The sequence below is a fragment of the Pelmatolapia mariae genome, linkage group LG14 (assembly GCF_036321145.2).
Source record: "Pelmatolapia mariae isolate MD_Pm_ZW linkage group LG14, Pm_UMD_F_2, whole genome shotgun sequence".
Classification (NCBI taxonomy): domain Eukaryota; kingdom Metazoa; phylum Chordata; class Actinopteri; order Cichliformes; family Cichlidae; genus Pelmatolapia; species Pelmatolapia mariae.
Genome location: NC_086239.1, coordinates 22841164 through 22913252, shown reverse-complemented (window position 1 = coordinate 22913252; position 72089 = coordinate 22841164). Strand labels below are relative to the sequence as shown.

The 72089-nt window shown below is 40.9% G+C and overlaps 2 protein-coding genes and 1 long non-coding RNA gene across 3 annotated transcripts; all 3 read left to right on the top strand.

Annotated features, from left to right (window-relative positions):
- Positions 1-19327: 19327 nt before the first annotated feature.
- LOC135933773 (uncharacterized) lies at positions 19328-19817 on the top strand. Its single transcript, XR_010573934.1, has 3 exons — positions 19328-19423; positions 19499-19650; positions 19733-19817. It is a non-coding gene; the product is annotated as an uncharacterized LOC135933773 (long non-coding RNA).
- A 27603-nt stretch (positions 19818-47420) lies between these two features.
- LOC134640576 (galaxin-like) lies at positions 47421-61051 on the top strand. The gene is made up of 9 exons (XM_063492487.1): positions 47421-47454; positions 47563-47583; positions 47971-48016; positions 48471-48625; positions 56993-57127; positions 57960-58157; positions 60297-60398; positions 60569-60749; positions 61048-61051. The coding sequence occupies exons 1-9, from the start codon at positions 47427-47429 to the stop codon at positions 61049-61051; spliced, it is 870 nt and encodes a 289-aa protein (XP_063348557.1). The 5' UTR covers positions 47421-47426.
- A 152-nt stretch (positions 61052-61203) lies between these two features.
- LOC134641305 (uncharacterized) lies at positions 61204-71214 on the top strand. The gene is made up of 8 exons (XM_063493667.1): positions 61204-61224; positions 63206-63306; positions 66567-66658; positions 67307-67533; positions 68204-68363; positions 68835-68997; positions 69121-69174; positions 69260-71214. Exons 4-8 carry the CDS (start codon positions 67406-67408, stop codon positions 69511-69513), a joined length of 759 nt encoding a protein of 252 aa, XP_063349737.1. The 5' UTR covers positions 61204-61224; positions 63206-63306; positions 66567-66658; positions 67307-67405; the 3' UTR covers positions 69514-71214.
- Positions 71215-72089: the final 875 nt, after the last annotated feature.

The window sequence follows — 72089 nt, the reverse complement described above, 5'->3', positions numbered from 1 at the left end:
AAGATGAGTCCATGCAGGGGGAAGACAGAATGTGTGACAGAATGGTAGTAGTGGTTTGGAAATGGTGCCACTTCTGAAAAGGCAGGAAATTCAGCTACAGGTGACAAAGCTGAGGACGACTTTTGTTGGGAGTGAGCAAAATTATTTCATTTGATATTTGTCCAAGTCAGAGTCTTCAGCTAGTTCAAATTACAAAAACAAGCTGGGAATTTTTCAGAAAATATGCATTTTCTAAAGAGAAACACAGACAGAGCCGACGACTCCAGTAATCGACCATCTCTGAGATATTTCATTTGATCCATGTCCAAGTTACTGTTCTCACTTAGCTGGAATTTTTTTTTTTTTTTTAAAGCTGGAAAGTTATTCGTAAATATGCATCTTCTAAGGAGAAGCACAGACAGCTGTTGTCAAATAAGTGCCAGATTCTTCCTTATCATAAAAGAGCAGCACAAATGCCCATCTCTCCTTGTTGTGGTTACAGAGCATCAATCAAGCATAATGTGCAGGAAATCATATTTTTTTTTTCAAAATTGCGCTCATGTCCCTGCTGTTGTTTTGACAGCCACTATCTAAACTGTTTAATCTGGGACCATCAGAGGTGTGTGGGAGGCCCAGAAAAAGAAAAGGTCCCGATTTAATCTATTATCTCAAACAGTACTCCCAAACTAAGACAGATTTGTTAAATTAGTGGCTGTTATCTAATGGAAAAGGGGTTATGGAGTAGTTCATCGACAGGTTGTCATGTCCTCCAGTTGTCCTGTGCTGGCTCACTCTTTTTGTCGTTCTCTTTCCTTTATTATTTTATCTCTTGCTCCCTCCATCTTTGGCAGTGTGTGTGTTAACACTCCTTGTATTTCCACTGGTTTCCCACCCTTGGAATAGGATACCTGGAATAAATGAACTCTTGTGTTGGTGATTATCTGTTTCCCTGCCTTCTACTTAAGAGGCAATGCCTGATCGTTGTTTGGAAAAATATTGAGTGAAGTTGTTTCCTTTACCTGTATGTTACTCTGTTTTTTCTCTGCGACGTTGTCTTACATTTTGTCCCTCTCTGAGCAGATACTTGGAAGCTGGAAACTGAGTAAGCTGCTGAGAGTGTCGGGGTTCTGGGTCCCTCTGACCCAGCATTTTGTTTTTCCTTGTGATATTTCTGTATTTTGGGTTATGTTTTGGTTCTTTAATAGTCTTTAATTATGTTCCCTGTTTTGCTCCCTGATTATTTAGTATTTTCCCCTTCTCTCTTTGCCCTCTGTGTCTGTGTTTTCTTTATTGTGGTGTGAGTTCTCGTGCCGTATTTCCCTTCGTGTTTTAAGTCTGTTATGTTTTCTGTCTTCTTTTCCCCAGCCCGTCATGTCTGCCTCTCTCCCTTGTGCTCCTCTGTGTTCTCTCTTCCCCTCCAGCTTTGTCTTTTCACTTCCAGTTTTACTTTGATAGTCTCCGTCATGTTATGTTTGCTCTTCCCTTGTCTCGTTATAGTTATCCGTATCAGCTGTGCTCCTGTGTGCTCCTGTGTGCTCCTGTGTTCCTCTTTATTTTTCTGTGTATTTATGTCAGAGTCTCCCTCAGTTTTGTGTTGAGTCGTCCCTCATGGCTGTGCCTCTCTGTGTTTTAGTTTAGCATTTCCCAATGTAGTTTATTCTTTGTATATCTTCCACGCCTGCAATAAAGCAGTGTTTTGAGTTCATGTTTTGGTTTCCACCTATGCGTCTGCATCTGGGTCCTCTCCGGCCTGCACACAGCCGTTTCATGACATTGCTGTGGAGAAATGACGTGTCTCTGTTGGAGCCTTGGGGCTTGCCAACTGGAAATGCCTTTGCCTTAAATCTTGGACCACCATTGTTACCATTGTAAATAAAGTCAATAAACATTTCTTCACAATCTGCACAGTCCATGCCACACCACTGTTTATGACAGGGACATGACATGGTGATCGGGTCTGCACCAAATATCTACGCCTATCACAGACTTGTTACAATGTCAGCTGAGAGACATAAATATATTCCTAAATAGTTCACCCAGGTGGCACCCAGGAGACATTTTCCCAGTTGCCCAAACAACCTCAACTGGCTCCTTTTGATGTGAAAGAGTAGCAGATATACTCTGAGTGCTGCCTTAATGAACAAGCTTCTTACTCTGTTCCTAAGGCTGACCCTTTCAGAGGAAGCCCATTTCTCACATTTATGTCTGTGACCCTTTTCTTTTGATCACTAGCTACAGTTCAGTAGCTATAAGTCAAGGTAACACATCTCTTTCTTTACCACAGCAGATCAATACACCAATCAGTTTGTCAGTCTCCCATTCCACTTTTCCCCTGACTCATGAAAACCACCAAAATACTTGAACTACATATGCTGGGGCAGCAACACATTCCCAACCTATCCAGCTGACAACCTTAAAGTTGTTTTTGTTGTTGAGACTTAGAGATGTTCATTTTCCAGCTACTTCATACACTGTAGCAATGCCAATTGGAAGCAACTGAAACGCACACACTACCCTGCTTGCCCTAGAATCTGTGACAAAAAGCATCCAGAGAAGTCTAACATCAAAGAGAAATGAGGATAATTTGCTGGTGAAGTGTACTAAACACACACTCCCTATGGTTGTACAAACATCCTGTAGCCAAACACACAAATCTCTCTTTCTGTCTTTCAGTGAATTTCTTAATTTGTTATTTCTAACACGTGGGACTTGTTTAAAAACTGCAATCTCATGTATCCAGCCAACCAGGGGCCTGTTCCAGAAATTATTGCTTAGTAAACTGAGTCTGGCCCTAAACTTGGTTAGTGTTGACTGAATTACATCTGGTCACATTTTCTGGAACTGAAAACCATGTTTCCCCGAGTTTGGTCTGTGGGTTGAAAGCTGATGACGTTCTGCACTTTTGCACACAATTTTCCATACTGAAAGTCTAAAGGCTTTATTTTTTTTTACTTTCCATAAAAGCTCCTGTTTTGGTCATTAGCCTGCCTTCAGAGTTAATTTGAAGTTGCTGCTGTTGAGTAAAATAATTATTTACTAAAAGTAACTCAAATATGAAACAGTTATGAAATTGAAAATTGAAATTAGTGCAGTGTTAGCATATCACCCACAAAACTTTGTGCAAATTTGCCTCATTTAGTAAATCTGACCAAGGCTTTGGCTGAGAGAGTGATCCCTGCTGTTTGGATTCACCACACCTTAAAGCAGTTTTAAGGAAGTGGTTTTCTGGTCATGGTGACTGTTATGACCTTAAGGCCACTGCACAGTGTCCCTGTGAGCAACGCCCTTTTACAAATAGCTGTTATACATATTAGGGTGTTTTTGAAATCTTGCTCTTTGCTTCTAGGTATGTAGTATGAACTCATTCATTCATTTATTTATCCATCCATTCAGAGAGAATGGACACACCCATTCAATCAGGTTGTGGTTTGCCAAGATGTATTGATACATGGGTTGATACCTGGATGTACTTGAATGTGTTTCATAGAAAGAAGAAGGTCGTCATTGTCCTTGACTGAAGCAGCCTGTGGTATAAGAGTACAATCTTGGAGTTCTTGCAGTTTTTATATCTACTTCTGCTCATCTACATTTTTCTGTAGAGGTTTTGGGGGCTGTTTAGCAAGTTCAGTATAAGATATCATAGTTTGTTTTCTAAATAACGTTAATGACGTCTTTCCAAAAAAAAAAAAAAAAATCAAAGAGGCTGCTAGCAGATGCTGTACAAGAAAATTTGCTTCACTGAAATTTCAGTTCTTATATTGAAGACATCAAAGGCAAAACAAATCAGACAGACACATCTGTTCAAAGCAGAACTTCAGGTTGTGAGTTGAGATAATCTTTGGCTTGGCAATCACAGCATTACAAAGGCGCAAACAAGCACTGACTCATTTTGGAACTTAGATAACTTTCCTCCCAGATAAACATGATTACCAAATTTACAACCTCCCCTGCATCACTTTGCTCTGGCCTATAGGGCTAGGCTTTAAAATCAGCAGTAAGTTAGTCTGATAAACACAGTGGCCTGGGGGCTATGTAACTGCATTTTCCTGAGATATCAGAGAACATTTCATTTATATAGCTAGTCCATATAAATGAAAATAAGGAGGTGATTATTAGAAGGAAAGCCAGGACAGCCCCAGGCAACGATCAGCAGGTAGGTGGCCATTGCTGACACACAATGGTGTGGGTAATGGGGGCCATATGGGCTATCTGTGAGGCATGATAACGGTAAGAGGTGTCTTTTATAGAAAAATAATTTTCATTTGCTGCCAGTTTCAAGAAAACTTCACTGAAACATGTATCAAGCTGTTTGAAAAAAATAAAAATAAAAAATGGACTTTTATCAAACTCCAAAAAACTCCAATTAGCAGCTTGAGGGCAACATCAAAGGAAAAATACGGAGCAGTACTATATAAAGATAAAAGTGTTCAGCCAACAAGAAGAAAGGAAAGCAAGGTTGTGTTAAAAAACAACAACAAAAAAACCCCAAACAAAAAACCTTTTGTGTCAGCAGGATCTAACTTTTGGAAATAGTTTTGGGACTATTTCCAAACTGTTTATACTTTGAACTCTGATGATCCAGTTTTAAATTCTTTTGAAGTTCCACCTAAGTGGACTAGTTGAAGGTGTGCTGGAAATTTGTACCTATAAAAGCCGCTTAATTACTGTATCCTCTAACACAATGTTTCCCAACCACTGTCCCCCAGCATATAGGTGTGACGTTGAAGATTGTCTGGTTCCACCTGATTAGTACTCTAAGCAAACGGCGTGAGTGAGGGGTGGAACAATTATATTCTCTAGAGGGCAGTACAATTACTTCCTCTAATTAAATGGGTTGCCAACTGCCAGTGAAACAGAAGACGACGAAGAATAAATTACATAGGCCTAATAGTCATCCTGTGAGTGAGAAAACGCAGTGCGTAACAACAATAGATACATATTTGAAAAGAAAAATTAATCAATCTGACATGGATCCAGGAGAAAATTCCGACCCAGATGAAGATCCTAGCATGAGTAGTGGTCAGAAAAAAACAAAAAAGGTATACTGGGGACAAACCGAGCCAGCAACCGCGCCACGTTACTGGATAGAGCTGAGGAGAGCCCCAGACGTGGGACCACCCAGCAGCCACGGTGCAGACGCCACAGCGGGCTGCGGAGACGAGCCCACAGGCCCTGCCAGTAGCCAGTCATGTCAGAGCATCCGAGCCCCTTCCAGGGGTCCGAGGGTACCCCATCCCCTGGAAGGGGCCCAACCGAGCCACGGGTGCCAGGCCCTGCCATCACCTGGTCCCATATTTTCAGTGTGCCTTTGCTATTCCTTTCTTCTCTTGGGGGAATTTAGAAACCCTCCTACTAATGTTGAGACGCAGCATTTTACAGTGATAATGCTGTGAAAAAGGAAAAGGACAATCTATTTGGCAGCGTGAGTTATGTGTGAAAGCGACTGATACTTTCATCTGAACAGACCCAAAAGCATTCTTTTTAAATGAAACTGTGTAAAAGTGCATCAACAATCATGTATACTCTGCGTAATTACTAAATAACTGATAGATTTAAAAGCAACTGCAATTTCCTTCAGCATTTAGGAAGCTTATATCAAGCTTAGTAACTCACACTTTGGAGCTTGTGCTTTACTGAGAGGGCCTGCAGTGGGAGTTAATGCAATCTCCGGAAAGGCTTGTCATCAGTGAGTCACCATGTCTTCACCCACACTGTGCATGTGTGAGGGTGTAGTGTCGTAACGTTGGGGGAAAAAACCCACACATACATGTGTTGGTCCAACGTCACAAACATACTGCCTAGTCAGAAGAAAGAAAAGTAGAAAGAAATAGTGTACTCTTACTGGGGTGACTCATGGAAATTGGTGAGTACTTGGTGAATATTATAGTCATAGGAAGCACATTTTTTAGAGGAGGTGGATGTACAACAAGTAATTAGATGTTTGTACATGTCAGTACAGATTATGGGTGCTAATGATGCTATTCTCACTGAGTGTTATCACACATGTCCATCAGAGGTCAGTATTGCAGAGGATGAGTGAATATTTCGACTGTAAAATGTTTATATTTAAACATGACATGTGTACTGCAAGTCTGTCTTCTTGTGGAAAGGAGCCTTACAATCCTGGAACTTGTTGTAAAATACATCATGAACACAGCATCACAGGTAATTAATTATTAAACTAGCTAATGAAAGAATAACAATAATTTGAATTAGAATTTTGACTTTATGCTTTTGCAAGAAACAGAGCACCTACATGAGGTGAACATGGAATAACTTAATAATCAATTTTGTTAATGGTGTGAAAAGCATAAAAATGTTTAAAGCAGTAATTTCACTGCCTGGTTGTTCAGGTTTTTGGCTATTTTTGAGGCTGTAGTCTGTGGAGCAGTTGGATTTTCCTGCTATAGACTATATACACTGTTTAATACTGCAAGAAATAACTGGTAGCTGTATGTATATACATAGTGTATATACTATGTATAGTATATACCTGTTACATTGGTATAAATAAGGGTAGCTACATAACTGCTAACAGAATTTCTCAGTGAGTGACGATTAGAAATAGCCAAACATAGAAGATTACAACAAAATATTTATTTGCTTGCTTTTATAAAGCATTTTTAAAATATGAATCATCCATCTGCTAGCACTTAAACTAAGTTAGATGTTTCCATTTATTCAAAGCTATTGCAACAGTCCTTATTTGAAGTTCTATGAATATCTGTGGACCACTCACCATGACATTGTGTGCAGTAAGCAGATTGAGGCATTTTTGGAAAAGTGTCAGTGAGGAAATCAGAGATCTGTTTCTTCCAGTCCCACGCTTCTCCCTAGAGTTTATAATGGCAGCATTGTCTGATGAAACCCTATGAAAGACCAGAGATTTATTGACAATTTTGCCTGAACTCATTATTTGTTCCAGACCTACAAGAAGATTCTTCCTGGCTGACTCACTGCTGCTTAACTATAAGGGAAACACACCAGGATATTTTTAGATTATGCTTCTGGCTTAATTTCCTAGTAGTTACGTAATGCACATACAACACACTTACAACTGTTACACTATGGTGTTGGTATCTGTGTCTTGATTTTACAGTCAGTGTTACACAGGGTCTGAGTGAAAAAGTGTTCAGCTGCTGTGACTTGAAGACCTACAATCCGGTCAACGTACACTGTTAGAAAAAACATCTTAAAAAAACAGTAATATTCAGGCAGCTGGGGCGCCAAAATAATACCATAAAATAACAGAAAATAACTTTCTCATAAAAATACGGTTATTTTCAGTAATGACAATACAGTTTGTTGCCCTAATTTTACATGGGCATTCAGAAAAGTGAAGAGACGGGAATATGTCCATTTCAAAAAACAGCTGAGTCCGACATCTTCCGCTTTAGAATACGACTATGCAGCAAACTGGCGCGAAATGACGTGCAGCTGCACTACAGCGATGTTAAAGCGGCAGAGTTTACTTCTACGTTTAGAAGATAAATTATTGAAATTAAATAATGATATGCAGCGAGTTTAATTATTTTACAATGTAACGCAAGTACATTGTAAGTAACTGTAATTAAAATACCTAAAAATGAACAGTATTTAGTTACTCTACTTTTTCAGTGGAAAAGTAGAGTAACTACAGAGTTGCGATTTCGATGACTTCCTCGAGGAATTTAAAGCAACCTTCTCCCCTCTGGTTTCCGAGGACGATGCCGCTCAAAAGTTATTGGCTCTCCGCCAAGACAGGCATAGTATTGCGAAATATTTTACGGCATTTCGCACCGTGACGGCCGCCGTTGGCTGGCCCGACTCGGCCCTTAGGGGAATTTTCTTACGCTCTCTGAATGATCAAATGAAAGATCAACTCGCATTTCACGAGTCAGCCAAATCATTCGAGGATTTGGTCTCTCTCGCCCGTAGAATAGATAAGCACCTGCGGGAGAGAGAGGCCGAAAGGCGGTCCAAACCACCGAAACCCGTGTTGCGTCCGGAGTTTGCTCGCTCACCGTCACCTCCTCCGCCGGAGCCGATGCAGATCGGGCGCTCTCAGCTCTCGCCGGAGGAGAGGGAACGCGGCTTTCGGGCCGGGGACTGCTTATACTGTGGGAAGCCAGGACACCGCATCGCCAGCTGCCCGGTTCGCCCAAACGAGCCAGCCCACCGGTAGGTTCGGGGATACGGGTGGGCAGCACATTAAGTTCTATCATATTATTGTTCATTTGTTTGTTTGTTTCTACATGAGCTTTGATTTGATAAGTATCTGAGGCTGAGACCACGGGACTGTGAAATCATGATTATTGGGCTTCATTTCTGTACTGAACAGTCATTTTAAGATTAGCTAGTAAATAACAATTACCTAATGTTGTTCATGAGACTAAAGTCATCTCGCTATGGTAATGTAAATATAATATGGCCAATATTAAAGTTATTATTTCAATCAGTATTAGTTATTACAGCAGTGAATGAACTCTGTTTCAAATACTGAGCTTCAGTAAAGATTCAAGCTGCATTTATTTATATTTCCTGTCACCTTAAATCTTCACTCAAAGACAGGTTCCTTTGACACTGTATATATAACTGTATTATATATAACAGACAAATATTGTTCTTTCAATATGTTGGCATTACTAAATTTCTCTCAGTGCTTACTTTAAATATCCATAAAATCATCACATTTTCTGTAAGATTAAGGTCAACCATTGAACAGAGTATATTTTACAGTAAAGGCTTTAAAACCAAGTTAGTACAAACATCGCTAATGTCACATAACTTTGCCGACATGTGGCCAACAGTAATGTTTTAATGTTCGTCGTTATTAAACATTTGCACATAAATAAGTGACATAATATTCAGTACTTACTTTTAAAAGTTTACTCTTCGGGCACCCCTCTTCCGCCGTTTTTTTTTCGGCAAAATTATCCACACCCACCGCCGCGCTATGCATTCTGGGATATGTTGGGCCACGAAGTCTACACCGCCACATCCTTAAAATTCAGGGAAATGAAGGACGCATTTGAGGGCCGCATTTCGAGCAGCCTTTGAATTGGGACAGCCTTCGTCGCGTCGCTGTGACGTAATCGGCCTTAAAATGTGGCCTTTAAGGCTGCAGACCCTGAATTGGGATACAGCCAATGCGTCCTTCATTTCCCCGAATTTGAAGGATGGGTCCGGTGTGTCCTTCGTGGCCCACCATATCCCAGATTTCATAGCGCGGCCCAGCCAAATTTCAGCTGCCAACAATGGCGGCTGCCACTAAGTTTTAAAATTACTCTTATTAATCTTTCTGGGTCACAAAATAAACTTTTAACATATTTTCAGGCGAGAAAGTAGCTGTGTAAACTTCAAATATCTGCTTGGTTTATCAAGACATCGCATATTTCCAAATTGTGCCGACGTTTTCGGAGACGTCTGTTACCCACCCGCTCAATAGCAAGCCGGGGGGTTCAATGGTCACACAGCCGGCGAGAGCAGCGGACTCCCGGCTTCATCGTTTTCAGACCGCCGCTTTTTCGCTACTCAGGTTAAACATGATATATAAGTCACTCGGATAACTTAAAAATGTAATTGTTTTCCTTTTTTCGGTGTTTTATTTGTTCCAGAGTAAATCGGTTTGGCTGAGATGAAAGTTATTAGATTATTAGATTAAATACAACTTTATTAATCCATCGGATGGGTTCCCAGAACTCATAGCGCGGCCCAGCCAAACTCCAGTTTTCAGCAATGGTGGCAGTTACGGAGACGGTAGAAACGGCGGTCGAGGACAACTACATTTTTAAATGTAAGTTGTATTTGAAGTAGCGATACAAATGTTAAGATGTTTCTTAAAGTAGTTAACAAGGCAGTTCAATGAAAGTAATTTTTTACAGTTGTTAAACTTACGATTGTACAGTCCCGCTAGTTGTAAGTTTTCCGACCCTGCGCTTCTTTCGCTACTCGGGTTAAACATGATGTATATAAGTCACTTAGATAACTTATAAATCTTAATGTTTGTTTGTTTTTTAACAATTTTATTTGTTCCTCTGTAAATCAGTTTGGCTGAGATTAAAGTTATAGAATTTTTTACATAGCTGAATAAACGTCAAACAGAAAACCCATTAAACAGAAGTGTGAGATGGTTGATTGTACTCCAATGTCCTGTCATGTTTTAGGGAGCAAAGAGCAGACGACCAATTTCATTAAACTCCGGAGCGACAATGAGCAACTGTTTACCGGTGCCACAAACTCAGCCACTGTGGGTTGGAGGTACAGCAACAATAAGCCGCTTTTAATCTGTTAGGCATAAGGGAGAGAGCTTAATCTGTCTTTTAGTCCAAAGTGTGTACATTTTGCTATGGATACTGTTCAGGAATTAAGAAGATTGATATGCTCTATTATTTTCTGTCTTTTAGGGCCATTCTTGAGAAGATGGGCCTGCAGGGTAAAGTCACCCCTTTGCAGGCGAAAAAAAATGGGACAATCTAAAAAAGAAATACAAAGTATGTACAGCTGTATTCAAATATGTTTTTTTTTTAGCAAGTTAGAAACTTATTCATGTAAACCTGTACTGTTGCTTTTTTGTCAACTGCCACTTTTTATTTCCTCTGCCTTTAGGACAGGGGTGTCCAACTCATTTTGGTCTGGGGGCCGCATACAGCTTAATCTGATCTCAAGGGGGCCAGACCAGTAAACTCATTCCAAAATTACATAGAACTAACAGTAAGTCCACTTTTTTTTCTTTGTATTAGTGCAAATAAATAAATTATAAAAATCTTTACATTAAATTAATTGTCCTTTTACACTTTTACTCAGTTTAACATTTATTTAAGTGCATTATACATAAAAATCTGATCACAGTGATTGTACAATGTTTTAAAACATTTAGTCAACAAACAGTTTTGTGGAACTTAAAAACACTGCCCTGCATTTAAAATACATCAAACACATCTCAATTGGGAAATGAATGAATTTAAAATCCATTTTCCACATCTAGGAAGCAATTCTGAACACATAAATTGAGGCCACACACTTGAAATCTTAAGTGGTAGCTGTTTTAAACAGACATTTGATGAAGTAAATTTGGCCCCTTCCTTGTTAATGCATAAAATGTAAACAAAAAAAACTCACATAGATAACATATGTGGCATGCATAAGACATAATAATTTACTTAACAATAGTCTTCTCTTGTAAATCTGTTTCTGACTACCACTGACTTTCACAGCAATTACTAGAGCAAATATTCACATTTGTTTATTTTATAGTGCAACGTTCAAAGCAGCATTCCATAGAATTTAGTCTTGCTCAGTATTTGCCCCTGAAACTTGGCATCTTTTAGCCTGCACAAGTGCATCAATATCAGGCATCATATCCTGAGTAGCAGCCAGTTTCAGAATCTCATTTAAGTGCTTATGTGTGAGCTTTGAGCGTAGCTTAGTTTTATTAATGGTCATGAGTGAGAAAACTTGCTCACAAAGGTAGGTAGTCCCAAACATGGACAACATTTTTGCAGCCAGTGCTGTCAATTTAGGATAGCGTGGTAGGAGATACTTGTAAAATGTGTCCAAGCCCACAGAGGCAAATTTGTCCTTCAATTCTACATCACACTGCAAATCAATGATTTCAAGTTGCATGTCAACAGGCACATCAGAAGCTCTGACTGTGAATGGTGAGCGAAAAACTGCGAATTCTGTCTCGAGTTCGCTAAAGACCTGAAATCTTTTCTCGATTCCCTCAGCAACTCTGAAATCTTGTCTTTGTACTGTTTCACGTCAGGATTAACACTTGCACACATCTCGGAGACAGGGAAAATGAGCAGGGTCTCCGCTTGCTATCTGCGTCTCCCATAACGTGAGCTTTAACTTGAATGCATGTATGCTGTCATAATACTGTGTTACAATTTTTTTGCGTCCCTTCAACATTCTGTTCAGATTATTCAAGTGGTCTGTAATATCAACTATAAATGCAAGGTCCTGCAGCCAAAGTGGGCACTGTAATTCCTTAACAGGTTTTCCTTTTTTCTCCATAAATTGTCCGATTTTCCCACGTAGATCAAAGAAGCGCTTCAGCACAGCACCTCTGCTTAACCATCTTACCTCAGTGTGGTATGGCAGACCATGGGTAATGTTACAGTCACTGAGAAGGCTGTCAAACTGACGATGATTGAGACCTCTGGCTCGGATGAAATTAACAGTTCGGACAACCACCTCCATGACGTGATCCATTTTTAAGGACTTGCAGCATAATGTCTCCTGATGCAAAATGCAATGAAATGTCCAAAAATCACCCCCTCTATTTGCGGCTTGTACTTTCTCTCTGAACTTGGTCACAACACCTGCTTTTTTCCCCATCATTGATGGTGCACAATCAGTGGCCACGCTTACGGCGCGGGACCAGTCCGCCCCGACCCTGTCCAGTGCTCCAACTACGGAGCGGAAAATGTCCTCAGCTGTTGTGGTGTCGGTCATAGGCACCAACTCGAGAAACTCCTCTGTGACAGTCAAAGTATCATCAACTCCACGAATAAATATGGCCAGTTGAGCAACGTCTGTAATATCAGTACTCTCATCAATTGCAACAGAAAATGCCAGAAATGACTCCACTTTGCGTTTCAGTTGGCTGTCCAAATCTGCCGATAGTTCCGAAATCCTGTCTGCCACGGTATTTCTCGTCAAGCTAATATTGGCAAAAGCTTGTCGCTTCTCAGGACACACAATTTCAGCAGCCTTCAGCATGCAGTTTTTGACGAACTCCCCCTCAGAGTACGGCTTTGATGCTAATGCTACTTGGCTAGCAATTACGTAGCTGGCTTTCACCGCAGCATCACTGACCTCTCGGCTCCGGGTGAAAACTGATTGCTGTTTCCTCAGACCAACCAACATTTCATTTACCTTCTGTTTTCTCAGTTCTCCGTGCAAGCTGTTGTATTTTTCACCATGTTGAGTTTCATAGTGGCGCCGAATATTGTACTCCTTAAGCACCGAAACTTGCTGCAGGCACACTAGGCACACGGGTTTCCCATTCACCTCCATGAACATATAGGAAGAAGTCCATTTTTCTTGAAAAATCCGACACTCTGTGTCCACTTTTCTCTTTTTTGATAAAGACATTTCGCTGATGAGGGTTCCGATTCAAAGAGAAAAAGCGGGTAAAGCGATTGAACTGACTAAAACACAGCGCCCTAGCGAACAACATAGGAACTGCAGATTTTAAAGAAAATAAAGTTTATTCTTTTTTTTTTAATAATGCAAATTTATCCCCGGGCCAGACTAAACCCCCTGGCGGGCCGGTTCCGGCCCGCGGGCCGTATGTTTGACACCCCTGCTTTAGGACTTCAAGTATCCAGGGTCAGGCGAGGTAGTGAGCGGGAAGCCCACTGCTGCTACATGGCCCTGGTTTGCCCTCATGGATGAGGTGTTAGGACAGAGGCCTTCTACCAAGCCTCCAGTGCTAATTGCTTCCATCCATGAGGACACTCCAGGGCCCAGTTCAGCAGTGGGCAACCAAGTGTTGGATGAGGAAGAGCAGGAAGATGAGGGCCAGGTGGAGCAAAGAGGGGCAAAAAGAAAGAAGGACAGGGATGAGTTTTTGGATTTAATCAGAGAGGACATGAGATTGCAGAGGGAAATGGAGGAAAGAAGAGCACAGGAGGCAAAAGATAGAATGGACAGACTGTTTGGTTTGCTTGAGAAACTTGTTGAAAAAAAAAGGATTAAATTTCTGTAAATAAAAATGTAAATGCTTCACCTTTATTTGCATTGTTTTTCCTTTTTTTTTTTTAAAAAGAAACTATGTACAACATAAATTTTATCAACACAATTAATTAAAATGTCTGAAAAAAGTAACAATAGAAAAAACAACAAAAACATGAATTCTTAAGAATTATTATTACAGTCAGGATTAACCTGAGTGTCCCAGTAAGCACAGGTACTTTTAACCAGGTCTGATCTTTGGCTGAGCAGGAAGTCTCGGGCAGTGCTGCTGAATGTGCTGGACCAGGACCAGAGAGATGGAGGAGGTGCCACAAGCAAGACCTTGGTTTGTATTTCCAGCTAGTAAGTGGAGCATCATACAGGGTGATCTCCATAAGGTCTAGGGATGCTCGTTTCCACTGTCCACCGCATCATCTGTCACTTGGGTTTGCAGGGCTGATGTAACTGACGGCTGCCATGTCACTAAGATGTATTCAGAAAGATGCAAACAATCCTGTTAATAAAGATCTAACAAGTAATATCTAAAAATGCTCTACTAACAGAATACTTGCCTGTTTAAAAATATTCATGGTCTTGGGGTAGCTCCTCCAGGGCAGACATCTCAGCAGATAACTGGTCCCGCCAGGAAGCACCACTGACTGCCTCCAAACCCATCTCCCCCTCATCTTGCACATCATCCTCAGGTGCATCCTCCGGGTCCATAGCGTCACCAGCACCGAGGCAGATGTTGTGTAGGACAGCACATGCTGTTATGACCTGAAACAGATGTTTTGTTTTTTTTAAAAAACAAACCAAATAAGGTGTTTATAAATGTACATACACTAAAGTTCCCATTATATCATTATAATTATTTGAAAAAGAATGGCACTATATTGTAATGACTTACATGTGGTACAAAGGTGTGGTGCACCTCCAGCGCTTGAAGGAAGATGGCCCGGAACCTTGTCTTCATCATTCCAAAAGTACGCTCTATAATAGAGCGTGCTTTTGGAATGATGAGAGTTGAAGCGCTGGGTGATGAGGGGAAGTGGATGCTGGAGACATGGGTACCCTCCATCTGCTAAGATGAAATGCCCTGGAGGAGGGTAAATGGCCTGCCGGTACAGTGGGCTGTTGCGTAGCACCCTGGAGTCATGCACTGACCCAGGCCAGCCCACATATGTATCGATCAATCAATCAATCAATCTTTATTTATAAAGCACTTTTCATACAAAAAAAAAAAAAACTGTAGCACAAAGTGCTTTACATGGTTAAAAGCAGCCCACCCCACCCTCCCACTCATTCCCCACACTCTCGTTAACAGAAACGGTCATGGATACACACATTCCCCCCCCCCCCCCCCCCCCCACACACACACACACACACACACACACAAACACTTAAAGAGTAAAATTGGGCTGGGTACGCATTAGCCAAGTGAGGAAACACTATCACAGGGAGCCGTCTGCACCGGGAGCCGGTCACAGACCGCAGCCTCCAGGCTGGGCACGCAGCAGGAGGGAGGCAAAGAAGCCCCCCAACCAGGCTGAGAGGGTCCACAAAGCCCTAGCAGCCACGGTCGATCACAGCCCCGGTGCAGAGAGCCCTGATGGTCACAAACTGCCTGCAGGAGTATGGATGGGAACAATTTCCTGTTTCTGTAGCACTGACCATCAGGGCCGCTGGGAGGCTTGATGCGGACATGGCAGCCGTCAATTGCACCAGCAGCCTTTAAAAAGGCTCTGTGTCTTGCCAGCCCTGCAAACCCATGAGACAGGACATCTAGGTCTTCAGGAGTCTGAGGGAGATGGATAACCTGATGGCGAATAGCCACCACCTCCTCTGTGACCCTGTGGACGATGCGGTGAACAGTGGAGCGAGGAATAGCAAACACTGGAAACAACTCTGTAGGATGCTCCACTTGCCAGCCAGAAAAGAAACACAAGGACCTCAATAGTGGCACCCCAACCATGTGGCCGATCCTGGTTAAGGAGGTTCAGCAGCACTGTCAGAGACTCCCTGCTCAGACGAAAATCAGGCCTAGTGTCCTCATTATTAAAAAACCTGTCCAGGACTGGGACACTCAGGTTAATCCTGCAGTACTGTGGTCTCGCCTGGTGAAGGAAAATAAGGAAAATGTTTTATTCTTGTCATTATTATGAATGTTGCTCTTGTTCTTTAAAAAAAAACGTGTCAAAACTTTATTTTGATTATCATACTTAAGTAAAATTCACTGGTTAACTGATAAAAGATAAAAGAGCGAATAAAATCACTTCTACATCGGAGTTTTATTTAGCTAGTAAACAGATTTCAAATACACACATAAACGATGGGGAGAAAAAACTGAAGACATGTATTTTCACTGTACCTGAACTCGGTTATCTCTTAGTCGGAGATAAATCAGTCGTCTGCTGATTTGTTGTAACTCTTCGATTAACAAAAATAAGAGAAAAATACAGAGAGTTTCAAAGATATCCATTATTTCACCGAGGGGGAGAAAGCGGTAAGGGCGGGGAGAAGTGGTAAGGGCGGGAACAGCTGGTGACGCAAATCTGAAGGCTAGACCATCCCATTTCACAAGCCTCGCACTTCCGGCCTTCTCAGTCTTCGAAGGACCCGGCCCACGTAGACCGCGAAGGCCGAGTCCTCCGAAGGATGCAGCCGACGTTTTGGGACACAGCTCCTCACTCCGTTAGAACCTCCCATTCCTGCCTCTACTCTGAACAACCAAGCTTTTGCTTTCATCACCCACCAGACTGCGCCAGTAAAATTAGTCACTTCCGGGAATCATAATGAATCACTTCCATTCTTTACTTTCCCGTCTCCTGACACCCCGCTCATTTTAGGTTACCCGTGGCTACAGAAACATAATCCCCACATTGATTGGGCGGGAAGCAAAATCACCAGTTGGAGCTTGTTCTGCCTAGCTAATTGTTTGAGACGATGGAAAACTACATCCAAGAATCACTAGCGGCAGGTATTATTCGGCCCTCTTCTTCCCCAGTCGCTGCAGGCTTCTTCTTCGTGGGGAAAAAGGACGGGTCATTGCGGCCATGCATAGATTACCGGGGCTTAAATGACATCACAGTAAAAAACAAATACCCCCTTCTGCTAATTAACTCTGTTTTTGAACCCCTTCAGGAAGCCACCGTTTTCACGAAGTTGGATCTGCGAAACACATACCATTTGGTTCGGATAAGAGAAGGGGATGAGTGGAAGACTGCTTTTAACACTCCACTGGGCCACTTTGAGTATTTGGTTATGCCATTCGGCCTAACAAATGCCCCTGCGGTTTTTCGAACTCTAGTGAATGATGTGCTTCGAGACTTCCTAAACGTGTTTGTTTTTGTATATTTGGATGACATCCTCATTTTTTCCAGGACCTTGGAGGAGCATCGCATTCACGTCCGGAGTGTGCTGCAACGGTTACTGGAGAACAGACTATTTGTTAAAGCTGAGAAATGTGAGTTCCACGCCTCATCAGTTTCCTTTTTGGGCTATATCTTAGCAGGAGGGCAGGTGAAGACGGACCCAGCAAAGATCAAGGCAGTTCTGGAGTGGCCCGTCGCGGAAGAAGCTTCAACGCTTTCTCGGGTTTGCAAACTTCTACCGACGTTTCATCCGAAACTACAGTTGAAAGTTGCTGCGCCTCTCACTCGCCTCACTTCTTCTAAGGTACCTTTCTCCTGGCCCCCGGCGGCCCACACAGCGTTCACTAAGTTGAAAGAACTGTTCACTTCGGCACCCGTTCTAGTCCACCCCGACACCACTAAACAATTCATTGTTGAGGTGGATGCATCCGACACCGGAGTCGGGGCTGTTCTCTCTCAGCGGTCTGGGCCTCAAGGTAAGCTCGAGCCGTGTGCCTACTTCTCTCGCCGGCTCACTCCTACTGAAAGAAATTATGATGTAGGACAGCGGTCCCCAACCTTTTTTGCGCCACGGACCGGTTTATGCCCGACAATATTTTCACGGACCGGCCTTTAAGGTGTCGCGGATAAAAACAACAAAATAAAACTAGTACCGGTACCGAAAAAAAGAAGATTTATTCATAACACACGTGAAAAGACCCAGGAAAACCGAGTTAACGATAAAAACGATAACAAAATAATGCTGAAAACCGATAAAAACCCCTGAAACCGTACATTTCACAACTCTCGCGGCCCGGTACCAAACGACTCATGGACCGGTACCGGTCCGAGGCCCGGGGGTTGGGGACCGCTGATGTAGGAGATAGGGAGCTCTTGGCCATCAAGCTCGCCTTGGAGGAGTGGCGCCACTGGCTAGAGGGAGCCGAGCAGCCTTTTCTCATATGGACTGACCATAAGAATCTGAATTATCTCCGGACAGCTAAAAGATTAAACTCCCAACAAGCGCGCTGGTCTCTGTTTTTTACCCGCTTTAACTTTACTGTCTCTTATCGCCCAGTCTCTCGGAATCGCAAGCCAGATGCGCTCTCCCGTCAGTACTCCTCAGACACGGAAACATCGTCACCAACCACCATTCTCCCCCCCCACCTGTGTGGTGGGCGCCCTCTCCTGGGATATTGAGGAGGTTATCCGCCAGGCTCTCCCAGGAGGTCCGGTACCTGGGTCGGGGTCTCCCGGGCGGCGTTTTGTCCCCGCTGCTGCCCGCGGAGCAGTAATTCACTGGATCCACACTGCATGTTTTTCATGTTACCCTGGCGTGATTAGAACCATTGATCTTCTCAAACGACATTTCTGGTGGAAGAATATAAATAATATAAATAATAAACTATCCACTAAGCACCCAGTAGGCCTGCTCCACCCGCTCACCACGCCTCACCGGCCTTGGTCTCATATTTCATTAGATTTTGTCACAGGTCTTCCCCGTTCCTCGGGAAAGAGCGTCATCCTCACCATAATCGACCGATTCTCTAAAGCCGCTCACTTTGTTCCGCTGGCAAAACTACCCTTCGCCTCTGACACAGCCCAAGCCCTGATTGAGAATGTTTTCCGGCTCCATGGAATTCCCCTCAACATTGTCTCTGACCGGGGCCCGCAGTTTACCTCACAAGTGTGGAGGACCTTTTGTTCTATTCTGGGCGCGAGAGTTAGTTTAAGCTCTGGTTTCCACCCACAATCTAATGGCCAGACGGAGCGGCTTAACCAGGAGCTAGAGGCTGCGCTACGATGCGTAGCGTCCCAAAACCCCACCTCCTGGGTCACCTATTTACCCTGGGTGGTTTGTCCCCATTCGAAGCTTCCCTTGGTTATCAGCCTCCACTTTTCCCTGAAAATGAACTCGATCTCGCAGTCCCCTCCGCACGGCATCATCTCCGGCGCTGCCAACGGGTCTGGCACAGGGTCTGCCAAGCTCTCCTGCGGACGAAGGAACAACACACACGCCATGCCAACCGCCGTCGCCCCCCCGCCCCCAAATACCAGCCGGGGCAGAAGGTCTGGCTAGCTGCCAAGAATGTTCCGCTGCGTGTGTTATCCCGGAAATTAGCCCCCCGCTTCATTGGCCCGTATGAAATTGATGCTGTCATTAACCCAGTGGCAGTTCGGCTCAAGCTCCCTCTTTCCCACATTCCACGTTTCCCAGATCAAACCTGTCCGACACAGCCCGTTGTGCCCTCCGTCCGAGCCCCCTCCTCCCGCCCTGTCAGGGTCAGGGTGCTGTCAGGGTCCGTGGCCCTGTGTCTATGGAGTCTGTGTGTGACCGGCACACCTGCTTTCCATCAGGGCGATTACCTGGAGGACTACTTAACCCTGCGCTGACGGATGCTCCACGCCAGTCCGTTAATCACCTCTCTGTGGTAACTAGACTCCTGTGAAAGCGTTGTGCTAATGGTTATTTGGAACTGTGTTAAATCTGCCTTCTTCTGTTTAAGATTTCAATCCGGCGTCCAGTGTCTGCCTCCTGCCTGTCCTCCTGCTCGATCACATCACTCGGTGCATCATCTGGCCTCGTCACTAACTCCACGGACTCCCGCCTCACGGACTTTCACACTTCCCTCCCGAGCCCCACGGTCCCACTCCGATCGTAAGCCTACTACTCCTATCCTGCCTTGTTGTGCTCCTCTGCTTCCCGGCTTACTAGTAATTTTCTCCCCTTTCTGTTGCAGCTTCCCACGGTCCCGATTCCGGCTTCCCCGCGTCATTTGTTTCCCCGGGTTTTTCTGTTTCTCGTTTGCTCCTCTGGTTTTCCCGGGTCGCCTTTTGTTATTTATAATAAAGTGTCTTTTCCTGCTAGCACTTGAGTCTGCTTCTGGATCCTTTGTGCACGCGTGCCTCGGCACATGACAATTTGATTCAATTTTATATGATGGATAATGCATAAAAATAGAATTTGGCTGAAAGGTCTATTGCTTTACTATGTATTCAGGTTGTGTATCATGTTTTAAAAATGTAACTAAGTAACTAATTACTTTTGAAAATAAGTAATCAGTAAAGGAACAGGATTACTTTTTTGGAGAAGTAATCAGTAATTAGTAACTTATTACTTTTTTCAATTAACTTGACCAACACTGCTGCACAGAGTGTGAAAATCTTCTGTTGAAAAGAACATGACACCAAAAATGAAACAGTAGGAAGAAGTTTTATTGCTGCTTGTGCTGTGTGACTCATTTTGGCTGTAAGTTCCAAGTTAACGAATTTAACTAACTAATTTATTACGCATATCTGCAGGCTTTTATCAAATAATATAACAAAAATGGAGAACTGTCTCATTCTTTTAGCATAACTGAACTTTCAAATGTATTTATTACAAAACCTGGAAAGCATTAGCCAGTGCGCTGGTCTCAATGACACAATTTTGTTGAATTCCTTCAGAGTGGGAAAACAATTCTTATCAGTAAAGTGCAAAGGATGAGAAAATATGCAGGCTCTCACTTGTCGATATCACACAGGCTATGGTGTTTTGGCAAAGGAATTTTTGCAGCTTCACCCTAACTGATGTGGGTGAGTCATGTTTTCTAGACATAATTCATCCTCATATGTTTAAACTAACAAATGTCTTGCTGTAACTCCTCTTTCTGCTCTCCCAACCCTCACACCTCTACTTATAGGTCAAAGCAAGTCAAAACCCATAGTACATAACCCACATACATATGTCTGCTGTGATGGATGTCTAAGTGGAAGCCTTTGATCAATCAAGTAATGTACTCAGTACATTGTTTGGTTGTTTTTCCAGGCATGACAATCCGTGGGAGAGAACAACGTCCCGGTTGTTCTCTCCCACGGATTCCTTTCCTATTCCTGCCTGTACGGCCCTCCAGTGTCTCCGTTCCTGACCGTGATGTGGTCTCCCAGGTTCTACGTACTGTCTGTGTGGGTTTGGATCCTTGTGTCATTGACCTATCGACTTGGCACTGGACTCCTTCAATACTCAGCCGTTGAGCTTCTCCGACTCCGCTTTTCCCTGGCTGCTCCACCACCGGCTGCTCTTCATCTCCACACGTCCTGGCTCCTGGCGTCCCGGTTGTTCTCTCCCACAGATTCCTTTCCTATTCCTGCCTGTACGGCCCTCCGGTGTCTCCGTTCCTCCCCCTTAAGGCCTTTGGAGAAGGCCTTAAGGGGGATATCGTCTTCCTCCCTTGGCAAAAGTACATTCACCGCGACTCCTGCATGTGGATAACTCCAACCATCCTCTTATCAAAGACCTTTTATCCTGCCTTGATAGCTTTAATTTTAAACAACACATAAACTTCCCTACTCACACCAAGGGCCATACTTGGACCTAGTCTGCTGCTCCAGAGTTACTCCTTCAAACTGCACAGCCGACGAGCTACCAACCTCTGAGTATTTTGAACTCTCTCGCTCCACTAAAAACTAGACATTTATTCAACTATTTTCTCAGGCCGTCTGACTTTCTACCCGCTCATCTCTACTCGTCTAACTTCTGTGACTCTCTAATGCTATTCTTCACTGAAAAAATTCATAAAATACACCAAGACCTGGCTCCTGTGTTCCATGTAACTCCTCCTTCTCAACCCCACCCCCATTACATTGCCTTTCTGCCTTCCAACTTCCCTCTGTCACTGATATCTCTGATCTCATCCACAAATCAAAGGCTTCTACCTGTCACCTTGACTCCCTTCCTACAGTCTTAGTCAAGGCCTGTCTATCCTCTCTTCTTCCCTTCATATCTGCCATTATCCATTCTTCATTCACCTCTGGAACTGTTCCTGCCTCTTTCAACGTTGCCGCTCACCCCAATTCTGAAAAAAAAAAAAAACAGGTCTACAGCCCAACAACCTTAATAACGTTCGTCCTATCTCCATTCTACCATTTCTCTCAAAAATTCTTGAAAAAATAGTTGCTTCACAAGTTTATCTACGCCTTACCAATAATAACCTTTATGAACAGTTCCAGTCTGGTTTCCGTCTTTCTCATAGCACCAAAACTGCTCTTATAAAAATAACGAATGACCTTCTTATGGCAGCTGGTCTCCTCTCCATCCTTATTATCCTCGATCTGAGTGCACCATTTGACACCATCTCTCACACCATCCTTCTCAGCAGATTAGCTTCTATCGGCCTTTCTCATACCCACTAGCCTGGTTCAAATCATACCAGTCTGACCACACTCAGTTCATTTGATTAAAATCCTCCACCTCTCAGCCTTTTCCTCTGTCTACTGGGGTGCCCCAGGGATCTGTCCTTGGGCCTTCCTTTTCAGTATTTACCTCCTTCCACTTGGACACACTTTCCGTAAATATAATATTCAGTTCCACTGTTATGCCGACGACACCCAGCTTTACCTGTCCACCAAACTCGACTCTACTCTTCCTCCACCCTCCCTCACCCTCTGCTTACCCGAACTTAATTCATGGTTTTCCTCCAACTGTCTTAAACCCAACAGCAACAAATCAGAACATCTCCTGCTCCAAATCATCGCTATCCAGGAATAACACTTTTTCTGTTACTATCAATAACTCGTCAGTTTCTACCTCTCCATCTGTGAAAAATTTGGGCGTCATTCTTGACAGTACATTAACTCTCACATCAATAATATCACTAGCTCAGCATATTTCCAACTCCGTAACATCACTCACCTCCACCCCTTCCTCACTCCACATGCCACTGTTATTCTCGTCCATAGTCTTGTTACCTTTCGGATTGACTACTGTAACTCACTCTTATTTGGCCTGCCACAAAAATCCATCAACAAGCTTCAACGTGTCCAGAACTCTGCTGCCCGTATAATTACTAGGACTCCCTCTACTCACCACATCACCCCTATCCTGAAGCAGCGTCGCTGGCTCCCGGTTCAACTCCGCATTAATTTTAAAATAGTCCTTTACACACTGTAAGAAAAAGTCCTAATATGAAAGTATTTTACTGTGTATTTTACAGTTTTGTTCTGTTCTTCTAGAATATCATTAAATTTACATAAATAGACTGTGATTTCACCTTTCAAATGTAAATTAACGTAAAATCACTGTAATGTAATAAAACATAATTTTCTTGTTTTTTAAATGTATTTGTCTGTACATATGCATATTTAGATTGTTAAAATACATTCACAAATGTATCATGATTTCAGAAATATTTGTCCTATATTTGAAAGATTGAACTGTTAAATTCAAATGTAATGCTATGGAAAAATATATGAAATGATTCTTATAAACTTTTTTAACATCAAATAATTAACTTTTATTGCTATTTAGGGCTCAAGAGTTGGCAGTTTGCCTTGTAATCAGACGGTTGCCGGTTCGAGCTCCGGCTTGGACACTCTCGGTCGTTGTGTCCTTGGTCAAGACACTTCACCTACCACCTACTGGTGATGGCCAGAGGGGCTGATGGTGCGATATGGCAGCCTCGCCTCTGTCAGTCTGTCCCAGGGCATGCAATCCATTATTATTTAAACCAACTGTTAACTGTATATTTCTGTACATTTAAGTATTATTATTCATATTGCCACATTCATTGACCTTGTTTATAGGTAATTTCATTGTTTAATCACATTAAAATGTTCCTAATTTAATGTTTAAAAGCACTCGAAAAAGGCAAAATCCCATGTAAAATTAGGGCAACAAACTGTATTGTCATTACTGAAAATAACCATATTTTTATGAGAAAGTTATTTTCTGTTATTTCCTGGTATTATTTTGGCGCCCCAGCTGCCGGAATATTACTGTTTTTCTAGGATTTTTTTTTAACAGTGCACATTTAAGGCTATTCATTCTCTCTCCCCACCATATCTCTCTGGGTGTACATGGGTGTCTTGGTCTAAAGGTGTTTTACTAGACAAAACAAAAAAAATTCTGGATTTGTACATTGTCCTAAGTGGAGATTGTTTTCATGGCCATTGTATGATACATTAACTGAAATTAATACAGTGCACAAGATTGTAAAATTAAAACAGTCAAAAATTTTTATTAATCTTTTAGTAAAAGGCTGTCATGAATATTACAGTACGTACTGTGCATCATGTGCAGGATGCATGCCACTGCTGACCATAAAATGTTTTTTTATGTGAAATATGTGCCATGGCTCCAAAAGGTTGGGAAACACTGTATTAAGGTTTACATGGCAGGCCCAAGAATATAAAGGGGAAACAATTTACTATGCATTATAAAACACTAGTGATAATTTAGTCATCGAAACCAAGCCGTGTTGATAATGCATCTGTCTGTGAGTGACAGCTAAAAAGCTACTTTGAGTAAAGTTTTGTCCAATCCTTTGAAGAGTATTATTAAGTTTATTTATCCAAAACAATGATTGTATCATCAGGACCCTTTAAATAAGGGCTGCAATGGTTGTGATGGGAGAGTTGAAGTGTATTTTAAAGGAGTGAGAGAATAGCTGTTTTGGCCCATGTAACTATCTTTAATGTCTTTTATTGTGTATGATTCACATTTGTGTTCACTTGTCTGAATATTATTTTGTTGTAATTTCTGCTTTTTTTCCTTTCAAATCCTTAACATTTAGGCATAAGCAAATGATTCACATTGTTTGTTTGTTAACCCTGCCGCCACTGGTTGGATGTAAGTGAAAAAAAGACCTATGTGAGCTGAGTAATAGTTTGTTTTATAAATACAGAAAAGGTTTACACTTGACAGGGACAGTCCAGAATACTGAATGTTTTATTGTCTTGGCTATAGATTTATAGATACATAGATATAGAATTAACATGTTTGACTTCTAGTAAAAAAACATTCTTAGTATCCTTGAATGAATTTTAAACTTTAAAAAGTGCATCTACATTACTACTATAGTGGACAAAGAATGCTGTCCAGGCAGATGAAGGAGAGTATAGAATGAGACGGAAACAGAAAATCTGTTGTGATCTGTGATTCCACACAGCAACTTCTTCCTTTGGCTGGTCACTTTAGGTTTTTTCATCAGTTGGTATGTAACACCGTTTTGCATTTTGTCAGTCAGGTCTTTCATGGAATATCTTTATATGTCTATATATTTCATGGAATGCACATGGTCTCTGCATCATACATATTTGCCAGCTGTTGTTTTTTCTTGACTGCTCTCGTCAACCCTATTTCTACTTAGAGTAACTGTCAAAGTGTGGGGGGCAACAGCACTTCTGGGTGTGAATGTACTTTATGTAGACAGTAATGGAGAGCTGAAGCTGCTTTGGTGTTCTGCTTTCAGTGTAAAGACTTTGAAAACAATGGACTTTCACAAAACTAGAAAAATAGCAAACCCAGGAAAATACTTTTGATAGCACTAGGGAGACTGTAGGCCAATCATAACACTTTAAACAGGATCTGTTATTTGTTGAAAATTAACACTGATTATAACGTCATACATGTGCGGGACTAATAACATAATGCCTATCTGCAACATTAATGTTACTCTTTTACTATCCTATTACTATTAAGTTATCATTCACTATGAATGATAACTTGATAGTTAATGTGGCAAATTTCATCATTATATATACATTTTATATATAATTTTAGTTTATGCAAAACACAACAAACAAAAAAAAAGAATTTGGATCAGCAGTTGTCTTCTTCCCTCTCGCCTGAAGTCCACGTTTTTATACTTGAATTAAGATTTCAAAACAGTAATCCACAAGGCCACACTATAAATGTCAGAAATTTAAGCTAATAAGAAATGGAGTACTGGAAATTGTTTCCTTAAAGAAATACCAGTAAAGAAAATTGTTATTTCTGAACATTGTTGTACAAATCAAATTACCAAGTAGTACTTTAATACATCGATACTTGTATCCAAACCTGTTGTCTAAAGATTGCAGAGGGCAAAGAGGGCATATCATGTATATCTGGACTGTCACATTCTAGCACAGTCTGAAAATCATTCAGAATCTTTTCTGAGCCTCAGACGACAGAACCAGTGTTAAAAGTCTATTTTCACTCTACACTGCAGACTTCTCCCACAACTCCACCCAGTGCTTCCTTCACAAGTTCTCTGATGACTCTGCAATAGTCAGCCTGATGACTGACGGGGAGAACTGACCCAAGGCTTTGTGCATTGGTGCCAGCAGAACACCTGGTACACTTCCGCAGGCACACACATCCTCTACTGCAACCACTAAACATTCAAGGTATGGACATTGAGGCTGTGGACAGCTACAGGTACCTTGGTGTTTATCTGAACAGTAAACTGGACTGGACTCATAATTCAGACCCCCTATACAAGAAAAGGCAGAGCAGGCTGTACCTGAAGACTCAGGTCTTTTGGAGTGAAGGGCCCACTCCTGAAGACCTTCTATGACTCTGTGGTGGCCTCAGCCATCTTTTACAATGTGGGGACAGTAAGAGACTAAACAGGCTGATCCTGAGGGCCAGCTCTGTTCTAGGATGCCCTCTGGACCCAGTGGAGGCTGTGAGTGACAGGAGAATGGTGGCTAAGCTGTCATCCCTGTTGGACGACATCTCCCACCCCATGCAGGAGACTCTGACAGCACTGAACAGCTCCTTCTGTGGCAGGCTGTGGCACCCACGATGTGGGACGGAGAGATTCCGCAGGTCTTTCCTTCCTACTGCTGTCAGACTCCACAACAAAGACTTTGCAGCTGACCAAACACACATACATGTGCAATACCACTAAGTACAATTCTCTTTTTCTGACAACACTGTATTTTATTCTGTTGTATATAGTATTTTTATTCTAAAATAAGATAAGATAACCTTTATTAGTCCCACGCGTGGGAAATTTGTTTTGTTACAGCAGAAAGTGGACAGTGCAAAGTTACATAGAAAAAATAGAAAGAAAAACAAAACACTGGAATAAGATATCAATAAGATACTGTACCCAACTGTACACAATAGAATACAATAAAATAAAATACTATATGCAATCGAATAAAATAGAATACAAATGCTATTTACAATTGAGTATAATACAAAGATACCAGAAAAAAGTATTGCACTTAGTGTTATTGCTATTGCACATGTGTGGATGTGTGTGTTTGATCAGTTGAAGTCTTTGTTGTGGAGTCTGAAATTCTATTGTATATAGTATTTTATTCTATTCTGTTGTGTACAGTATCTTATTCTTATTATCTTATCCTGTTTCAGTGTTTTTCTTAATTGTCCACTTTCTGCTGTAACAAAACAAATTTCCCACGTGTGGGACTAATAAAGGTTATTTATTCTTATCTTATCTCTTTCACTCTGATGCAATTCCTTATCACTTCCACCTGGGGGACTGTAGGAAAAGGAATCATTCTTACATGTGTTTTATATGTCACTTTTATCTGAACTGCTCCTCCAAGTACTACTCAGAAATCAGATTTTGTCACGTCTGCCACAGCGTGGAGAAGAGGAAGTGTGGACCCAAATGCAGATAATAGAGATGGATTGAGGTGATAAACAAAAAGCAAGCCTTTATTTGGGGCTGCACAAAACACTACAACACAAAGGGTGAAGGGGAACTGAAAGAAACTAACAAAATTGACTAGGGAAACTGGCAGAAAACAAACCCTATACTAGAGACATGAAACACTCAACATGGGACACACCAGAACAAAACCTAAGAACTCGAAATCGCCAAAATATAGCCAGAAACTAACTGGAACGAAGCATAGTAATAATCAAAAAACACAAATACACAGTCACTAGACTCTGGACCATGACAGATGTGTAGTATTTGAAATAATCATTTTCCTTAGGTTATTCAACAGTCGCCTTTTAATGATCAAAAAGAAGCCTTTTAAGGCAACACTCAACTCTGAGTGTCTTTTAGTGCAGTGGTCCCCAACCTTTTTTGCACCACGGACCGGTTTAATGTCAGACAATTTTTTCACGGACTGGGCTTTAAGGTGTTGCAGATAAATACAACAAAATAAAATGATACCACCAGGACAAAAACTGTGGTATTTTGTAAATATAATATTAATATAATAATAATTATTATTAGCAGCGTCCTCCTGAAAGGCGCCAGCAACATTGAGAGTAACATCCTCCTCTCTGCCCCTTAATGCTCTCTGATCGTTATGGTAACGCCAAAACGTTTATTTGAAAATAAGACACACAACTACAACACGGGAAAAGACCCAGGGAAACCAAGTTAATGATAAAAACCCTGAAAACCATAAATTTCACACCCGAGCCTCAACTCTCGCGGCCTGGTACCAAACGACACCGGTCCGTGGCCCGGAGGTTGGGGACCACTGTTTTAGTGCAATCCAAACTGCACCTACCTGACGCTCAGAGCAGCTATAAGATTTATTACTCTGTGAATTTAAATATATTTAAATGTGTTTGTTTGAGATTTTTTTGAAAAAAGAAAGAAACAAAAAAAAAAGGAACTGTCCAAGCCATTCCGCATAAAAGAACAAGAAGTCACACTTGTCATAGAATAAAAAGAACAGGAATTGGAAAAAAAAAAAAAAGACAAAATTAACAGGACCTGTTTAACAAGGCGATTTTGCCTTCAACCTGGGGTTTTGGGTGGGGTGCGGAATCGGAAAGTTTCACAAGAAACTTCAAGTTTCACAAGAAACTTCAAGTTTCACTAGAAACTTGAATAGTTTCACTAGAAATGAACGCAATGCCTATGAAAACCACATATCATCATAAGTCAAACAGTCTCACAAATCTGCAATTAAAATTAAGTTAATTAATGTTAGAAATTGTGGGGTGTTTATTTCATGTACAAATATGAAAGGAACCCAAAGGCAAAGATATGAAAATGGAAATAACTTTTTTTTTTCATGGAATACCTAAGTGTTCTTATTTTACAACGGTATTTGTCAAATTTTGAAATTTTATTTTTAAATCCTGTAAGTGTTAGAGATGGACCGATCCAATATTAGGTATTGGTATCGGTCCTATACTGACCTAAAATACTGGATCGGATATCTGAGAGAAATAAAAAATGTAATCCGATCCATTAAATATCACAAAAGCACCTCACAAACCTGTGACAACCCAGCTCATGACCTTAGCACGCCGGAAGAGTGTGCGTCACGTGATAGAGCGGCTGTGGCATGCCAGACCTCTTTGCAGTCTGGTTGAGCATTTGGAGCCTGGCTACGTGCTTCTAGCATTTCATCTCCGAGAAAGTTATCCCAGAGAAGTAAATCAAGTGTGTAAGTTCATCTCTGAATGTCTGTAAAGTATTCCCACGTTAAGCTTTACAACATATGGAGCGACTGCCTCTCATTCTCTTCCCCTCCCTCTCCTGTTGCTACTTCAATTATGAAACTGATCAATGATCAGCTGATCGGCTTTTCTGTCGCGAGTCCCGTCTCTCTTGTTTGTTTATCGCCCACTTTGCACCAGAAAGAGGAAACCAGCGGATAAACAACAGCAGCACGTTTAAGCTTGATAAGCTGTTAATAGAATTTATTTAATATTACTTTTTACACCAGGATCCTTTTCTAGATAGCTTACAGCTGGTAACTGTGCAGGGGTGGGTCTAGCAAAGTTTTGCCAGGGGGCCAGATAGGGCATTAACAGGGAAAGGGGGGCACAAAGATATACTTTTCTTTCTAATTGTCATGTCTAGCGTTTAATAAATAAATATCTGAATCTTACAACCAAATTTTTTATCTGATGTAAAATGTATAGAAGTCCATTATTGTGTATAGGAACTATTAAGTCAATTTTTTCCTTTCGGAAGATACCATCTGTGCAGTCTGCAATTCTGTTAAAGTTGTTGAATCTATTTAATTATTGTAGAAAAAATATTGATTTCTGTACATTTTTTTTACATGTGCATTGAATTACATTAATTAAGCATTATGAAGCGGAGGGTGGGGGGTGGTTCCATTTTTTTGCTGGGAGTTGGCAACCCTATTGTTAGGTTGCTTAATATTTCCACTAAGTACTCCTTAAGATACCAGAATAGGGAGGATGGTGTAGGTTTAAGTTTATTAGATTGATCAGTAATGCTGAACTATGAAATATTTTGGGTGCAGTGTATTTTTTGCATACAGGTATAACAGAATAGCTTTAGTTTTGCTTGTTTTTATTAAACTTGAGTATGAACTTATACAAAATGCAGCAAGATATAAAAAAAACATTTTATTGATTATAAAATACGCTATATCAGATTTATATCGGTATCAGCAGATATCCAAATTTATTTTATATATAGATTTATATCGGTATTGGATATAAAAAAAAAAGTGGTATCGTGCCATCTCTAGTAAGTGTACAACAAATGAAAATATATGTAAATACGTTTTTGAGATGGGTACCATTTCTTCATCTTGTTAAATTAGCCAAAATTAGTAAGTTTTCTCCCCTGTGAAAAGGCTGCTGTGAGGTAAACTTATTTATAATTTAAAAAATGACTCATTAACCAAGACATGCATTGATTTATTTTAAAATACTTACTTTTACCGACAAGCTTTGACAATCTTTAGATTTTACACAAGGGCAAAATGGCAGTTTTTTGAATTCAGGTGCATTTTAAAGGTGCTTTGCTTTAACTGGAGGTTGTTTCTTCTGAGACTTAACACACATCCAAATCAGTTAAAATGGCAGAGTATACAATTCATGATGGGAGGAGGGTTCTTAACATATCTAATATATCGGATTCCTCTGACCAACTTCTCAATCCAAAGTTGGATGGATGCCGTCTCTCGTAAAAAGACCAGATTTTACCCTGAGAGTTTCCCAATTATCTACAAAGCAAATGTTTTTTTTCACACTACTCAGACAGAGAGAACATGCGGCTAAACATGTCACTACTGGCCCGATTGGGGAGGGGACCAAAGAAAACTACAGAATCCTACATTGTTTTGGCAAAGTTACATACGATATTTAATTTTATAAATTTTTATTTTACTGACCTCCAATTGCAACACATTCTCACTCCCAACTCGTCAAATGTGTGACACATTTGACGAGCTGGGAGTGAGAATGTGTTGCCAATTGATGTAACTGGGTCTCATTACTGTGGACATGAATTATAATTTCATGGTGTTTACATTTATCCTTAGCCAGCAGTTTCAGGGTTCCTTCAATGTCACGTGCTCTGGCTTCTGGAAAAAAAAATCATTATAGTTGCTGTTGTCTGTAGCTTCACATGTCTCAAAACAGAATTGCCATTAGCCAGAGTTTTTTGCTCCACAGGTAGTTCATTGAGTAGTAAAAAACAGAGACATGAATGGGTTGGCGATGTAAATGGGCTTCTGTTTAGGACTACGCTTCCTCCTCATTGTCACCCAGCAAGCCTGTTTCCTGGCTGCTCAGGACAATCTTATCTTGGCTGCTCCTCGGAGGGTGGGCTAAAGGTGGCTATACTACGTGCAGCTGCAAATACTACAGGGGCCTCGATAGCTACGTGTTTTTCAAGGGTAACTATATATCTGACACACAGAGCAGGAAAGCGCAGGAGGGACAGATGACGAAGCCATTCTGCTAGCGAGACGGCTATAGAATAAGCTAAGGTAGTGATTCCCTAAAGATGCAGTGAATGAATACTCTAACTATAATTAGTGCGTAATTCTGGGTGCGCTTTGAATAAAGCATGTCAAGATTACACTATCGAAACAGACATCATTCAAAAGTTTTGAGCTAAATGGTCTACACAAAACCACTATGTGCTATAACAGAAACAGGAAGTGTAACTACTGCAGACAGACAACACTAAGTAGATGTGGTCAAAACAGTTTATTTGAATTTGCAGTTTCAATCACATGTTAAAACTGTTTCAATAGCTCACTGCTAAGAGTTAGAAACAGCCCACTCTGGTTATTTTTTTTATTTATTTCATTTTTTTTTTGGGGGGGGGGGGGTGTTCTCGCCTGTGTTTGACCCCTTTCATTTGTGGCTGAACACCCCCAGCAAGCCTTACTCGTCAATAACTTGTTTTCAATTAAAAAGTGTATTTTAAAGTTTAGTTTTTAAAATATTTTTTAACACACACCTCTTCTCCAGTGGTTTTCTGTGAGTGCTTCTGACCTCAACAGAAGCTTTAGTTATGACACTGAAGGTCATTCCAATGCGGGATGGACACCGTCTAAAGTTTAACAGTTGATATGCTTAAAAAAATGAATAGCATTTAGAGAAAGACATCATTCCGACTTTATTTATATGGTGCCAAATCACAACAATCACCTCAAGCACTTTATACTGTAAGGTAAAGACTAATAAAATCTGTGCTGAAAGTAAATTTGGACTATTAGAATATAGAAAATTTAGGCCTTCAGTCATAATGATGCAAATGTCCAGTGCGCCACAGTTTTCCAGTCACAGAAACAGGTTGAAACAGGTTGACCCGACACAAATCCGTGGCTCATTTTGTGGGTTTTTATTTTATTTTCACATACACACACACAGTTTTTCACACTTGGCAGTTTCCATTGCTCGCTGCCCTGGCTCCTCCTCTCACCGGCCACTTCTGATATAGGGACAGCATGATTAGAAGATGTCCACTGGCTGTGCCTAACCAGCCTCCTTAACACCACAGCCTGAACCTGCTACTCCACTGCAGTCGAGTTACCAACCACACCCCGCCACTCATTCATTTAATGTTACCTTAATTCTTAAGCCCTCAAGGTTTCTTAATACTTTGGGTTCTGTTTGTATAGCAGAATAATGGTGCTTACCATGGAAAATAGGCAGGTGGACACATGTGAATGCCCATTAGTAGTGATGTGCGATACCATTGATTTCCTTTCCGATCCAATACCAACTTAAATTCAGGGTGATATCAACAATACTGATCCAATTCCGATACTTTGTACAAAAACGTAATGTTTATTGTATTTCAAATTGTAGCTTCATAACGATTACAGGACATCTGACTACTTATACTTATTACTTAATAAGGCAGAATTATCATATAGAAATTAAAAAAAAAAACTGAATTTTGCGCTATGTGAGCACGTTGGCTGCCTGCAGCACTAAAGGACTCTGTCAGAGATGTCTGTCTGGCCTTTGCAGCACCTGTCCCTCTCCTCTCTTCCTCTTCAGTTCGCCTCAACATAAGATCGTCATATTCTGTGAAATGATTTACTCTGAGGTGTTTGAAAAGTGTTGCCACAACACCTCACTGTCTTGCTGCATGTATAGAAAACCGCATCTTGGCTGTTTGTGGAGGCAAAATACGTCCACACATGACTCCGTTTTCACTCAGCCATTGTTGTGAGAGCGGACGCCAAGGGGCTGGGACACATTTATACAGCCGTATTTCACATATGACTAAGAAAGACAGAAGAGGAAGTAGTTCCTTCCAATTTAGACGATCTGAATAATATAGTTTCTTTCCACTGTGCTCCTTTTAATGATAAACTACAAATTTACCCCAAATCACTAAAATATCGATATTTTAATATGAGAATAGAATCTAGAACATAAGTAACTGGTATCAGAGGAATCAATATTTCAATATAGATCTGCACACCACTACCGAGTAGAAGTGTTCTGGCAGCTGAATGCACAGAGCAACACGTTTTAATGATGTTTTTGTCAATGCTGGACACACACAGGAATGAAATTGTTTGTTCTCTGCCACCATCTCTCTTCATTACCACACAAGGGAGACCCAATGCTGCTGTTGACATAGCTGAGTTTGAACCCTGGCCAAGCCAAATTTGTAGCAACTGTCGGTTCTTTAAAACAAGTTCAATCTGCCTGCTAGTGGCGTTATTAGCACTAGCGTGAGAGTTACCATCATCAATAGAAATGGGTTACAGATTTTTATCATAAGCAAAGTTTATTTGCACTGGCATGGCTTCTGGTGTACCAGTTATGAGAATGTCCTGCCTGAAGACTTCCAGTAACATTTCTGTTGCAAGCTTCATTCTCAGGACAAATGCAGTGAGAGTGAGACATGAGAAAAGCTGGGTTGGAATTATGAATCTCCCTTGTCCTCAGTGTACTTGAAGTTTGAAGGCATTTTGCAAACATGATCTCTCTTATGAATCTCTTGTCAAAATGCTAATAAAAGTCTGTGTTATCTACCGCTTGCAGGGACTACGTATTTTGCTTTTTATTGGCTGTAATTTCCATCTTGTAATAAGCATTGTCTGCGTGCAGTGTGGGGACACTTTAAAAAAAATGTAGCATGTTCTCTTGCAAGAAATTCAACAAAAAGAGTGAATGTTTTATATAATGAGTGCTAAATAAATGTAGTACACCTAGCAAAAGCCAGAAAAAAATGTTACAGTACACAAAGGGGAAAACCACACTCCAAGTACATAACACACAATCTGTGGTGCTTTCCCTAAGACTAGCAGGTCAAGTTTGGTCAACAGTTCTGAACTTCTGAAGCCATTTGTGTTTAATTTCCTTTCAGTTTTTTCTTCCCTTTATAAGAATGGTCAACAGTTGCATCCCATTCTTCTAGGAAAAAGTTAAAGTTTAGTGTAAAATTAAAGTACACCGATAAACTCAGTATTCCTGATAAGACACACAAAAAAAAACCCCACACAAAACACCCCCACTGTGCTGCAGCAGTAGCTGCACCTTGTTGTGACCACTTCAGTTTTATCCACAGGTTATCTGGCCATAGACTGTATTAATGCGCCTGCAGACAGAAACAAAGAAATGTTACAGCTACACATTCCATATCTAAATATATTGTTAATGCCAAAGGCTCTCTGGTCATTTTATTAAGCTTCACTGAAGCAGTAAAATACAAAAATGCCTGAGGCAAACAATTAAACTACAAATTAGAATCAGCATCATGCAGAGTGAAGACCTTGTTCATCCAACACAACAGTCTGCACAAATAAAAATACCTAATTTCATGATAAACCATTAGAAAAAAAATTCATAGGTAGCAATAATTACATTCATTTTAAACGTGATTATACTTAAAAACAGAAAAAACCCAAAAGCACACCAAATCTGGAGTTTAAATACAATATATATATATATCTATATATATATATAGATATATATATATAAATACTACTCCTACTGTTATCAGTGAGTGTCTGCTCAGCTGGGTCTGTGCTATGAATGAAGCCTGCAGAAAAAGTGATGCTGAGGTCTGCACATCCTCATGAATGACTCACCAGAAGTCATAGCAGTGCGAGCAAAGAAATCACCACTAGCAGTCAGATAAAGTCTGGTGTGGTAAGCAGACACACATGGCGCCAGTGCTTCCAAAACACTTTCTGAGCACACTGGACCCATTTTCTATGGTAAGTGCCATTATTCTGTTAAATAAACCTAACACGGTAAAACAATACCTGCAGGTTATTTCCACAGGAGTGCTGCCCCAACTTCTTATGTCCTTTTAAAGTATGTGTGGTGGCACAGGGGCTCCTATAAAGTGGTGGCACAGGATGGCACTGCCCAACCAAATCTGATTAGGTCCCCCTGGTGCCCCAACAAGAATTCAAGAAAATTATACAATGGTGAATTACATAGGTTTTGCACGCAATACCTGTGTGCTCATGAAAATTGCAAAACATTTAATTTCTGAAAGAAGTTATCACCCCTTCACATGTGTCAGATTGGTTCAGTCCACTGCTGAAGAAAACCTGCTTCTGTGCACTTCCATAGTGAAACGTCTACCTTAAAATTAAACCTGTTTACAGCTTGCTTAAAGAAAAAATAGTTTTGGTTGAATTCTTTGGTTTAATTTTTTAAAGAACAGTTCATGATGACTGTGCAGCAAATAAATTCAATAAAACTGTATCCCCATAGAAAATGATGTAAAAGATGACAAAAGTTACATCACATATGCTGGCACATGCCACAGCAAGCTGCTGCTTGTTTGCTATGTCAGCTAGCACCTTTCGATTTTTGTAAACTTCCTTGTTGTGCCACTGCCAACACAACCAGGTTGAAGACACAAGAGTCTGACTGAGCCGGTTTTTATCAGAACGGAAGCTCACAGAAATTCAGACACTGAAATTCACTAAAAATAGCAAAAAAGATTTTCAGGCTCTTTCACAGTGGTCTGTGCTATAATCCAGACATCCATCACCAACAATTAGAAAAAATATCTTCTGAGGAGAGGTGTTGCTAAAAGTTATGTTGTAGTAACGCCACTGCAAACTAAGAACACTCAGCAACCATTTTGCATATGTACAAAAAACAGTCATGCCCTACTTTCATTTGAGTTGCAGATTTGTGAGATTGTTTGGTGACCTCAGGGTGGTAAGTGAAGTGGCTGTCACAGAATGATAAGCACAATAATATGAGATAATCTAACATAAAACAAAATTAACAGGGCCTGTTTTACAAGTGAATTGTGCCTCTCTCCGTGAGCTCAGGGTGGAGTGTGATAAAGGAATGGAAAAGTTTCACTGCAATGCTGAAAATGATAATAAAAAACTGAAAAACTATTATTATGAGTAAAGGTTTACCCATGGGTTACATTAGAAATTACAGTATGGTCCTCATTCAAAAATATTTTTGAATGAGGAAGCAGCTCTAAAACAGGCCTACCTGCGCTAGCATGTAAGATGCTGGTCTGTACTGGTCCAATGTACCAGTTTTTCCAGTCTTTCAATAATGATTGGTTATCACATAAAAAAAAGGCTAAAAACGAGTGTGTCAGTAAAATTGACTGTAAAATCTTAAGATAATTCTTCCTTTGAGTGAAAAGCAGCCTTAAAAGAGTAAGCAAAATTCTGCTTGGAATGCCTCACAGTGCAAACTAAACTTAGTTTGTGGAGCAAGTTTAATCAATGGTGTTTTCTTTTTTCTTTTTTGTTATATTAAGTATCTCCAAAAGTCGATTCTGTTCATCTGGACTTAACGTTTTCAGTGGGAGAAACGTTTCGTCACTCATCCAAGTGTCTTCTTCAGTCTCAGCTGACTGCAGGTTTCCCCAACCTAATAAACACTAACACTGAAAACGCTGCTTCCAGATGAACAGAATCAACTTTTGGAGATTTACTTACCTGGATGATTGAGCATGCATCAAGATGTTATATTTTGTAATTTACTCCTCCACTCCCATAAATCTACAATACACCTTTTCTCAAAAAAGAGCATTCTACTATTTAAGGACAAAAATGTCTCAGTTTAAACAAATTGAAGCCAAAATAAAATAAATCTATTGGTAAGATGGAACAATCATTGCTAGATGGAGGAGATGATGAAGCCAATTAGCAAGAAATGAGGGTACACTCCCCATGGTGGTTTGTTATCCAGCCCCACCTGTTAGAGGTTACCTGTATGATTCATATCAGTGCTGGGTGGGTCAGGGAGTTGCAGATGTCCTAAGAAATAGCTCAGGGCTAATAACCCCCAGTCCTCACCAGTCAGGTAAAACCTGAAACTTAAGAAAGTCCATTTGCAGCACTAAGGTATGCAATGACCTGGATGATTGAGAAATCTGAAACAACATTAAAGCAGATTTAAGAAGAAGACACTTTTAAGTTTAACCAATGATCCAAACCCAACCAATCAAACCACCGAACATCACATTGTCAAGTTAAGACTTTGTGATTCATAAACTTCAAATAAGAAACAAAAATGCTGCTGACTAGGTTACAATTTTACATTTGTTTTATTCTATAGATAAATTACAATGTCTGACACATCTCTTGTTTAGATAGCCTTTTAATTGGGTCAACCCCTTAAGGCAACACTACCAGAGATACCTGCTCAACAACACTCATACAGTACTATTGTGTTAGCTGTTGGACTGAACCATTTTCAGGTATATGATAGAGGTATGATAGATTTTCACCAGAAACAGCCATGGCAGACCCACGATGGATGGTGATACTGCTGTTAATATAGCTGAAGTTGAACCTCAGGAGCATATACAGTGTTATTTCACCACAACAGACTTCATCTGCTTGTTAGTGGTGATTTTTTTGTTCACACTGGTGTGGCTTCTGGGGAGCCATTTATGAGGAGCTCCATTCTCAGGATGGACACAGATGAGCAGGCTCACACTGTCATAATGGTTAGGCTATTAACTCCAGATGTCTTGTGCTCTGCAGTTTTTCTGTTCTGAACCAGCTTTAAAGTCAATCTGATTAATGTTACATATGGAAGTTTGTGTGGACAGTTGTGTTGGATGTACAATGATGCACAGAAAAGTTTAATCTGCTGAAACCCAGAGGAGTCTGTTTTTACTCTGCATCATGTTGACTCTTGGTTGTTCACGTCAACGTTTTATTGTTGTCTCACTCATCTGTAACAGTAAAGCTGAATAAAATAACCAGAGAGCCTGTTAACAATATATTCCAGTGTGTATATATATGTAATGTGCATCTCAAAATGCTCAATGTTTTGGAGAAAGGTTCAGAGGAGGTTGGAGATTGTTACCATCGTGGGCTCATCCGGTCAGGATGAGAATGAACAGTCAGCAATCACTTGCAGGTTTTTTCGTTTTATTGAATAATGAGCAAAAGGAAAGATACACATGGACTGCTATCTCTCAGCTGCCGCCCCATGTGGGAGTGAGCTGTAGGTTAGTGCAGTCCTTATATAACAGGTGACAGGTGTGAGATTATTATACTGTCATATGTTACATTATACCTCTAATCAAAGAATTGTTAAATCATGATACTGCTGTAGGCCACATTACCTCTGATTAAAGATTGTGTAATCATTATGTAGTTTTAGGTTGCATTATACTCCGGAGTTAGAAGAAGGTGAAAATCATTAGATTCATTACATTGATTTGTATTACATTATACTGCTGATTTATGACATTTCATACTGCTGATCTATGCTGATTTATAAAGAGAACACTGTTTGCAGAGAATCATGGCCTTGCTTTTCTGATTGTAGAAAGAGCAAGGCAAGGCAAGGCAAGGCAAGGCAAGGCAAGTTTATTTATATAGCACAATTCAACAACAAGGTGATTCAAAGTGCTTTACAGAGACATTAAAAACAAAAACAAATAAAAAGCATGATTTGAAATTGATTAAGACAAGCAAACAAGCAAACAAACACAAACAAACAAACAAACAAACAAACAAACAAAACAGTATATAAAATCAAAAATCAAAACAGTAGATAAAATCAGGACAGTAGATAAAATCAGTAGTTAAAATGTAAGTTTTGAAATTTAAGCTTAAAAGTGTGGATTTGGTGCTTTACTCAAAAGCAGCTGAGTACAGGTGAGTCTTCAACCTGGATTTAAATAAACTGAGTGTTTCAGCTGATCTGAGGCTTTCTGGGAGTTTGTTCCAGATATATGGAGCATAAAAGCTGAATGCAGCTTCTCCGTGTCTGGTTCTGACTCTGGGAACTGATAAAAAACCGGATCCAGATGACCTGAGGGATCTGGAAGGTTCATACTGGGTCAGGAGGTCACTGATGTATTTTGGTCCTAAACCATTCAGAGCTTTATAGACCAGCATCAGAACTTTAAAGTCTATCCTCTGACTTTTCTAAGTTTAGGTCTGCATCCATCACTACACCCAAATTTCTCGCCTGGTTTGTGGTTTTTAGGTGTATAGATTGAAGTTCTCTGGTGACCTGTAATCGTTTTTCTTTGGCTCCAAAGACTATTACTTCAGTTTTGTTTTTGTTTAGCTGGAGAAAATTGTGGCACAACCAGTCATTAATTTCCTCAATGCATTTACCAAGAGACTGTACAGGGTCTCGGTCTCCTGGTGACATTGTGATATATATTTGTGTGTCATCTGCATAGCTATGATAGTTTATTTTGTTGTTCTTTATAATCTGTGCCAGTGGGAGCATGTAAATGTTAAACAGAAGGGGTCCCAAGATGGAACCTTGGGGAACTCCACATGTGATACTTGTCTGCTCAGATGTGAAGTTACCTATTGATACAAAGTATTTCCTGTTTTCTAAGTATGTTTTGAACCAGTTTAGTACAGTTCCTGAAAGACCTGCCCAGTTCTCCAGTCGTTTGAGTAATATGTTGTGGTCAACTGTATCAAATGCTGCACTGAGATCCAGTAAAACTAAGACTGACATTTTTCCACTGTCTGTATTCAAACATATGTCATTAAACACTTTGGTCAGAGCGGTTTCAGTGCTGTGGTTCTGTCTAAAACCTGGCTGGAAGGCATCATAGCAGTTATTCTGTGTTAAGAATTGAGCTGTTGAGAAACTGCTTTTTCAATGATCTTACTTAACAATGGGAGGTTTGAGATCGGCCTGTAGTTATTCATTTGTGTCTTGTCAAGATTGTCCTTTTTCAGTATAGGTTTTATTACAGCAGTTTTTAGTGATTCTGGAAACACACCTGACATTAAAGAAAAGTTTACGATCTGTAACAGGTCTGACTCCAAAGTCTTTGAGACCTTTTTGAAAAAACTTGTTGGCAGGACATCTAAACAGTAAGAGGAGGAGTTCAGTTGGCCTAAGATGTCCTCCAGGTCTTTGCTGTTAATAGGGTGAAACTGTTTGATGGTGTTTAAACAGTTTTTTGGTGGACACAGTACATATCCTGGATCTGCTGTTGATGTACCAATTGCTTGTCTAATCTTTTGGATTTTTTCTGTGAAGAATTTGGCAAAGTCATTGCAGGCCGTGGTCGAATGAAGTTCAGCTGCCACTGACACAGGAGGGTTTGTTAGCCTGTCAACTGTAGAAAATAAGACCCGAGCGTTATGACTGTTTTTAGTGATGATGTCAGAGAAGTAGGACCTCCTTGCACTCCTCAGTTGTAAATTATAATAGTGAAGTTTCTCTTTATAGATGTCATAATGAACCTGGAGGTTTGTTTTTCTCCATCTGCGCTCAGCTTTCCTACACTCTCTTTTTTCATTTTTCACCAGTGTGGAGTTTCTCCATGGAGACTTTTTCCTTCCAGAGATAACCTTCACCTTAATGGGAGCAATAGTGTCCATTACATTTAACATTTTAGCATTGAAGCTAGTGACGAGCTCATTGACTGAACCTCTGGACAGGTCAGGTGTTAATGGGAAGACCTGGTTAAAGAAGACCTGGTTAAAGAAGACCTGGTTAAAGATCTCACTACTGTGTTCAGTTATACACCGTTTTGTGATCACTGCTGTTGATATGCAGAGCATACTGCACGAGAGCTTCTCCCCCACCTTTGTCAGAAGCAGAAAAACAGGGAGCCAAGGTCATAACTCAGGCTCACTGAGAGATAGAAAAAATGTGGATGTTTAGGTTTTTATGACTAGGTGGGGGCCACCAGAGTTTGAGTAACGGTCCGACATTTTGAGATCCGCTGTGACCCTCTTTGTGCGCATCTCCCATCTGGATGATTGTATTGCTCATTGTGTTTGTATGGAATAAAAAGAGCGTATTGATTAAAGTGATTGTTGATTGAGCATTTAAACACCGAGTGTTGTTCTTCCTTCAGCCCGAAGATCAAAGAATTGGGGTATTTAACACAGGTGAGTGCAATTAAGGGCAATCACCACACCCAATCAAAGGTGAGGAAAAGAAACAAGGTGCATCTGGTGAAGTGAGTGTGCTGAAAGGTGAGCCTTTACAACACTCAAAGTGGAATACCAGTTTCAGGGCTAATGGCCACCTCTGCCTCACCAGCTGATTAAAACCTCCAGTACTAAAATATAAAATGACCCGCATAACTGGCTGAAATAACATTACAACAGAAGAGGCCATTTTCTGGGCTCTGCACAAAAATAAACAAATGAATAACTCAATGTTTTAATCTATTCAGTGATAAACAGCAATATCTGACAGATCACTTGAGAGTGAGGAACTGAGAGGGGGAGAGACATGACTGGGGAGACAGACTGGCAAATAAACATGAAGACAAGACTGACTTAACAGGGAGACGATGAGGGAAGGATATAGGACACAACTGGGATGTAATACCACCTCTCAGGTGCAGCCACTTCTCTGACTCTCCACCAAATCTGCTGCTGAAAGTAAAGGGAAGCAGGAAGCATAGCGGGTGGATCATAATTAGTCTTTTGGCCCTGGTAAAATTTACATATCGTTTTTTAGGTTAAATAATGTCACATCATACCAGATGAATGCATTTTGTATTACATGTAGGGGTTTTCTTTCTGGGGTGATACAAAATATGAGGTTCAGTTCACCTAAAGCTGAAGAGTCCTAAAAAGGCATGAAGGATTCTAGAAAGGAGAAGTGTGCGATGTATTGTGTAATAGCAGTTAAGAAGGGGGCTATGAGGAATTTAAATATGTGCATGGAAAGCAGTTTCTCAGAGGCTGTACTGTTAGAAATGACATACATTTTACTTTACTTTGCTTGTCACTCCACTACATTTCAAGACTATTGTGGCTACAAGGTGTCCCCTAAGTTAAAAATGCAGCTATATCATTAATTTGATTTAAATATGCTTTTTGGTGCAGTGGGGATTCTGGAGTATTTTTAAATTGTAATAGTACCTTCATTTAACTACAGAAAGATTGTCTCAAATGCAATGAAAATTAAGAACAAAGACTTTTAATTGTAGTTAACAGAATTAATTAAAGTTACCAGAGAAAATACCTCTTTGCATGTGTGCTGGCCCTGCTGCGTGTTGTATTGTTTAGTAAAAAGAAAAGAAAAATAGATTTTCCTTTCATGGAGCTTGAAGGGTGTAGTGTTCCACGTTTCCTTGGCAATAGCAGGCAAAGATCGTATCACAATAGTGGTCATAAGCTTTTGTTGCTAACTCCGTTTGCACTCACAAACAGTCAAACTTGAGGTATCATGTGACTTTCTTCTGCACAAAATGGATCAACTGAGCATTACCTACTCTAATCAAAGATATTGTCTGATTACCTGACTTAAGAGGCAACTCACGGTCAATTATGCGCTCAAGTGGTTTACTGCAGCCCAGGACCTGATGTGGCATGTTGAACTCCTTGGTTTAGTTTTCCAGTTAAGTGAAATGTATGGAAATTTCTAATGTATGCTGACACATCTTATTTTAACCAAAAAAAAAAACAATCAAATTTTTTTTTAGCTCCAAGACTTCCTGACTGGTCATGGGATGTTCGCAAAATAGGATGTTTTAAATCCTGCTGGTCACAATCCATTTCCTCACTAGTACAACTGTAACTCCAGTCACAGCTCTGGACATCTTGTAATGTTTGTAATGATTTTTAAAGCCAGGCACAAACTGACGGTAGTACCCCGCCAGGCCTAACAACCGTCTCACTTTCTTTTTGGTCTTGGGACATGAGCAGAATGCAATTCTCCACCTGCGGATGCACCTGCCCACCTCCCAAGTGGTCCCCAAATACTCCACCTTCCCCTGTCCAACAGCACACTCCTTTGGGTTGGTCGTGAGCCTTCTCTGCCTCAGAGACTCCAGGTGTCACTCTGGTGGTGCAATTGTCAGTTTATAATTTTTTGTCTGTTTATTAATATTCAGCTCTGTCTATTTGTGTATGTTACGGTACACAGAGACAGGGAACGGTTCGCATTCTTATATGTTCTAATGTTTTTTAGTGTTTCCTGAACAAGTTTGCTCTTAAAGTCTGCATTTTGTGAGTGTGAATCTTAAGGTGCTTCAGCTCACCTCTACTGAGAATCATTAGCGTGATGGTTGGCACTTTCAATCATATGTACCTATTTTTAGTGATATCAACTTCAATAGCAGGCAAAGATCATATCACAATAGTGGTCATAAGCTTTTGTTGCTAACTCCGTTTGCACTCACAAACAGTCAAACTTGAGGTATCATGTGACTTTCTTCTGCACAAAATGGATCAACTGAGCATTACCTACTCTAATCAAAGATATTGTCTGATTACCTGACTTAAGAGGCAACTCACAGTCAATTATGTGCTCAAGTGGTTTACTGCAGCCCAGGACCTGCGTTTGATGTGGCATGTTGAACTCCTTGGTTTAGCTTTCCAGTTAAGTGAAATTTCTAATGTATGCTGACACATCTTATTTTAACCCAAAAAAAAAAAACAATCAAATTTTTTTTTTAGCTCCAAGACTTCCTGACTGGTCATGGGATGTTCGCAAAATAGGATGTTTTAAATCCTGCTGGTCACAATCCATTTCCTCACTAGTACAACTGTAACTCCAGTCACAGCTCTGGACAGCTTGTAATGTTTGTAATGATTTTTAAAGCCAGGCACAAACTGACGGTAGTACCCCGCCAGGCCTAACAACCGTCTCACTTTCTTTTTGGCCTTGGGACATGAGCAGAATGCAATTCTCCACCTGTGGATGCACCTGCCCACCTCCCAAGTGGTCCCCAAATACTCCACCTTCCCCTGTCCAACAGCACACTCCTTTGGGTTGGCCGTGAGCCTTCTCTGCCTCAGAGACTCCAGGTGTCACTGGGGTGGTGCAATTGTCAGTTTATAATTTTTTGTTTATTTATTAATATCCAGCTCTGTCTATTTGTGTATGTTGTGGTACACAGAGACAGGGAACGGTTCGCATTCTTATATGTTCTAATGTTTTTTAGTGTTTCCTGAACAAGTTTGCTCTTAAAGTCTGCATTTTGTGAGAGTGAATCTTAAGGTGCTTCAGCTCACCTCTACTGAGAATCATTAGCGTGATGGTTGGCACTTTCAATCAATCAATCAATAAATCAGTCCATTTATTATTGATTTCAAAATCTTATTTGGTTTTCATATGTACCCATTTTTAGTGATATCAACTTCAATAGCAGGAAATTAACTGGGTATATTATTCTTTTGTTTATCTCTTTTTTTTTGCACACTTTGTTTTGTTTTATGTATCCAAATTGCAAAAAAAAATATTGCGTTTCCAGCTCAAGTTTATATACACAGTAGTTGAGTTCTTTTATAGTAGTTTGACTAACCAGCATGACGGGACGAGGAGACTGAAGCAGTGAGTCTCTTTAGCTACCTATTTACTAGTAACTAAACTGTTGCTTGTAGTCACTGTCACATTTCTTCCCAGTCTGCAAACATTCAAGACAGAGAGTGACATGTGCATTAACCAGAGAGGAGACCGGTGTACAGGCGCTGTAAAAAGCTGCTGCAGGATAAGAAAATACACGCACACAGACTGTGAACAGAAGGGAACAGAGTAAATGAACACAACACCTCACTTCTAAGACCCACACAGACACTGCGTGTGTAATATTAATGGAAGTGGAAGCGGTGCGGTCACACTCTCATTGAATCGGCGGAAGTTTGAGGATCACAATATTTACCTTCTTATTATGTTAAGGGTCAATTTGACCCATTCTACTTTGTGTGTTGACCAAAGTACTGGTCACCCTTTCATTCTCTTCATGAAAAGTTATGACTTTTCCTTATCTGGGATCATGAACGGGTGTGTAAAATATGGACACTTTGATGTGTCCTGGAATGTCTTTGCAGTGTTTGTATATAAAATTATGTTGCAGGTCATTTTGACCCGCATACTTATATGTAAGTAAAAACATGTTCAGATCCAAAATAAACATTTCTCTTTGATGTACTTTGTTTTGATTGCCTCTGAATATACATTCAGATCCAGGTGTGTATGCAAGAAACTTTCTCTCCCCTGCTCTTGTCATGTTTTCATGTCATTTCAACACACCAAAAATGAGGTCCAGAAGGTTGATGGCTGAAAAAGCTTTATCAGTGCTTTATAACTGGGATAGTGATGAAGAAAAAAATGTTTCAGAGACAGAAGATCTTTCAGAGGCTGAGGACACTGTTATTGATGACCCACACTGCCAATTTTCCAAAGGACAGGAGGATTCTGAGGCGGAGTGTGCTGCCATCTCTAAATCAAATGAAAACCAAGGAATGCAGCAATCATCATCCACAGAGGAGACATGGACATCTAAAGATGATGATAATATAAAATGGTCATTATCACCCCACCAAAGTCAAGGCAGGCTGTCATGTTCTAAGGTCATCAAAATGACTCCTGGTCCTACAAGATTTGCTGCCATACGAGTTGATGACATTCAATCAGCATTTCAGCTCTTCATATCCCCTCCAATAGAGAGGATTATACTGGACATGACTAACTTGGAGGGGAGGCGTGTATTTCAAGAGAAATGGAAGCCACTGGATCAGACTGACTTGCAGCAGTAGTATGTGCATGGTCTAAGGAGCTTGGAAAGAAAAGCATCTGGACTTCTTTAAGTTGCTTGAAGACGTTTCACCTCTCATCCGAGAAGCTTCTTCAGTTCTAGCACTGAGGAAGCTTCTTTTCAACATAATACAAGAGTTGTTTACGCTGCTGATGTTAAGGAAATTCAGCCAGCCAGGGCTGAGGTTTTAATTCGCCAACTTGCTGTTTGGCCCGCGTCTTTTAGCGCACGCGAGAAACAAACGCCAAAACATTATGCACACATATTAACGCTCCTCCAAATAGTCACAGCTTTATTGCAGCATCTAGATTTTTGTGTTTTCGTTTCTTTTTTTTTTTCTTGATGAAAAAAAACGGATATAAAACAAACAGATTGTAATAAATATGCTCTTTGGGAAGGACGCTTAAAACATGATCCCTCTATGTCGGTCACTTTGTGTTTCTTTTTAACTTTTTTTTTTTTTTTTTTTTTTTAAACCCAAAACTATCAGCACGATCTGATATCCTCGTGTTGGTGTTGTTCCCACATCATCATAATTAAGGTTGCTCCAGGTTCAACATTGCAAGTGACCAATCGCATTGTGGGACAACTGGGAGTTCTTGATGTTGATGTAGTGCACCACCTGTTAAATTGCTGCTCAGTATTCTGATGCTTTGCAAAAACTGCTTTTAGATGGCTACATAATCCTTAAAATCCCAAGTGCTTTATTTTGGGAAATAAATGCCTGCGATCTCCCAAAATAAAATCTTATATGCTGTTTTGCAACAACAGCAAGCTGCACAAGATGTTTATATTTTCAGTCACCATTCTACTTTGAGTAAATTTAAAGTTGCAGTTATTAAACGTTGGGAAGCAGAAGAAACAGAATACTACTATGAGGCGGTGGGAAAGAAAACAACAGCAGTTGTATCATACCACTCTAACCCGTGCAGTCAAACTGAGTAGCTGCGATAACGGAGACAGGAAGGAGATTGGCTTGAGGTCCAGTTATTGTATGAGTAATCTAAACCGTCTAGACTGTGGGACTGTGGGTTTCTCCTCTGGAGAAAACATCCCGAGTATGACAATTTAGGACAAAATATCCAAACATAACGTTGTTCAGCCAGTCCATAAAACCTGAACCTAACATTATGAAAGGAAACAAGGAAGGCAAGAATGAGCTTAATGTTATTATTATTATTATTATTATTACTATTATTATTATTAGTATTATTATAAAGAAGACGAAGAAGAATAATTTTATTTTATTAACTCAGCGGCATCTTACTATTTCAGGTATGGAAATAGCCAGTGCTGAAATATTTATAAAGTCAGGTGTATATTACAAATCGTTCAATATAGTTACTCTAGCCTCTAAAAATAAACAAATAAATTCAAGTTGCTGCGGAGATTCTTGTTGTGCATACGCCTTTTGCACGTCCGTCTTGTGTTCACACCAGCTTCACGGTTTGTTTATAAATGCCACTGATATTCTCACAAGGGAGGTGTGGCTAACGTAGTATTTAAACTCATCCCTTTGTCAGTTTCGGATCTCACTTTCAGTGGGTAATCAGAGTTCAAAATGTTCGCGCTTTGGGCGCTACGATTTGGTAAGTTATTTGACATCATTTGCCGAAATCGGTTTTGATGCGTTATATGGTTTTTGCGCGCGCGTGTGTGTTTTAATTGAAAAATAATGCTTTGTGCTAATTTTTCAGCTTGGGTGATTTTTGCTTGTGGTAAGTAGGGTTAAGGTTTATATATTTACACAACACTGCATGATATATATTTGATATTATTTTTTTATTATATTTTTTCTTGATTTCTTTATTGTTCAAAAAAGAACATTTAGAAACGTCTGTTATTCCTTAGGTGCGAAAACGTGTGACGTATGTAGATTCGGCAATTTACAGTAGTGCTGGTGAAAAATCACAGCTGGTAGCGTGACTCGTGGGTGGTAGACGGATTCTCATTTCCCAGATCACCAAGGACTTTTGTTTTACCATTATAGGCTCCATTGTCGCAGCAATCCATGTGTAACTCTCATCATGTAGAAAAATTGTTGACAAATGAACTTATTTTAGCCTTAACTAAAAAGCGACTCACGTGACTGTGCTTGTTGACAGACCCTGCAGGAGGAACCAGCGCAGCCTCCAGAAACAACTGTTATCGGTGAGTCCTCCTCACTCACTGTCTGTACTATTTGTGTTTTGTAGTTCAATCACTTGACCCATGTTTACAGGTTAAGCTCTGCATTAGAAGCCATGCTTCATACAAGAACAGACGGGGAGACGTAATGGTTATGTAGACTGTAGCGATGCGGCGTTTTAAAGATGACACTATTATGATTTCCAAACAGAATGTACCGAACATTGAGAGAAAAAACTGGGAGGGCACAATCCATTTTGTTTTTAAACTTCAATCATGGGACCAGAACTGATCCTGTGTCTGTCACAAAAGTGCAAACATTGCGGAAGCTATTAGGGCATGAAATAAACAACCTCACAAAAACTTTAAATGTAAGCACAGAACGTCGGAAGCATCTTCTAGAGTCTCACTTTGAAATATTATATATTCTAGAGCAAAAGCTGTATGTACTGTTATTTATGTTATCTTTCATTTTTAGAAAAGACTGTAATGGAACATGGTATGACATCCAAGAGGCTACTTGCTGTGAAAACAAACTTTACCCAGGCGCAAGTCTCTCTTGTTGTGGAAATGAGCCTTACAATCCGGAAACAGCCACTTGTTGTAAAGTACAGCATGAGCACGACCTCAAAGGTAATGCATTTGTAAACTAAAATTGTAATGGTGACATTAACTGTGCAAGAAACTGAATGTGATGGAATGAGATTAAAATGAAACATTTAACATCAATCTAAATAGGTAAAGCAGCAGTTTCAGTGTTTACCCGCTTGCTTGTGTCTTCATTGCCTGTAGCAAACTGATGAGAACAAGTTGTTTATTTAACTTTGCAGTGCACTTAAATCACACTGCTTTCCACTAAAATGTCTCATTAATACTGCATTTACTTTACTAAATAAACTGGAAACTGACTTTAAACACATCCAACTTTGATTTAAATATAAATAATGCTTTAATAGAAATTACAGACAGGCAATAACATTTTACACATTACTGTTTACATGAACAGATATCACATGTTCAGCAGTTACACTGTGGTTGTTAGAGAGTTTTCTCTGGGATGCTGGGATGATAGCTGCCTCAGGACTCAGAGAGTTGGGCACAGAGTGTGATGTCCGGATATACTTTAATGACAGTTAACAGCAGCTCAACAGTACAGCAGTAGGCATTCTTAACAAGTGTGGGAGGGGCGGACAGGCGTGTGGTTCTAAATAACAAGAAACCAAGAAACAAGGAGAAACAATTATCACATGTAAATATAACAATCATCACTTCCCAACATCATGCCAATATAATGAACTGTAACACAAATAATCAGCTGAATGCTCTGACATAAGAAAGTCCCACAATCCCATTAGAACAGGCAGGAAAAAATAATATCTGCATATCACAGGCAACAGAAAAGACCTAATGCCCCCAAATTAGGAAAGGTCAGCAATTACATGGTCTTCAGTGCCCTCTAGTGGCTAAATAACCCAACTGCGGTGCACAGACCCAACCCGCAACACAGGCTACGGCGGTAAGTCACATGCCTCTACCAATCTCGATAAATCTCCTAGCATAAACCCCCTGTAATTAACGTCAAAATACAACCCGTGTTATAAGTGGAAATGGACTCGTAGAACTGGAGGGATTCTGACTCACATTTGCGCAGGAACGCACATGGCTGGAGATCGCTATTACCCCGCACTCATGGAGAAAAACATGCCTAGTGCTCCTCGAACTCGTGATACGGCAGGACCGTCGTAAAAGCATGTGACGTCATCACCGCAGCAAACAGAAAGAACAAAGTGGAACTTATCGGCAGAAATTAACATTGCACTTATAGCGATGCGATTGAAATATAAGGGGACTTTCGGACACAGCCGCCCCCAAACTTAAGTAGTAAATTTGCTCTTCAACCGAAAGTCTAAGCATCATTGAGTTTACAGTCCTCATCATCGTCCCAGGCTGAGAGTCTGACCAATCTGGCAACAGGTCGAAGATATGTCTGTCCCTTGATTGTCACCTCAGCCGCTCTCACCCGACCGTCTGGCCCTGGACAGGCCTTGACCACCTTTCCGATAGGCCACTGTGCTCGCGGTAGTTGTGAGTCAACCACCATAACCACTTGTCCTGTGGTTAAGTTGTCAGTTTCCCCCTGCCATCTTTGTCTCCTCTGAAGATCCGGCAGATGGTGACGCAGGAAGCTGGACCAAAAATGGTCCGCCAGAATCTGACTATGGCGCCATCGCCGTCTTCCCAGCATCTCACTCGAAGCATAAATCACCTGGGGGAGTGATGCATCTCGTCGCCCCATTAGCAGTAAGTTGGGTGTGACTGGATCCGGATCCGCTACATCCGAAGAGACATACCCGAGAGGCTTTGCATTAATGATCCCTTCCACCTCGACCAGCACAGTTTGCAAAACTGCCTCTGTGACCGTATTGCCTCCCAACACCACTTGAAGAGCTGTCTTCACAGATCTTATCTCCTGTTCCCAAGTACCTCCAAAATGGGGGGAACCTGGTGGATTAAACCGGAACTCAATCTTCTGCTCCGCCAGCTGCTCTTTAGTGGGGGCTTCAAGAGCTGAGAAACTAGACCGCAGTTCGGTCTCTCCTCCCCTGAAGTTGGTGCCACAGTCAGATAGAATCTCATATGGCTTGCCCCGGCGTGCAATAAAGCGACGCAGAGCCATGAGAAAGGCATCTGTATCTATGTTGTCCAACAGGTCAAGCTGCACACAGCTTGTAGTCATGCATTTGAATATGATACCCCACCGCTTTTCGGTCCGCCGTCCTATTTTGATGTTGTAAGGACCGAAGCAATCAACTCCAGTGTACCAAAAGGGTGGTTTGTATAGGCGCAGCCTCGCAGGAGGTAGATCTGCCATCCGAGGAGTATCAGGACTGGCTCGCCACCTTCGACACTCACCACAGCTGTGCTGGTGCCGCTTAATTGCCTCCCTTCCTCGGAGAATCCAATATTTTCTCCTCATCTCCCCGAACTCTCGTTCTGGCCCAGGGTGCAACAGCTGCTCATCATATTCTCTGATCAGTAGTTTAGTCACCGGATGCTGCGGGTCAAGGACTATGGGGTGCATGGCATCCAAGTCCAGACCTTCTGCTCTTCTGAGTCTTCCCCCAACTCTTATCAGCCCAATAGCCGGGTCATACTCTGGAGCAAGTGTTAGCAGGCGACTCTGCTTATGAATTGCCTTACCAGCAGTCAGGGCCTGTAATTCCTCGGGGAAGCTATCATTTTGAGCTTGTTTCAGGAGATGCAGCTCAGCAGCTGATGCATCTGTAGCAGTCATGACATGGTTTCCGTGATCAGCAGCCGCCCCATGAAGGATCCGATGGGTAGCCTTAACCACTTCACTCCATTTGCCAAAATTGGAAATTGGCACCGTTAGCTGTGGACTGCATGTGGTGGTAGTTCCACAGAATGCTGTTGCTCTCAGCTCCCCATTGTCCTCTTGCCCTTCGCCTTCATGGAGAGTTGGCCAGGTATCAGGGTTCGTTAAGAGGAAAGGTGGGCCCTGAGTCCAACGGTTTGGTTGACTCAGCTCGAGAAGGGTTTTCCCTCGCGTGAGGTCATCAGCCGGATTGTCTTTGGTGTTGACATATCTCCAACTTGACACCTCAGTAAGATCTTGTATTTCGGCAATCCTGGTACCAACAAAGACCTTATAGCGGCATGAATCGGATTTGATCCAGGTTAAAACTGTTGTTGAGTCACTCCATAGGGTGATGTCACTGGGTTGAAATGCCAGCTCGGTCTCGAGTACTTTAGCCAGTTGGGCTCCGGCAAGAGCTGCACATAACTCCAAACGTGGCATAGAAATCTGTTTCCGGGGGCTCACTCTTGACCTCGCCATCATGAATGCCACGTGGACATCGCCTTGGGAGTCCTGTGTTCACAGATAGGCTACGGCTCCATAAGCTCTCTCGGAGGCATCGCAAAATATGTGAGCCTCTCTACCTGGTCTCCTGGTGTCTGCTCTTGGTGGGACATAGCATCTTGGTAATTCCACCTGTGGCAAGTCCACTAGTTCCTTCTCCCACTGTGTCCATCGGTCTAGTAGGGCCGTAGGATGGATTTGTTCATCCCATCCAACTCCCGCCTTCCAAAGATCCTGAATTAGAACCTTTGCTCGAGTTGAGAAGGGTATGAGGAAGCCCAGAGGATCATATTGTGATGCCATCACCCGGTAAACATTTCTCAGTGTGGGCAGAGAGTACTCCACAAGTCGATGCCTGTATCCAAGGCGGTCAGTGAGACAGTTCCAACGAAGGCCCAGAGCTGGTTCTTCTGGGTCTTGGTTGTGCTGGGAGAGCCAAAGCTCTGTGCTGGCTGCTTTGGCTTCCATTGGTAGGTGCTCCACCACCGACGGAACATTACTGGCCCATTGCCTAATCTCAAATCCCCCTTTAGCGAGTAACTCCCGCATCCGATCTATAAGTGTCTTAGCCTCCTCTGCCGACTGGAGACTATGCAAACAGTTATCGACATAGAAGGCCCTCTCCACCGTGTCCAAGATATCTTCATCACCCTGGCGGTTGTCCCTGACATGTCTTTGGAGGGCATAGGTGGCACAACAAGGACTGCACGTTGTACCAAAAGGCAGAACCTGCCACTCGTACACGCTTGGCTCCTCATCCTTCCTCATAGATCTCCATAGGAAGCGGAGCAGAGGTCTGTCCTCGGGCAGCAACCGAATTTGGTGGAACATTGCCTTGATGTCACCACTTATGGCCACACTATGCTCCCCGAAGCGGAGGAGGACCCCAAGCAGTGAAGGTCCCAGAATTGGACCTGGAAGCAACTGGCTGTTGAGGCTTAGCCCGTTGTATTGGTATGAGCAGTTGAATACAAGTCTAGCCTTGTTGTTGTGGTGAACTACATGGTGGGGTAGATACCATGACTCGCTCGAACAGTCCACCTTCTCAGGCGATAGCTTCTCAACATAGCCTACCACCTCCAATTTATGCACTTCCTGACAATAAGTTTCAGCCTGCCCTGGGTCCCTCGCTATCCGACGTTCAGTACTCCGTAGCTGTGGTAGCAAGGCCAGCCTGGGTGCCCAGAGGCGAGGACTGTCATTGCGACGGAGGAGGGGCGTTGCATATCTTGTCACTCCCTCCACCTGCACTCTGGTTGTGCGCTGCTCAAGAGCTTCAAGTGCTTTCTGATCTTCCTTAGAACGTGTCGCGGTCTTCACATTTGTGTATGGGAGTACATCCGCCTTCCACAATCGTTCTACATGTTGAAGGAGATCATTGCTTGGGGACCCAGTAAAGAGACACTGTTGCTCTTCCACAGCGAACTGGGCTAAGTTAGCTGGACCCTGCAGAGCCCATCCAAGGCGGGTACAGACTGCCAATGGACCCCCAGGAGGGCCAGACCGTACAGGTTTCGTTGGGACAAGCAGATGAGGGAAGTCTGAGCCAATAAGGACTAAAGGCTGCACCCTGTCGACAGGGGAAAGTGGGAGTCCCTGCAGGTGCGCATATTTTTGCATGAGTGCCTTAACTGGATAACTGTGCTCAGAGAGGCCCAGTTTGTCAGCAGTGAAGGCATGATGGATGTGGTATCTCACTTTAGGATCATGGGCAGGAGAAATCTCAAAGGAGACCGAGGCCCCTTGCAGGTGAATCACATCCTGACAAACAGTTCTTAGTGGAAGTGTCTCGGCTTCCCTCTGTAGATTGAGGTGCTGCACAGCTGGTGGTAGGATGATGGATCGTTCAGAACCGTCATCTAGTACAGCAAAAGTCTCTAATGAATACTCAACATTGTACAGACACACCTTCACAACCTTTAGCAGGACCTTATGAGGACGGTTTGGGTGATCAATGTAGATGGTGGACGTATCTGGGGCAGTGCCAACCATCAGGACTTTCCTGGGCTCCTGTTGGCAAACCTCATGCAGCACGGTAAGATGTTGCTGTTTGCACACTTTACAGGGTGCCTTCAGGGTGCACACATCAGGTGTGTGATTCCGTCCATAACGCCAACAACCTTTATCTTTGATCCACTCTGCAATTTGGGTAGTGGACAGTGTCTTAAATTTGGGGCAAAGATTAAGATAGTGCTCACGTGTGTCACAGTATGGACAGTAAGGTTTTGGCTTAATCTTCCCTTTGATGGGAGGTGTCCGATGACCTGGTTCCAGATGAGCTCCATCCCGCTTCCTGTTGTCTGTGTTGTAATACACAGTGGAAGGATACCTTTGGCTTTTCCTGCCTTTCTGACCTTGTTTGGTCTGGTCCTGAAACATGTCGGCTGCCCTACTGGATATGCGCTTGGCCTGCGATTTCACTTGGAGCCAGGCCGAAAAATCTGGCAGGGTATATGTCTTGTCAGTTCCAGTTCTCAATATCCCACGACTGAGGCTATACTCAACAAACCCATCTCTGTAGCTTGCTGGGAGCTTGCTCAGTAACTTATCAACATGAGAGCCACATCGCAGTTCGTAGCCGTTTTCACCTTCCAGTGATCGAAGCATACCTACTAAAGCCTGCACATCCAGAGCAAAATTGTCGAAGGCTTCTGGGTCCCCCACCCGGATTTGGGGAGAGTTCAGGATAGATCCAAGCTCACTCTGTACGAGCTGGCGGGGTTGACCATATTTGTCTTGGAGAGCCTGGAGTGCTGTATTATATGGCAGGGGATCATGCATATATGCTTGTGCTAGTTTGTAAGCACTTGGTAGTTTTAACTGCTCCAGAAGGATTTGATATTTGAACTGCTCTGTGAGATGAGTATGGCTGCCAAGCAGACTGTCCAGCGCCATTTTAAGAAGCGCAAAATCACTTTCCTTACCACTGGCGAAAGAAGGTAGTGCTGGCTTGGGGATCCCATACGAGCTGGCAATGAGCAGTTCCATCAAGTTGTTGCCCTTGCTGTCAATAGGTGGCAACGGTGTCTCTGACTGTGAAGACGGCGCCGTGGGCCCACAGCCAGTTGGTCCGACTTTATCCCGCAGGCGGGACTGTAAATCAGGAAGAGGTAGAAACTGACTGGGTGTTGAGTATGGCACTGGAGGAAGCCATCCCTGATGTTTCACCTTTCCAGGAGGCTGTGATTGTCTGCTAGGGATATTAGAGCTGTCCTCTGCTGCAAGTCGGAGAGCCGGAGTTGAGTAGGTGGTAGGGGGGTGATTTACACCTAGCTGCAGACCATACTGATGACCAGCTGAGGGAGTAGCCATAGCAGGATGGATATGCTGCGTTGGACACCCCTGGAGAGGTTCAGATACTGGCTCAGGGTCAGCTGAGGAGCTGGTGGGATGTGAGGGCTGCGTATCTGGTACTGATGCATCCACTGGCAAGATCAAAGGTGGGAGAGCATTTGCATAGCTGGTCATATTACGTCCCTGTCTGTTATGTGCTGGCTGCTCTGACAGATTCACTTGTGAGTTTACACCACTGCTGCAAGCCTGAAGCCCCGAGTCATACTCACAGTTATTTAGAGGTCTAGATGATGGCAACCCATCTTCTTGATCACGAAGGAAAGCAGCAATGAGGGAAGCTTTCTTTAGCTCCATCTCCTTCTCTTTGAGTCGACGCTGCATTGATAGACGTCTGGTAATAGATTCTCTGGTATTGTGAGCAGTACGTGCCTCTTCGTCTAATTGACGTCTCTGCCTTTCTTGCTGCATGTATAGTTCTTCCTTCTTACTGAGGGCTTCCCGGGCCTGAGCATCCAAGATTAAACACTGTTCCTCAGCTAGGCTCTCTTCCATCATCTGCCGCTGCAATTCTGCTAGCTCCATGCCCTTCATCTTCTCTTCCAACATCGCTGTCTGCAAATCAGTTAGCCCTGCGATGATAGAGCCTCCAGAAGGTGAGTGTCCACTAGCCTGGGATCTAGGTTTGCTGCATTGAGAACCTGAGGCATGTGATCGTGAAGAGGTCGAGCGCGGCTTGGCAGAGCGCTGACCTATAGCCATCCCTGCCTCTGTGCCTGCTGTTGGTTTATCAGTTGAGATAGTTGATTTGGGTTGATATTCAACTTCATAATCATCAAAGTAAGCCGGGAGATGTCTCTCTCGCTGAGTTTTGCGTCGCACGGATATGTCAGGGATATCCTGTTGCTTAAACTCCATGTCGTCCTCAGTGTAGCTATCTATCCGGCTCGAAGGACCACTTGTTAGAGAGTTTTCTCTGGGATGCTGGGATGATAGCTCCCTCAGGACTCAAACTCCGGTCAGAGAGTTGGGCACAGAGAGTGATGTCCGGATATACTTTAATGACAGTTAACAGCAGCTCAACAGTACAGCAGTAGGCATTCTTAACAAGTGTGGGAGGGGCGGACAGGCGTGTGGTTCTAAATAACAAGAAACCAAGAAACAAGGAGAAACAATTATCACATGTAAATATAACAATCATCACTTCCCAACATCATGCCAATATAATGAACTGTAACACAAATAATCAGCTGAATGCTCTGACATAAGAAAGTCCCACAATCCCATTAGAACAGGCAGGAAAAAATAATATCTGCATATCACAGGCAACAGAAAAGACCTAATGCCCCCAAATTAGGAAAGGTCAGCAATTACATGGTCTTCAGTGCCCTCTAGTGGCTAAATAACCCAACTGCGGTGCACAGACCCAACCCGCAACACAGGCTACGGCGGTAAGTCACATGCCTCTACCAATCTCGATAAATCTCCTAGCATAAACCCCCTGTAATTAACGTCAAAATACAACCCGTGTTATAAGTGGAAATGGACTCGTAGAACTGGAGGGATTCTGACTCACATTTGCACAGGAACGCACATGGCTGGAGATCGCTATTACCCCGCACTCATGGAGAAAAACATGCCTAGTGCTCCTCGAACTCGTGATACGGCAGGACTGTCGTAAAAGCATGTGACGTCATCACCGCAGCAAACAGAAAGAACAAAGTGGAACTTATCGGCAGAAATTAACATTGCACTTATAGCGATGCGATTGAAATATAAGGGGACTTTCGGACAGTGGTTCTGATATCTGTGTCTTGTTTTTACAGCCAGTGTTGACCAGGGTCTGAATGAAAAGGTATCCAAGTGCTGTGATCTGAAGGCGTACAACCCAGTCAATGAAATGTGTTGTCAGTCAACCATCACAGCAAAACCTGGACCAATGGCTGAATGTTGTGGTAAAGGTGAGCAGTGCTGGACAGACTAGTGAAAAACATCATACCAAACATACAGCATACAATTAAAACATAACATTACATTTACACCATCACAAAATCTCAAGTGTCTGTGAATTTTTAACAATCTGATTTGCTTGAGTGTTAAACACTGAGGCTTAGCTAGTCAGGCTCTATTCCTCTTCAGTGCTTTTGAAGAAGCTCCTTATTTCAGTAAGGTGTAACAATTTTATTTTAGATTCCTCAAAGCAACTTATTTTGTTTTTTGGGCTTTATTTTTGTGAATACTTGAGTTTGTTTTTTCATTATTTTTCTAGTGTTTAAATGTTGGATTCTCTTTTAATTTAATGTTTGTTCTAAACATTTTGAGTTAGCATTTATGTAGTTTTAGATTTTTCTCTTCATTTCTTTTTTCTAATACTGAGTTTGATTTCTTGTATTGTGTTTCTTTGATGTATTGTATGATGTGTTGTACTTAGGTAGTTAGTTGCCTTTTCTCATATGTCAAAGGCAAATGAAAACAAAAAAACAAAAAACGATTTCACGTGCTTGAAACTTTCAGCTGGGTTGTGCCAAAGTAAATAGTGTTATATACAGTAAACAGCCCTTCACAGCTACTGGTACAATCCAATCCAAGAACCACTTAACTAAAGAGAAACAAAGGAAACAACAAAACTGAGATTTTTGATTCCAGATGACATGTCTTTGTGAGAAACAAAGATGTTTAACAAGTGGTGATGCTGAGTACAAGCATCATTGTTTTCAGTAGAACTATTAGCAAAATAAAGACTTAGTTATGGTCGAGTATGATTTTAAAAAAACATGTTTTTTTTCCCCACAGAGGCTTTTGATAAGGATAAGCAGTTGTGTTGTGGTCCAACTGATAAGAGGATAATTTTGGTGAGGAATTCTAGCCACCACCGGTGCTGTGGCCACAAGCAGTATGACACCAAGACTCAGTGCTGCTGTACAAATAAGGAAAACATTCTGGAGATACAACCTAAAGATTCAGACTGCTGTATGAAGGACTCTCCAGCAGGTAAGCTCACGTAACTGCACGTCACACTGGGCTTGGCAATAATAACCAAGATGTTCTGCAGCACTATATACATATGAACAGTATTAACAGAGAAAAAATATATAAAATGTACAAATATACAAACCGGTGTAAAAAAAGAGAGAGTGTGTTGTAGTGATGGGAATTCCGGCTCTTCTTAGAGAGTTGTGGCTCTTTTGGCTCGACTCACTAAAATGAGCCAGCTCATGGTTGTTTTGTTGCTTTAATTAATTTATTATCAACAACAATATAAAATTATGCACAAAATGAATTACTAATGTAAAAAACGTTTGTTTCATTTATATATGTTTATTATATGAATATGCTTTTGTTTATTCACTACATATAAAAAGTAAAAAATAAATTATAAAATGCAAAAAACAACTATTTACATTTCAACTTTTAACAATTTAAATGTTTAGCTTTTTCCTTTCAAACAATTTTAAATTGAAACAACACAAAACACCGCAAACCACAATACAATAAATTATAGATTAAAATATGCAAAACAAAAAGAAAAAAAAATGAACACCCAGACCATTTAGAAATACTAAGTGTCTCAACTTTGAGGAGCTGATCCATTTTTTTCTGTCAGTAATCTGTCCTGTTTTGGAGAAGATCCTCTCAGAGGGGACTGATGTTGCCACAATGCACAGTGTCCGTGTCCAGATTTTGCTTATTTTCTTGGTGTAACTCATATTCTTTACTATACCTTTCTAATGTGATGATGTTGTCTCTTGTTGTTGCCCACACCTCTCTTTCTCTCTCTCCATCCTGCTCTGTTCGTGTGCTACTGCTGCTGCGAGTGCTGCAAACACAAGGCAGAAACACATATTGACCAATCATGTGTTGTGTGAAGCGAAAAAAAGTGAGAGAGGGTGAAAGAAAAAAAAGAAACATGGCTACCAATAAGGAGCCAGCTTTCCTTTCTTTAGAAAAACTATAATTGATTGATTGATTGATAGCACTTTAATTGTTCAGAGGGAAATTGTTTTAAAGGCTGCCAGACGATCCGGCGCCATCACGTGCACCCCTTCTGACCATACATGGAGTACACAAACATAACATTGGGAAGACAGGTCAGAGAGGTATGAAAAAAAACACAATACATGAGAAAAGAGGAGGAGAAAAAAGAACTTCTTCCAGACTGAGCTCCAAGGGGAAAGCAGTTTGAGAACAGAAAAAAACACCTCAGCACAGAAAGCACCTAAATCTTCAGGTCTTACGACAAAAAAACACATAACTTGCAAGGGGGGTGGGGAGGTTAGCTGTTAACCCATGTAGACAGCAGGGTGGGAGTAAGCATTCGGAGGCGTTGGTGGCGGGGGGCGTGTCTGTGTCAGTGTACATGAGGGATTTGCGTGTGTGCGTGTATCCTGTGTTCAAACTTGAGAGACAGTGTCATTTAACCTGGTTAAGCAAAAGTCAACAGTGTCCAGCTGATGCAGGTGACCTTAAAGGATAGGAGCAGATAGTCAAAACACAGTTATGTTATCAATGAGGATTGTTGTTCTGGCCAGTCTTGGCCTTGGGTAGCCACATGTAGGAGATCGTTATTTGGGTTTGAACGAACAACTGCATTCCAATTTCCAAGTTGGTCTGAATGTCCATCACTGGTCATCAGGTCTCTCAATTCCCATTACAGAGCCATGAGCTTCTCCAAGATCTTATCAATATTGCGTTCAATAAAGACAGTCTGAGTACTCACGGCTTGCCCATCTTCAATCGTGTCGGCCAGTTTTGTGGGGTTTTGAACAACTGTAACCACTTTCTTTGTTCTATGATAAACCAGGTCCAAGCCAGCTCCAATCAACCAGAACTCTGTTATCATTGTTCCAAAACTAGACAAGGACATAGAAGCCAAGCAGGAAAGATACGGGAGGGAGAGGGAAATAGGATGCATCCGCCTCCGCCAAGAGCAGTAATAGATGATTATCAATATGACAACAACTAACAACAATGTTGCTTATGCTAAACAGTAACAAATTTTGTATTTTCTATTTTCCTTTGATCATCTCTTATCTTCACGAAGTCCAAAACTAATCATACAGTAGTTAAAGGAAGGTTGTGTAAATTACTGTAGCTGATGCCTGTATGTTGACTTTGTCTTTGTCTCTGCAGTTCTTCCATGTGGAAATATAATCTTCAACAAACATACGCAACTATGCTGTCAGTTAAATGTTGTTCACAAATCTCCACAGAAGTACAAATGTTGTGATAAAAGTAAGTCAAGCTAATTATAGAATAAGCATTTCACTTAAACATAAGAACAATATTTTAAAGCTATACTGCATGAAAAACAGGTAAACCCAGTGGTAGCATAACATGAACTTAGCTACGATTACGGTACACTGCATGTGTTTCAGTTTTTAAGATCTGGATCTTTTCCACAGGGGCATATGATGTGGAAAAGGAGCTGTGTTGTGGCCCAAGTAATAACAAGACAATTCTAATGAGGAATTCCAGTAATCACCAGTGCTGTGGTCACAACCATTATAACACTGATACTCAGTGTTGCTTTTTGAATAAGGAAGGTGTTCTTGAGATTCAACCTAAGGATCCATCTGGCTGTAAGTCAGCTATATGTGAAAGTCAGAACTTGCCAAATACAAATTCATACAGATATTAGAAATCTATTTTTAAAAAGTGTTTACTTTTAGTAGTTTAAAAGTTTTATACTTAACTTTATATTTAATTTAATTGCAATTCAAAATCTTGTAAAAAAAAAAAATGTCAAGATTACACTTTGTTCCATCTGTTAAGAAAAATTTCACAACATTTACACTGGCACCATTTCATAAACCAAATCCTATTATTTGTTTTATTTATTTATTTATTGTCAGTCAAAAACCTTTATCCTTTATGTCCACAGGTGAGAGAGAACAGGTAAGAAATACACTCCAATAAATGTAGGGTTCTTATTCTCTTTGTATTCATTCATACAGTGATCAGTAAAGAAACATATCGGTCCTTTATTTGCCAATATGGGTGCATTAATACATCCTTTTCTCTTTTTTTTTTGTCAGACAGTTGAGCGCCAATCTAAGTGGTAAGTTGACTTAAAGTTTTACTCTTAATATAACTTTATTCAAACGTCACAACATTCAGATTTCATGGAAGTCAAAGTCCAAAGTTGTCCCAGTGGTAGGAACATTAGGAACTGTAATCCAAATACTGGAAGACTGGCTCCAGCAGATTCCAGGGACAACATCTGAAGTGTCGTGGTTGTGCTGTGTGAAAAGCAGAGGCAGGACACAATGCAGGACTCAGAGACAAAGGAATTAACTGAAGGAGGCAGCTTTATTCACTGTAACAAAATACTTGAAAGTACAAGTATACAAAACTCAAAACCAAGAACTGGGGACTAAAACTAGTAAACTAGGAACTCAAAACTAAAGATAAAAAAGGGAACACGCAGGGAAATGCAGCAAACTGGGATGAGGCGGCAATGAGCAGGAGACTGAGGCTGTATCCCAATTCAGGGTCTGCAGCCTTAAAGGCCGCATTTTAAGGCCGATTACGTCACAGCGACGCGACGAGGGCTGTCCCAATTCGAAGGCTGCTCGAAATGCGGCCCTCAAATGCGTCTTTCATTTCCCTGAATTTTAAGGATGTGGCGGTGTAGACTTCGTGGCCCAACATATCCCAGAATGCATAGCGCGGCGGTGGGTGTGGATAATTTTGCTGAAAAAAAAAACGGCAGAAGAGGGGTGCCCGAAGAGTAAACTTTTAAAAGTAAGTACTGAATATTATGTCACTTATTTATGTGCAAATGTTTAATAACGAAGAACATTAAAACATTACTGTTGGCCACATGTCGGCAAAGTTATGTGACATTAGCGATGTTTGTACTAACTTGGTTTTAAAGCCTTTACTTTAAAATATACGCCGTTCAATAGTTGACCTTAATCTTACAGAGAATGTGATGATTTTATGGATATTTAAAGTAAGCACTGAGACAAATTTAGTAATGTCAACATATTAAAAGAACAATATTTGTCTCTTATATATAACACAGTTATATATACAGTGTCAAAGGAACCTGTCTTTGAGTGAAGATTTAAGGTGACAGGAAATATAAATAAATGCAGCTTGAATCTTTACTGAAGCTCAGTATTTGAAACAGAGTTCATTCACTGCTGTAATAACTAATAATGATTGAAATGATAACTTTAATATTGGCCATATTATATTTACATTACCAATGTAAGATGACTTTAGTCTCATGAACAACATTAGGTAATTGTTATTTACTAGCTAATATTAAAATGACTGTTCAGTACAGAAATGAAGCCCAATAATCATGATTTCACAGTCCCGTGGTCTCAGCCTCAGATACTTATCAAAGCTCATGTAGAAACAAACAAACAAATGAACAAAAGATTTTCTCCTTCATTTCTGTCAGACAAAACTGTATGAAACGTTTCCAGCTGTTAGTGTCATGGTTGCTAGGCAACCTGGGCAGCGCAACGCAGGCAGGACCGTCCCATTTCACAAGCCTCGCACTTCCGGCCTTAGCGGTCTTTGAGTACGCGGCCCTTGTGGACCGTTAAGGCTGCGTACTTTAAGGCTGCAGACCCTGAATTGGGATACAGCCTGAGGACTTAAATGCACAGGATAACAAGGGGATGGGCAACAGGTGGAAAAAAATCAGACATAACAAGACAAGGGAAGAAAAACTGAACAAAATGCACTTGAGACATGGACTATCAAAATAAAACAGGAAACACAACACAGAGACAGAGAGCGAGGGACAGCAAGAGAGCGAGGACAGTGAGAGGGCAAGGGAGACATGACAGGCTGGGGAGAACACAGACGGACCAAGACAACGAGAACATGAACTAAATAACTAACTAAAACTAAATAAACAAGTAACTAAGAACTATCAATACAAATGATTAAACCAGGAAGCACAAGGAAACTAAAAATACCAAATAAAGACAAAAAAAAAACCCCATAGATCATCACAATAATAACAAGGTGATGCGGACTGTTTGTGTTTATTTTTGCCCGTCTTTGTACATCCACAGCACTGAACCAAAAACACATCTCTGTGGGTCGTTATGTTACAATCCAAAGGAACGTCGCTGCTGTGAGAGAAGTCAAGAATCTCACTGGTTCTGTGTCTCAGGTAACACCGTCTCCATGTTTGTTTGTTTTGATATGTGGTTTCTTTATCTGTTAGTTACCATCTCATGGGACTTACCATCACTCTGTGGTGCCAACACGGCTTCCAGCAAAGCAGTTAGGTCAGATTTTTATCTTGTGTGAAAGAGAAAAAAACATCTTTCAAAGAAACACTTTCAAACTAAATATCTTAAATCTGAAATAACACTATGGCAGAATAGCAAATTAAGAAACTGAGATATTGTACTTATTTTTTGATGGATTTTTGCTAATTTGGAAGTCAAAAATCTCAAATGCAATTCCTTCTGGGAAAGGAACATTTGTACCTCTGTACTTCCTTTTTTGTATTTTTGATTTTGAAGTGCACTTTGTATTTTCTGAATGTTCTCAAGTCAATTCAGTTCTCTTCTTCTACAGAGTCATGATGTTATAAGCAATCATTTGACATCGTCTAACTTGCAGAACTGGCAGAAGTTCCTCCAAATCCTCTATTTATGTCAAAGTATTAATAGGAATTTAATGGTACAAGTTACCCAAGTCTTGCGCACTACTGAGAAGTGAATGGCTTGATGTTTTTTTGTAGGCATTTAACTCTGCTGAAAGTGCAGATCACAACTCAGTGAAATGGGTGCATTTAAGCTGTCATCTTAAGAAAAACATTGCTATAAGCCTGCCAAGAAAGTGTCCTTCCTACCAAAATTTACCAGAGAAACATTTTTTTAGGAATTACCTTTACACAAAAAGAGCAGAAACAAGTTGTGTTAAATTCTAATCTTAGGTGTGTGAATACGTTTTTTGTTTACTATACTTTCTTGGGAATAAAGAACCAAAAGGACAAAAGCTGTTTTTGTCTGACTTTAGTGCCCCCGGGTTGCTGAAATACACAAACAGTGAACAATGTTTCTTCATACGAACTGAAAGATTTAGTACTTCGCAAAATTATGTCTTATATTTAATGACAGTGAAGAATTTCCCGTCATACTTGCAGACAATGAAGTACTATCTGTCTTCCATCAGGAAAGATGGAATGATGCGTATAAGAAAAGCAATGCAATGACGTCTGAAAAAGGTTGTAAACAAGCCTGCATGTATTGAACTGTTTTTATTTTCACTCTATGGATACAGACATCTAAATGTTTAGTAGCAACCTGTTTTAACGTAACATGTCTGTAGTGCCAATGTTGTCATTATGTGCAGCATTAGTGTAGGGCTGAACTGTGTCAGAAAAAATCTCCTGGCATTTTGGCCCACATGACAACCATAACTTATCACATATCTTCTTCCATCATCCTACAAATCATTAAACTTTGTAATAAAAAAAAATAAAATAAAAATGGTAGAGCAGTGTTTCCCAACCTTTTGGAACCACAGCAGATATTTCACATTAGTAAAATCACACAGCACACCACCACTGATAATTTTTCCCGGCGCACCATGCATGGCAGAATTGGCTCGGTTTGTCCCCAGTATACCTTTTTTGCTTTCTTCAGACCACTACTCATGCTAGGGCATTCATCTGGGTCAGAATTTTCTCCAGGATCCAGGTCAGATTGACTACTTATTCTTTTCAATATTTATTGCTTTTACATGCTGAGTTGTCTCACTCAGCATGACTATTATGTAATTTCTCCTTGGTCTTCTTCTGTTTTACTGGCAGTTGGCAACCTATTTAATTAGAGGAGGTAGTTGTACTGCCCTCTAGTGGTAGATAATGTAATTGTTCTACCCATTACTCACACCGTTCGCTTACAGTACTAATGAGGTGGAACCACATAATCTTCCACGGTACACCTGATCATTTCTCACAGCACAATTATGAGCAGCAGGTGGGTAGGAAACACTAGTTTAGCTTGTGTTTGAGCATTTTGTCCTTGGGATTAACCAGAGTGTCTGGCTGGGTTCGAAGTGCACTGAGATGTCATGCTTGTAGGCCAAACTCCTTACGACACCAACTGACTGTAACCTACAATCCAGTTTTGAGATTCCTTCCCAGGGGCCTTGACGCCCACTCACATCTTCACTCAGTCAGTTGACCTCAATAGGTCACATGATGGTTTCACCTGAAACCTCTGCTAATAATGACTCACATCCTTTTTTCACAACTTGGCCCGTTTGATGAGGTATGGGGTCAATAGTGGGTCAATGACTTTCTTAAGGGACAAATCCCACTAAGGTTTAAATATTTAGGACTCTCCACCATTTGTTTTGGACTGAAGAAGCTTGTCAGATATGAGGTGAAGCAAAGAAGTCTGGTCATTTTGTTTTTCCAGGCTCCTTAGATTACCATGACCTGGATGATTGAGACCTACACTGACATTCTTTGATAAGTCCTTTAAAAAACTATAATGAGATTTGAGAATAATTTGAGAATAATCATTAGAGGCACTAAAAAGATTACTGACGTAACAATAAACTGCAAACAGCAGCTTGTTTGTTTTAAAAAACTGTGTGGAGCTCTGAATGGCTTCATGAACTTTGCAGTACCCCTGTAACTTGTTACGTTTATGACATGTTGTTGAACCAGAAAGTCAGCCAACTTTTAGTTTCTGCTTATGAGATGTTTTTCACTCTCTCCACCTTCCCACTGTTTCTCTTTCACTCTGATTTTCGCACATTTGGCTTCATGTGCTTCAGGTTTTTTGTGGTTGGTAATTCCTCCACATCTGTCTCATGTTTTGCCTTTCTAAGTTTTCTACTTCTCTTCTTTATTCAGTGCAACAGTTTGGACATTCCACCATTGGGCTCAGTGCCCAAACGTTAAGGGTTTTAAAAGTGAATATGGGTAAGCCCACATTAGGGTCTTTCCCTTCCTCTGAGGAGATTACATCACCTCTTGCTTACGTTTCGCAAGATATAAAACATCCAACTCTTGTTGTTCACAGCTGGAAAAACAAAGCATGATTTGGCATTTTAGCATTTTTAACATGTGGATAAGCAACACATGGCAGAGGAGAGGGAAGGAAGATCAGATTGTTGATTGCTTCACAGACATGACTGAGCTGAAATCTCAATTTTATCATCAGTACAGTGCAAAGGATGGGAAAATAAGCAGGCTCTTACTTGTGAATATCAAAGAGGGTATTGTATTAGAAAATGCAGCTACAAGTAAACATGCTGAATGTGAACATGTATAATTTCTTCTCTCTCAGACCCTCTGAGTCATCTTTTGTGGGCATTATTCATCTCAACATGTTTACTCTGATAAGTTTTTCACTGCACTTTCTCATCTTTCCACCCTTCTGACCATCACACCTCTCTATTTAGGTCAAAGGAAGACAACATCCACTGTGTACAACCCCCATACACAAGTCTGTTGTGATGGATGTGTATCAGGATGGAAGCCTTGGATAGATCAAGTAATGTTTTCATTGTTCATTTTTTTTTTCAACCCTGACCAACTAGATGAATTTTTCATTTCAGTGCAAGTCAACAATGTCTGTGGCAAAATCAACCCACTCTTTCCAGTGAAGCCAGAAGACCGAAGCACTGTTCCTTAAAAAAGAGAGAGAAAAATGTATGAAGGCCATACTAGTGAGATTTTGACTAAGTGAATGTTAGCACATACATTACAGTATTAAATTCAGTTAAAATAACTTTAAATGTATAGAGCTAACAACAGAGTCCCAGTCATTCCAGAAATGCAAGTTCTTTTTATGCAGCTTCCATGAGAAAGCATGGAGCTCCACCCTGCTCCTTTTATAAAGTAACTGGGTGTTTTTAATGTGGTGCGTAAAAGTCATCTAAAGGCATACTTACCACTGCTGCAAAAGGATACCAAGTCTGGTAAGACTAAAACAAGACACATTACTAAATTAGATGTACTTAATGTAAAATTGTAACCCTTTTTCTTTGCTTTTAATATTACTGATTTTCATTTTTCATCTTTCTGTTTTCCAAAACTAATACATTTATGTGTTCACCTATGTGCAATATAATTTTTAAATGACAGAGACAGGTTGTGTCACAACGCTGCAATGTTACTGTATTATCTCTGATTCTTCAAGTGCTGTGGAGAGACACCGTATGGCTCGGCACAACGTGGAGTTCTCTGTTGTAATAACACCTTGTACGAGGACAGAGATGATGGAGAGGAATGTTCGGAGATGGGTATTCCTTACAACCCGGCTAAAGGGACTATATGTTGCTCTCAGTTTCATGGCAGCCCAGGACAACACTGCTGTGGGACAGAAATTTACCAGCCTGATGTTGAGATTTGCTGCAATGGACACAGGTGATTGTGTGTGTGTGTGTGTGTGTGTGTGTGTGTGTGTGTGTGTGTGTGTGTGTGTGTGTGTGTGTGTGTGTGTGTGTGTGTGTGTGTGCTTCACATGGATTATTAAAGAATTTCCTCTTTCTGAGTCTCTGACAGTATTTGGCACAACTTGAGATCAAATTTATTGTGGAAAACTGTCTGTTTGCTTGCCACCAGGCCAGTGATTTATTTATTTAGAAGAACTAAAATATTTAGGAATTTCATTTATTGTACCATTCAGTATTTTGTATTGATAAATGGGTTGGAAACCGCTGTAATGTTATCAGAGTTATCACCCATATCTGGGTTTTAGTTCTTCATTTATGTTCAGTTTTGTATCAGTTGAACTGGTTGAGTCTTGGCTACTCTCACAAGTCCGTTTCTACTTGTAGTAACTGTGAAAGTGTGGTTGACAATGGCACTGGGTATAAATGCATTCTGTGTAGATCCTGACGGACACCTGAAGCTGCAGCTCCGATGTTTTTCTTTCACTGTGTAAACCCTGTGCTGAAGAAATGAAGATAATACCTTTCAGGCTGAAATCTATCAATACAGATAATGGCTCATATAACTCAGGCTCCAATAAGCTTACATTTTTCATCTCACTCTCCATATTTGATATTAATTGATACCTCTGTTTTCCAACCAGACATCCCAGACTGAGAAACATTCACTGCTGTGGGGTCAAAGTCTACAACATTAAAGACCCACAGATGAAGTGCTGTGCAGGAACACTGTACAATCTGACATCATTAGATGAGCATGGAGGGGATGCACAGTGCTGTGGATCCATTCTGCAAAAGCCACAGGTAGAGTCAGTGAAATTGATGGCGTCAACAAAGCATTTTGTATTTCCTACCATTGCTTCACCCCCTATAAACAGGCTTGTTGCCTGTTGTAGACACGAAACATGTGAAGGAACATGAAGCATATTTTTTGAAGAAAAGAAATTGATATAGGTCTGGGGAAAAACTTAAGAAAGCAGCAGCTCCCTCCCACTACGCCATTGAAAGTACTGTTTAGTAATGAATGTTATACAACTGGAAATCTTCTAAATAGCAAAGTTCAATATCGGGGTTGCACCCATAAAAAGCTTGCCAAATCTTCTCTGCTAATGTTACAATGTTTTTGTAACAAAGAGCTGATAACTGAGAATGTAGCAAGATTATTGGCTTAACATGTAATGTGGCCTGACTGAATTAACACAATGCCTCAGTGACAGTGACTGCAAACAATTATGTTTTTATTAACAATAACATATAATATCTTTTCAAAACCAGGAGATTTGCTGCTCATGTGAGGACAAAGAGGTGCTTTACACTGTCAAGACAGGATTTGGATGCTGTGGTCACCTCTATTACAACACCACCCTGTGGTCGTGCTGTGCTGGGAGGCTTACATTAATCAATGAATCAGAACAGGATCAGAGAAAGATGATTAATGGTCTGTCGCAGACGTTTAGATGTCCTCTCACAAAGTAGAACTTCATTTTGTGTCATTTTAACATGATGGCACAGCCCAGATTCTGCATTTTACCAATAATATGTCTATAATCTTTTTCTTCAGAATACCGACATCTCTCTGTGAATAATCTGAACAAAACTGCTCTTTGCAATAAAGGTATGAAATATATACACATATTGGAAGAAATGCCATTGAAAAATTAATGTGTATTTGTAATGCAATGTTCTGCATCTCTGTTTAGTGCGCATTGGAATTGTGGAAAGTGTATCTCTGCGTAGCATTGTTTTCAAGAGCATGCTAAAAGTCCACGGGAAGAAGGCCAAAGTCAAAGCTTTGTCTTTGCCGTACACCCTGAAAATAGTTGATCACTGCAGCTCCCTTAAACTGATTCCTGGGAAGATCTATATCTTTAACAACGTTAATATTTTCACTGATTTCAATCATGAGTCTGTTCTTCAATCACTGCATTTCATTTTTTCCAAGTGTTCACCTTAGATCAGTACTCACATTCTAGTTACAACTGTGTTCTTACTTGTGTTACAAAGGTGATCTCCTTGAAGGACAGATTAGAAGAGAAAATCATTAAAAGTGCCATATGGGCATTTCTTTCATTTTAGTGCATGGAAGGACAAGAACATGCAAGTACAAACTGCTTCTAGCTTGAAAGTGACATGCACATTGATCCCAGCCAAGCAGCTAGAGCCCTCATTTGGAAATAGATTTCTGTTTATTTGGGACTGTAGTCTAACTAGTGTGATGGTACACCTAAGGTCATGTTAGAGTAATGCAAAAAAAGATAAGATGAATAAAAATTATTTATTTATAAAACTATTTAAAATGTAAAGTAATTAAGGAAAGTAATAACTACTTCAAAATCACCAAGAAATGTCAAACTTCAATTACTTTGGTTACAATTATGTTATGTTACTTTTTAAAAAACAATGAGCAATGTGTAGTTTCTTACTGTTTATGGGAACCATCCCATCTTTATGTAACAGTACAACATTCAACCTTACAGACCCGCACAACAAAAAAAGAAGATATAAACGTGATCATCTTTAGGTATAGCCACAATTACCAGCAAAGTTAGTGGAAAAACAGCTCAAAAATTTCAAATAGCCAGTTCAATAGAGTTCTCTGGAATTGACACAGTCATCTTAAGCACTGCTCAGGGTCTTAGGGTCCTTTTTCAGGTTCTTGACAAGAATTGAATCCTGTTTGCAGCAATGCATAGATGCTTCTCACAATGAAATCAATGTATTGCACTAATCTCAGTTGCTCAATGTTGTACACCACTGTATTTTTTGTGTTTCTGCAAGGTGAGCCCACTTAATTGTTGCATTGTTGCATACATGAAAAAGCTAAAACTGTTTTTTTTAAGTCAAACCCACACTATTGAATGTATACATGTATTAATCATATGGTTTATTTTACTAGCTAAAGCTAGAGAACAATAAGCACTTACTTCTGAATGCCATAGATGTTATAAGAATTGCTATTTCTTCTTAACTACCCAATTGTGTTCACCTTTGTGTAAGCTGTAGTTACTTTTTAACGAGAATGTGATTTACGTAATGTGATTAAAGATAGAGTACTGTAACTGGCAGATGCAGAGTGGGTACTATGGATGAGCCCCAGGAGTCCAGGCTCCCCCAATAAAGTTATAGTGCCTCCTGAGCTGAATTGTATGCTATACTGTAACTAAGTTACACTAATTCATACAATTTGGTGATTAAAAAAAAAACCCAAACAAACCTATCCAGGTCAAACTTTGGGAAGTGCCTTTCTCTTTGAAACTAAAAAAAAAAAAAAAAAAAAGATTCATCAGGTTGTGAAGCTAGTTTTAAATCATGACCCTATTCAAAGGTTTCAAAAGAAATGGAAATCTCTTCAGGATATTTACTTAGGTTTATTGAGCCACTTCTGCACTTCTGTCCCTTTTCCTCTGCAATATAAGACAGATGCAATTTTATAAATATTTCTCTGTGAATGTTTAGTGCTATGCATGTATTTTTATTTAATTTTTCTATAGAATAGTAAAGTGACTTGTGCTGAATGACTCCTGTCAAAGTTGGTTGTTCTTCCAGTTCATATGGTCTGCAATTGACCCAGGGTAAAGGTTTGCCATTTTTTGTACTGTATATTGCTTTATTAGAAGTTGCTGACATCTGTCATTTTTTGAGTTGATTTATTAAAGAAAACAATATTGTACTCATAAATGCACATTTATTATTGTCTAATTCTGTCTTCCAACAAAACTGATGTAGTTCAAGGGCTTAAAATGAATCCACTAAAAAATACATAAGACTGGGGCCAGTTTTTTGCACCACCATCTTAAATACAGTAGCCAAGATGAATATTGCCAATCCATCCAACTACGATTTATATATGTGGCTATATACTGGTCACATATGGACAACAGAACTCATTGACATTTGCATACTGTGGAGACAAATTTTAAGACTTGAATTATGAGAAGTAAGAAAGCAGAATTAAGTTGAAGGCAATCTACTGGTAATTGGTGGAACCACAAAGAAGAACACAACATAGATTTTCCAAAGAAGGTTTGACTGCTGTACTAAATTTTGTATATCCATTCCATTCGCTTCCGCTTATCCTTTTCAAGGTCGCGGGGGGCGCTGGAGCCTATCCCAGCTGTCATAGGGCGAGAGGCGGGGTACACCCTGGACAGGTCGCCAGTCTGTCGCAGGGCCAACACACAGGGACAGACAACCATTCACACTCACATTCACTCGCACATTTACACCTAGTGGCAATTTGGATTATCCAATTAACCTATCCCCACAAGCTGCATGTCTTTGGACGGTGGGAGGAAGCCGGAGTACCCGGAGGGAACCCACGCAAACACGGGGAGAACATGCAAACTCCACACAGAAAGACCCCGGCACGATGGTGGAATTGAACTCGGGACCTTCTTGCTGTGCGGCAACAGTGCTAACCACGGTGCACCGTGCCGTTCTGTTGTATATATTTAAGTTTATTTAAACCACTTTCTAATACATTGAACTATAACCAATTCATTGTACTGGAACCAATTCAAAAAATTCTAA

Excerpts from the sequence above, each read along its gene's own strand:
- LOC134640576 (XM_063492487.1), top strand. The coding sequence starts at position 47,427 with ATGTTCGCGCTTTGGGCGCTACGATTTG. Across the intron at positions 58,158-60,296 it reads TATGAAGGACTCTCCAGCAG|TTCTTCCATGTGGAAATATA; the intron begins GTAAGCTCACGT and ends TTGTCTCTGCAG. Across the intron at positions 60,399-60,568 it reads GTACAAATGTTGTGATAAAA|GGGCATATGATGTGGAAAAG; the intron begins GTAAGTCAAGCT and ends TCTTTTCCACAG.
- LOC134641305 (XM_063493667.1), top strand. The coding sequence starts at position 67,406 with ATGGGTATTCCTTACAACCCGGCTAAAGGGACTATATGTTGCTCTCAG. Across the intron at positions 68,364-68,834 it reads CCATTCTGCAAAAGCCACAG|GAGATTTGCTGCTCATGTGA; the intron begins GTAGAGTCAGTG and ends TTTCAAAACCAG. Across the intron at positions 68,998-69,120 it reads TCAGAGAAAGATGATTAATG|AATACCGACATCTCTCTGTG; the intron begins GTCTGTCGCAGA and ends CTTTTTCTTCAG.